The sequence below is a fragment of the Sturnus vulgaris genome, chromosome 1 (genome assembly GCF_052056855.1).
Source record: "Sturnus vulgaris isolate bStuVul1 chromosome 1, bStuVul1.hap1, whole genome shotgun sequence".
Lineage (NCBI taxonomy): Eukaryota > Metazoa > Chordata > Aves > Passeriformes > Sturnidae > Sturnus > Sturnus vulgaris.
Genome location: NC_142243.1, coordinates 2,436,879 through 2,506,794, shown reverse-complemented (window position 1 = coordinate 2,506,794; position 69,916 = coordinate 2,436,879). Strand labels below are relative to the sequence as shown.

At 48.5% G+C, this 69,916-nt stretch overlaps 3 protein-coding genes and 1 long non-coding RNA gene across 8 annotated transcripts in view; 1 reads left to right on the top strand and 3 right to left on the bottom strand.

Annotated features, from left to right (window-relative positions):
- The window catches only part of LOC106851631 (meiosis-specific coiled-coil domain-containing protein MEIOC-like), a 15,464-nt gene extending 6,495 nt beyond the window's left edge, over positions 1–8,969 (bottom strand). Inside the window, exons 1-6 of the mRNA XM_014873752.2 lie at positions 8,806–8,969; positions 6,972–7,073; positions 4,638–6,408; positions 2,051–2,191; positions 1,779–1,959; positions 1–289 (exon numbers count right to left, since the gene is read on the bottom strand). The exon at positions 1–289 is cut by the window's left edge and continues 6,495 nt beyond it. Coding sequence (XP_014729238.2) covers positions 36–289; positions 1,779–1,959; positions 2,051–2,191; positions 4,638–6,408; positions 6,972–7,073; positions 8,806–8,951 — 2,595 coding nt within the window. The 5' untranslated portion in view covers positions 8,952–8,969 and the 3' untranslated portion in view covers positions 1–35. The remainder of the gene's footprint in view (positions 290–1,778; positions 1,960–2,050; positions 2,192–4,637; positions 6,409–6,971; positions 7,074–8,805) is intronic.
- A 12,994-nt stretch (positions 8,970–21,963) lies between these two features.
- IBA57 (iron-sulfur cluster assembly factor IBA57) lies at positions 21,964–26,370 on the bottom strand. 2 transcript variants are annotated; one of them, XM_014873753.2, is made up of 3 exons: positions 26,027–26,370; positions 24,830–25,173; positions 21,964–23,498 (listed from the first exon to the last, which is right to left on the bottom strand). In XM_014873753.2, exons 1-3 carry the CDS (start codon positions 26,275–26,277, stop codon positions 23,107–23,109), a joined length of 987 nt encoding a protein of 328 aa, XP_014729239.1. In that variant the 5' UTR covers positions 26,278–26,370; the 3' UTR covers positions 21,964–23,106. The 2 variants fall into 2 exon arrangements, with proteins under 2 accessions (XP_014729239.1, XP_088034884.1); XM_088178758.1 differs by having other exon boundaries at positions 24,841–25,173; positions 26,027–26,369.
- Positions 26,371–26,450: 80 nt separating this feature from the next.
- Positions 26,451–28,123, top strand: LOC148225048 (uncharacterized). Its single transcript, XR_015808440.1, has 2 exons — positions 26,451–26,776; positions 26,847–28,123. It is a non-coding gene; the product is annotated as an uncharacterized LOC148225048 (long non-coding RNA).
- Positions 28,124–30,987: 2,864 nt separating this feature from the next.
- GJC2 (gap junction protein gamma 2) lies at positions 30,988–69,029 on the bottom strand. 4 transcript variants are annotated; one of them, XM_088178575.1, is made up of 4 exons: positions 68,884–69,029; positions 66,646–66,723; positions 64,011–64,114; positions 30,988–37,007 (listed from the first exon to the last, which is right to left on the bottom strand). In XM_088178575.1, the coding sequence occupies exon 4, from the start codon at positions 36,985–36,987 to the stop codon at positions 35,746–35,748; it is 1,242 nt and encodes a 413-aa protein (XP_088034701.1). In that variant the 5' UTR covers positions 36,988–37,007; positions 64,011–64,114; positions 66,646–66,723; positions 68,884–69,029; the 3' UTR covers positions 30,988–35,745. The 4 variants fall into 4 exon arrangements, with proteins under 4 accessions (XP_088034701.1, XP_088034606.1, XP_014729248.1 ...); XM_088178480.1 differs by lacking the exon at positions 68,884–69,029 and adding an exon at positions 57,066–57,342; XM_014873762.2 differs by lacking the exons at positions 64,011–64,114; positions 66,646–66,723; positions 68,884–69,029 and adding an exon at positions 62,013–62,325.
- Positions 69,030–69,916: the final 887 nt, after the last annotated feature.

The following is a 69,916-nucleotide window of genomic DNA, read 5'->3' as shown; positions in this document are numbered from 1 at the left end:
GAGCCCTTCCCTCCCCATCCTCAGCTTTCCTTTTATTATTCCAAAATCTTCGTGGCTTCCTCAGCTTCTTCACTTCCTCTGCTTTCCTGCTCCACGCTGCTTTTCTCCTGGCTGCTTGTGCTTGAAGAACAAAGCTCCTGCAGGGGCCCTTGGAGGGGAAGTTGCTGATTTTGGGGTGCAGCTGGAGGGGATTTTGGCAGAGCCGCCTGCAGCGCGCACCAGAGCGCAGTGCGAGCCCTGCGTGTGGCACCAGCCAGGGCTCCCAGGGCAGCTGCCAGGGCCAGCACACCTGCAACAGGAAAAAAACGTCAGTGGACAAGCTTGGAAACGTTATTAGTTTTATTTATTTTTATTTTTTTTTTTAGAATTGCATAAATTTGTTTAACTCGCAGCCTTGAGCGAACTGCGCACCGGTAACGACAGCTACAACATTTCCCGTGAATTGTCTGTGCCAAAAAGGGTCCAAAAAAAGCTGCCCAAAAGGGTCCAAAAAAAGCTGGTGGACACTGGGCAAACTGCTCTGCTGAGGTTGCAGGCAGTTTTTTGATTTTGCAGGAAGAAGGGAACGCTGATTTTTGGGTGGGTGAGTAAAAGCACGAAGATCTGGTCAAACACAGATATGAAATCTTGGGGATTTGTTTGCAACTGTGAATCCTGCAAGGCCAGGGATTGCAAACCTGCACCTTTGCAGCCAAAGCTGCTGATATTGCAGCCTTTCAGACAGGGATTGCTGATGAAATCTGGGATTAAGTGGACCAAGCTGCTCCTACACTTCTCTGGGAAGTCAGGAAGGGAGGGGGGGGGTCTCACCAAAACGTGGGACTCAACAGGAGGGACCAGGGCCTGATGATGCCATAGTTCATTGTAACAGATGACAGAGTTGTTATTTTTAGTATTGGCAGTATTTAGATGCTGTATTGGCATTAAATTTAATCATAACCATCCACTTATCCACTGTGACCTACTTCTCCTGCCTGGCCAACAACTTTCCTCCTACTATTCCTGACTCACACTTGGAGTTAAAGTCACGTGAAAGTTTTAGGAGTCATTTTAAAAGTCAGTTTGCATATAGGACAATTGCTCTAAGGGCATGACATTTTATATTCATTTTAAATTTTAAGTTTTGACCTCTGAATTGCAAAAGCAAAACATTTTGATTCTCTTTCCCTCAGCCAAGGAACTTCACTGTCCACTTCAGCAGCAAGGAGTGAATTTGTTCTGAGACACAGGTATTTGCTGAAGAAAATTAGTATTATCTTTAACCCCAAACCATAAATTGCCACATTTACTGCTGCTACAGGTTATTCTGGCTTTAATTCAACAGAATTTAGGAAATGGCATTCCTGGCGAGTTTGTGATTTAGGTAAGGTAGACAGATAACTGATTTGCACAACACTGGCAAGTTTTTATTATTTTCTAAGCTGAAGAGAAAGTTTAGCCATACCAATAAATAATTCTACTTGTTTAAAAACAAGCACATTTTTGCTTTCAGGACAACCACTTATGGTTATATAATGTCACTGAGGAGTTTTTACAGTCATCTTCTGGTCAAGAGGAAAAAAATGTCAAAGTTTTTAAACCAGTAACACGAAAACAAAAATAACCAATAGAACTCAAAGTAACTTAAAGTGTTTAAAAGTAACAAAAGTATTTGCAAGTTCTCTTTTGCTGAAGTGACGAGAATTGCCGCGCATTGCAAATTTACATTTTTAAGAGGAACTTACTCACAATGAAATCCCTGGAAAAGCTTTGAGGGCTCCAGGGATGGGCAGCATTACCTTTCTCGTTGTTATAGCGTGGCCCCCCGTGACTCTGGGGGTTTGCAGCATTCCCAATCTCCTCCTTCCGACGTGCCTGGGTCACCTGAATGGCTTCCAGGTGAAGCTCCAAGGTCCTGGAGATGTTCCTGTGCACGGGAGCGCCACAAAGCCTCTCCATTCCTCCTATCAGTGCCAGCACCTGGCAGGAAAACACCAAAACCACCGAGCAGTGCTTAATAAACAGACAAATGGTGAAGGAGGTGCAGGAGTTGCAGGTGCAGCAGACCCACCCTGGCTCGCTGCCGGCACTGCTCCACGATCAGGCGATCCACGCGGGATGGGCTGGCTGGGAGCCTGGCCACGGGGCTGCAACTGGACATGGACATGGAGATGTGCTGCCCTGGGAAGTGCCTTGCAAGGTCAGCCTCAGCCTGAGAGGGAAATCATCTGTCAGTGTGGTGGTTTGGAATCAGTGCAATGTCATCAGGCAGTTGTTGGTGCTGTTTGGGATTTTTGAGGTGCGTTAGGAGTGAGCGCCCCTGAGTGCACTGACAGAAAAACATCCCCAAATATCACAATCCCAGAACGGGTTGGAAGGGATCTTAAAGCTCATTTTATTCCACCCCCTGCCATGGGTAGGGACACCTCCCACTATCCCAGACTGCTCCAAGCCCCATCCAACCTGGCCTGGGACACTTCCAGGGGCAGCCACAGCTGCTCTGGGCACCCTGTGCCAGAGCCTCCCCACCCTCCCAGCAAAACTTTCATCCCAAATCTAATCTAACCCTGCCCTCTCTTGGTTTAAAGTCATTCCCCTTCACCTATCACTACAAGCCCTTGTCAAAAGTCCCTCTCCAGCTTCCTTGCAGGAATATTTCTCTAATTCAGCTCTCCCTCAGACTTCAACACCTCTCTCTGATTCTCTCAAGTGTCACATATTATGATTATTAAAAAAAGAACCAGGTGAGAGCAGCAGCCTAAATTGCATCTCAAGTGCAGCAGGATGAAACCACATTTAACATAGAAAAAAAAAAAAGAAAAAGAAAAAGATATCAGTTTAACAGATAACAGTTAAAGATAAAATCTTTAACACAACAGCCAAACTTCCACTGAGAAAGAGTGGCTTAGTCAGTGCCTGACAGACAGTGACTAAATATCACCAAACCTATTTTTGGATAGGAAATTCTTACACATGGAGTAAAAGAGACACAGCCAGCAGGAGATTCCTTATCTCATTCCTTCTCCAGGGTACCATGGAGGTAGGAAAGAGGGGTCAGGTGCTGCACTGCAGTTCAAGGCAAGGCTAAGTCCACATTCACACTGTGGATATTTGTACTGGAACTTTGTGATGGAATCCTTCTCTTTTTTGCTTTACTTCCACATTATTTAGTCCCTGCCCTGGCCTAAAATGGATTACAAGAGCTGACTCCACCTTTACTCATCATCTGAGGAGGCTGAAAAGCATCCAGAAAAGAAAAAAAAAAAAAAAAAAAAAGGAGAAAGGGCCACGGATTCATATAATGACCAGGTAATTAAGAATTACAGCTAACAAGCAATTAACTAAACTACATACACATTTAATATTGCAGACAATTCCTAACTTGTGTAAATGCTTTAAATGTGGGGTTTGTGAAAGGAGACAGGACAGCTGTGACCCCAAAGCAGCTACAATGAGCAGGTTCCAGAGAGCTGAAAGAGCTGAGTGATCAGACAAAGCAGAGAGAATTAAATTAAATCCCAGGGGGAGTTTCTCTCCTCTTGCAGTCATCCCCTCCTGAGGAATGTGGTTTGGCTGCAGGAATGGGAGCCAGGCTATGGCTTGGAGGACTGAGAACAATTTATATCCTTTAACCACAAAACACCCAGAGAAACCCACAGCAGCTCACTGGGGTAAAACTGGGTCACTTGGCATGCACCAGATCAAAGGGTCAATTAAGCCCCTTTGATGAATAAATATGAGGTATGAGGATAAGCAACTCTCCTTTAATGGTGAAATAAAAAGCAGGAGATAAAAAAATATGACTTGGTCTCTGCAAATGACTTAATTGTCCCAAATCCTGCCTGAGAACAGGAAACAAACACTGGAGCAAGAATTCATCCCTTTCTCACTTCCAGAGAATTCCTGGAAAGTCAGGCAGAGAAGAGCCTTGTTTAAAGGCATGCATGAGAGAATAACACAGGCACTTCCATTCACAATTCCTAAAATCCATTAGGAAGGCCCCACAGCTGATGATGGAGGGAAAAAAAAAAAAAAAGATGTTTTCCAGGTCTAGTTTGCTCAGACATCTTCACCCAATGACCAGGAGGCTTCTCACATGTGGAGCACAGCCAAGCACTCAATGCAAAATTAGAACCAGGGGTTATGGACAATTTATTTTGTGAGACTTGGCATGGAATTCAGGGATTTGATTCCTCTTGGGAAAGCCCTTCCTGCTTCTTTAGAGCACAGAGCTTTCATTCCCAAGTGCAATACCCTCATTATCAGCGTGGTCCTTCCCTGCCAACAGTTCTGGGAATGAGCCTGAGACAGGAAAGTGACCGTAATGAGAAGAGCATAAACTGAAATTTCCTTTGGGAGCAAGAAAAAAATGTCGTAGGTTTTCTCTACAGACACGCAGAGGGTGCCCAGGATTAGTTACTTCGTTTTCTTTTTTCCTATAGCCAGAGATTTACTACAACAAGAAAAAAAAAAGAGAAAGCTGTGACTGCATCACTGATAGTAAAAACTCAAACCAAACCACCAAAAAAAAAAAAAATAATCCCCCAAAAACCACCAAAAAAAGAAGACAAAATACTCCCAACAAGCAAACACCATAAAAGTTTCTCTCTTAAAAGCAGTCCAGTGCTTATCAGGAATGATCACCAATTGTGTTTTACCTTCTTCCTCTCCTTCTCCAAAGCTCTCCACTGCTCGTGGCACTCCTCCAGGCGGCTGTGGAGCTCGTTGGCAGGGCCACTGCGGCTCCTGGGAGCCCTGCACTTGTTCAGTGGGGCTGGGAAGGCAAAGCAGGGGCCAGGGATCTCCCCAGGGAACAGATCACTGATGAAGGGATTTAGGGGCTTGAGGTCATCACAGTGCAAAAGATCAACAAGGTCCGAGAATGGAAACGGTGGTGGAGGGAAATTCAAATTGTTTGCTGATGAAAACAGCTGGTGATTAAAGGGAGGGAAGTTGGGATTTTGCTTGAAATCAGACACGAATGGGAAAGAAGGAAGCAGAGAAGGGTTGATGAAATCTGACAAGCTGCCAGCACTCTGCTCGTGCTTTTTGGGAAACACACCGAAGGGCTGGTGGTTCGGGGCTGCACGCCCCAGGTGAGGGATCCAATTCCTTCTACCTCTTCTGTCATCTTTATTGCCGCTTTCCTGGCTCTGCCTTTTTGGGAACCTGTGGTATTTCACAGCAGGGTTTTCACCTGCAGCTCTCTGCTGCACGCCCCAGCCAGGTGAAAAACCAGCGGGGAATTGGCGGCGCCGCCCGTCCTTGCTCATCCCCGCATCCTCCTGCGACCTCCCGACAGCTCCCAACTGCTTCTGCCTCTCCGACATGAAATGAGGAACCCCCAAATGACCGCAAACTCCATTTGATGTCTGTGATCTCCCATCTTTCCCGGGAGGGAGGAGCTGGGAGTAGAAGGAGGGCTGTGGGAAAGGCTGGTGGGTGGGAGAGCCCCCAGACATGGTGGAGACCCCTGATGAGGACTGGGGGCTCGTTGCCATTTGTTTGCCATATGGAATTTCAGATGCAGCTGCCAGGCTTTTCCCATCCAGCCACGCACAGCCCTGGTAGGAGGAATAACTCCCATTTTGCACAGCATTTTTCACAGCTAAATCATATTCAGATACTTGAGGAGAGCTTTCCTTAGGGCCCACATTCACTTTACACTCATTATTATTACTATTATTAAAAGCATCTCCCAAAGCAAAGCCACGATGGCCATTTTCCACATGGCATTCCTGGGGTTTTCTGCCCCTTCCTCCAACAAAATGATTTTCCTTAGGGGGTTGATTGAAAAAATGAAGTGATGGATGGACAGGTGACTCCAATTTGTGAGCAGCTGTGAAGTTTTCGTATCTTTTAGAGAACAGATGGCTGTCCTGGGCTACTTTATCCCAGCAGTTATCACCACGCTGATTGGAAAGATCAGGAGAATACTTAGTTTGTCCTTGAGCATAATTTTTCAGAGCTTTTCCTCTTGTTCTTTCACTTTTCCACAACTCCTTCTGGACACTGGGGCTTTCTTTCATCCTGTTCCGAGGACAAAAAGGGCTCAAACTGGATCCACACTTTTCATTTAACCTGCCATGGTCATAAGTGCACAAATGCTGGTTCCAGCTCCCGTTTGGGAAGGAAAACCCTTCCTGGGGAGCCGTGGTGCTGCTCTGCAGAGAGGAATTTTCAGAGTGAGCATTGCTGGGCTGAGCACGGGGAGAGAGCCAAGACTCGAGGAGCTGAAGGTTTCCCAAACCTCTGTGCAGCATCTCCACATCAGGAGGCTCCTGCAGGGGCTCCTGCTGGCAGCTGGTGCCCAGCAAATTGGGAAAATCCTTGTTGTGGACACAGTGCTGAGCTGGGAGCCCTGAGAGCTCCCCATTGCTGCCCAGATCAGGTGCCCACATAGGGGGGAACAATCTTGATAGAGAATTCCTGGAAGAGAGTTCAACAAACATCCCATCAGGATTGAAAACCTTTCTTACTTTAAAATTAATTCACACACCATGGTTATTCCCCAGTGTTGAATTATTGACCAAGCATGCACAGCTCTCCTGAAAAATAGGAGGAAAATTCCCACTGCAGCTGAGCAAATGCTCTGTGAAATCTCATCACCCACACTGTTTATTCTGCACGTTCAGAAATGCAGAGTTTATTTGGATTTATTAAATCTCTCAGATTCCTCCTCCCTACTGCTTAGAAGTAATTATCATCTTTTTTTTCCCCTCTTCAAATGCTGTAAAGCTGATGGAAAACTTTAAAAATAATTTGCATTTTTAACAGTTCAGTCTTTTGTTTGCTTTTTTTTACTAGCAAATGAAGTAAAGACACTTCCACATTTTAAGGGGATTTAAAAGGCCATCATTGCTCAACTCTGAAATAATTAAAAATGTGTATCATATCTGTGTGACAATGGGCATAAAAACCAGCACACAAATGAGTGACAATGGGCATAAAAACCAGCACACAAATGATAAAAACTCTCAGAACAAACTCACCAATCTGTAGCTGGGTCTGGCTTGTTTGGCTCCTCTAAAATGCTCGACACCAACCCAAACATATCAGGGCCATTGCTGGAGTAAGAAAGATTTATTGGTGTCCTGAAAAAAAAGGAAAAAAGTCAAAGTTTAAAGTATTTTTCTCCTATACAGAACAGGCAAAAAGATGATCAAACCTTTATTTTAGCAGCATTTTCTAGTTGCTCTGAATTTAATGCATCCTCAGCATCCCTCTACAGAAATCTCACCCTGCATTTGTGAATTCTGTAGCCTAAGTGAAGTAGAATTATTTTCCTTTTTGTTTCACCAGAGACTTTCCAAGCAGAAAAAATTTTCCTTCCTTTCCAAGAAACAAAACTGTTTCATGTGGACATTCCTTCAAACCTTCACTGTCTCGTTTAGAGCATAAATAGGATCAATATTCCCAAAGAGCATTCCCTCTTTTATCTACTGCCAATTAATTCAAAGCCTATTATGTCAATCTCAAAAAATAATTTATATGTAAGTCACAGATACTTAAGCTGAGCCACTTTTTAATCCCCTTTTTGACAGGTCAAAATTTTAGCAAAATATTTCTGGTAAACACCCAAGGTTTTCAACAATTTTTAAACAAACCCAACTTTTATTTCAGGTGCAAGATTAGATTTTCACAGAGTTGTTTGCAATGACTCCTGACTCTTCCCCACAAGTTAATTAAAACTGTGCTATTAAAGATCTCCTTCCCTCTATCCTCATTGTTTTGCTCCAATAAACTTCCCTCCCCACCTTGTTCTGACTCCTTTCAGTGTCCCTGAGGATTTCTGAGTTTTCCCTGGTGCCACATAATTGCTCACTGACTTTGCTGATGAACAGAGACCATAAAATGTGGGACAAACTTATAAAAATCACCTTTTTAATCCCTTGCAACTGTCAAAGTTACACCCTGCTGGTTTTTAAGGCCTCACCAGAGTTTCCCTCCTACCTCAGTCCCTGATTTACTCCATGACTGCTCATGATCTCTAAGGGATCTGGATTTAATTTAGGATGCACAAAAGAGCAAAGACTCTTGAAAATGTTTTGTGAATGCAGAACTGATATTTGATAATCAGATCTTTTCTGTCTCTTGGTCAATAGCAAAGTTTTTTCTTTTCCTATTTTTTTTAAAGGAGCCCTCAAGGAATTCTGAATATCTGAAGGCTCAGGATGGGTATAAACATGGATTAACTCTAATTCCTTAACTTTTTTGTTTTTAAAGCTACCTTGCAATAATCTAAAGGCTATTTTAAGAAAATACTGTGTATTTCAATTAGCAAATTGCCACTCCTTGCTTAAAATTGACTCTTACAGCTGACACCAAAGCTGTGTGATCCTTTATTCAAAAATAAACATCACTCTGACACTTCCCACTGAAAACCAGCAAAAAAAGAATGAAGGTTTTTTGCAATCCATGCACCTTCCTTAACTGTTACCTTTCAGCACCTTCAGAGCCAGTGGACTTCACTTTCTGCCCACCTCAGATTTGTCTTTCTTGTTAAGCAAATGATAAAAAAAGAAATGAAGTGAGGTTGTAGAAATGCTCATTAAAAGAGCATTTTCTCATCAAAAACTGCTGTCTCCATCACTCAATTCCCTCCAAAACAGGCAATATTCTGTCACCATCACCTGGCTTGAAGATGAAAAAACGAAAAACCCCCAAACCCTTTTTTTTTTTCACAACAAAGAGCAAAGAAAATCTGCTGAGTTTCCAGAGATGCCAGAAACTCTCCCCCCAAAAAATCCAGAATCTCCATTTGTTCTTCAACACAAGAATTCCAGTGACCCAGAATCCCTAAGGCCACAGCAGGAATGCTGATACCTTTTTTTTGGGCACTCCTGGAAGGCAGTTTGGGATCCAAAATCCTCAGCACATCCTGGCCAGTCACTGCACAGCTGGGAGGGCTCTGGAGGCAAGGGGGGACTGGGGACTGCTCCCAGTAATGGGGAGAAGAACTGAGTGTCCATGGTTTGCTTCCTGCTATTTACCTGCATTGAATAGAGAAAAAAAAATAATATTAGATGTTCATCTAGAGAACAGTAAAGGCAGCAAAGCTTTGCTTTTATTTCCTGAACTAAATGAAGTTTTCATTTATTTCATTTTCACAGCAATGTGCCATATAGCCACAACAAAAGGATTAAATCTAAATCACATTCCCTCCCTTGCCTTAAATTAACCCAAATCTGTCTTCCTAAAAAGAAATATGCAAGTAACAGAATTGACTTACTGCACAGTCATAGGAATTCTCCACAGGTTTCACATTTTAGGTGTTGGCACGTTCAGAGCTCAGAACCTCCTGCTCTCTGAGACTGGGAATGCACCTGTCCCAGGAAAACACATCCCCTCTGGAAAACAAGAGCCATCACCCCCCTGTTACACCTCCAGAAAAACAAAATATTCCAGTGAAGAGCCCGTGGGAAGAAGGGAGGGACATCTGGAAACTCCACGGAGCAAAACGTGGGTAAGAAAAGTAATCCAAGTATTGCTGCAGAAAGGAATATTACAAATAAGGTATTTATTCATTATTTATATTATTTATTTATTATTTATGCCAAGAAAGACTGGAGCAGATACTTGAGGCCTCTTCCAACCTGGAATTCTCTGAATTTAATTTATCTTCCTCACTATTAATCCCTGGCCTAGTGAAAGCTGTCACAGACTCAGATCTCCCTTCCTGGGTATTTTCTGAAAAGATGGGACAGAAATATTTTCTGGTCAGGTGTGTTCCTACCAAGAGCAAGACAGAACAACCCTGCAGTGAATGTTTTAAAATTAAATAAAAAAATAAGTTTACACTGATAGTTTATCACTGGCTATAAACTGATTTTGCACATCAAAACCACTCCCTATTAAGTAACAGGGACCCCGTGGGGGCCACACAAACACCCTGTAAAATTCCATATAAACACCCTGTCAGTATTGTGCCATGAAATGAGGCACAAGGAGAGCTCACACAGGTCCATTCTGACCCTCACTTTCTGCTCCAAAGGACTCCTGAACAAACACAGGCATCCCTTAGGATCCAGCCAGGCCAAAATTCCACAAGGATTTAGGTCCTGACTGGGCTACCAGGGAGCAGCAGACACAGAAATTCCTGCTCCTTGGCCAGAGGATAAAATACTTGTGCACAGATTAAAAATAGGATCTGTAACAAACGGATTGATGGTTTATTTTCAGAGCCATTAATCACTGCTGATGTGAGCTGTGCAGGACAATGTGGCTAAAGCCCAGGAGAAAAGGGACTTCATGTACCCTAGATAAGGCTCAGTGCTTCCAAAACACTGGAGCTTGTCCTTCCACCCAGTCAAACACAAATTCTCCTCTGGGGTTTACATAGGAACTACTAACAAATTGCAGGGGGGAAAAAAAAAAATAAAGGATGGAATCACTCAGAATCTTAAAGTTCAAAATGAATTAAATGCTGCATTTAAAATAAAGGAGGGAAAAAAAACCCCAATTTATAACTCCTACAGTCTTCAGGAGGGCTTTTACTTTATTCCCATGCAAATCCTGGGAAAGCCACTGGTCTTAATAAATTACCTTCAGAAACAACAATAAAAAATGCATCTAAAGGCCTGACAGGTCATTTTGACTAATTTTTTCATTCAAACAGTGAAGGAGCAGGCAAAAAATTTGGAAATAGTGAATGGTTTTGGTAAAAGCCTCAGGCAGTTCTTTGCACTTAGATTCTCTTCCAAAGTTTCTTTTGAGGAGAAACACACAACTTCACCAGTAAAATGATAGTATTTCATGTATTAATATATATTAAATGAAATAGCATCAAAGCTATTAGACATTGATATTGTTGTGACATAGAAGGAGAGATTTAGATCAGATATTAAGGGAAGAATTTCCCTGTCAGGGTGGGGAGGCCCTGGCACAGATTCCAGGAGAAGCTGTGGCTGTCACATCCCTGGAAGTGTCCAAGCAACCTGGGATAGTGGAAGGGGTGGAAAAGATCATTTTTAAGGTCCCTTCCAAACCAAAAATATTCTAGGATTTTGTGATCTGTAAGATTTGAAAGATGTGTCCAGGACATTTTCCACACGGAGGCTTCTGCCTGCCCAAGATGAGCAGCTGGAAACGGAGAGCTGCACCTTGGGAAAATCCTCTCCCTGCCAGGATCCCCCAGCACCGGGCACACAGCACGACACTCCCACGTTATTCCTCATTACTGGAAGTGTTTTGTTCCCTGTGTTTTCCAGCAAAGCACTGGAAGCAGTTCAAGACTTGGTGCTGTTATTCTGAAATGTCAGGAGCTGCTGGCACAGCACCCCAGGCAGCCTGGAAGGAGTTTTAGGAATTTTCACGGAGAATCCCTAAATTATTCCAGGATTATGAACATTTAGGGGATTAAAACAGAATGATTTGGGTTTGGGGAAAGGATCTGCAACTTCCACCATCCCAGGCTGCTCCAAGCTTCATCCAACCTGGCCTTGGACACTTCCAGGGATCCAGGGGCAGCCACAGCTTCTCTGGGAATCTGTGCCAGGGCCTCCCCACCCTTTAGGAAGGATTTCTTCCTCTTTAGAGGTGAGAAGAGCTGCTGGCTCATATCAGATTAAGAGTACTCTGAAAAGACATTTTATAAACTGAAAAATAACAATCGCAGCTAAATATTGCTTCACTGTACAATCAGAACAAACTGCTTTCACTGAAAAAGTCCCCACCTGACAGAGTTCTTGATTTTCCAAAAAAAGCATTAAAATTCACCAAAAAGCCTTTTTACAGCCAGTTATCCTAAAGCTGCAGGGTTTCCCTGCTCCAGAGCACTGCAGGAACATCCCTGATAGCAACAGTAAACAACAGCACTGCAGCATTATCACATCCACACTGAGGGGATCCCACTCTGGTTTCTCAGCAGGATAAACATTTCCTGTTTATTTCTTGGGTTTTGTTTCTTGGCAGGATAAAGTAAACACCAAAAAAAAGCATTGTTTTGGGGTTTTTAAAGATGTTTAATAACTCCTGCCTATGGATATCTTAATCTGGAGCACACTGGGACTGACTGATTCATTCAAGGTGCACTGCCAGGGATTCTCTGAAACCACTGGGTAAAAAAATAAAAGTTATAAAAAAAGAAAAACAAACAAATCTCTAAATTGCTTTTTTGGGTTTCTCAGGAAATGAACCAGCAGATGTAAACAGGCAACAAGGAGATGTAAAAAAAAAAAAAAAAATAATTCAGGGGAGAAAATATTAATGAAATACAGGTCAGTTATCCAGGCCTCTTAATATCAGGGATAAAACCATAAAAATAGCAGATTACTGAAGACTTCCCTCTAAATCCTGAGCTCGCATCATCAAAAAGATTTGTCACAGCAGCAAAAGGAAATGTTCCTTTTCAGCAGCAAAAGAACCAAGAAACTTTTTTCCCCCTGAGGAAAAAGGCCCAAGTTTGCCAAAACCCTTCTAGCTGGGTCAAAAGCACTTGAACAAGCACCTCGTAAATTTAGTCTATTAATTATTATTTATTGTTTTATTTATTTATTCCCACGCAAAGCCCACCTTAAAAGGTGATTTTTTTTAAAGATATGGATTGTGTTGCCCAGTTACAATTAAGAATATCCACAGGCTCACAGGCCATTTGTTTATTTTGTTTTAACACAAGTTTCCATAATAACTGGTGTTAAATTTCATACTAACAAGTTTTTGGTTTTTTTGTTTTTGTTTTTTTTTTTTTTTTTTTTTTTTTTGTTTGTTTTGTTTGTTTTTTGGTTTTGGTGGTTTTTTTGTTTGTTTTTTTTTTGTCCATGGTAACCTCCAGCAGTTGTTCTTCAGGATTTTGTGGTGAGTCTCACAAAGACAAGAAGAGCATGGGAGGATCTGCTGGATGTCCATGACCAGAGGATCAGCCCTGACACAACCAGGGAAAGCTGCTCCATCTGGGATGCAACATTCCCTCCAGGTGCTGAGGGGGTTTTTTTTATAAAAAAACAATAAAACAAATGCCTCACCCAAGTTTTTATTTCTGCTTCCCTGCAGAAATTCAGTCTTGGACTCACCTGTGGGTGGCAATGCCCAGGGTGGCACTTGGACCATGTCCTTGTTGGCAGCACCCAGCTCCTCTCCCCTGGAGTGTGCAGCATTGCACAGGCAGCAATCACACTCCTAAGGACCAACTTCTCCTGTTGCAAAGCAATTTAAAAACCCCAAAAATGCAGTTACCAGGTCTGTCAAAGCTGTATTTATACATAAAATTCATTTCTAGCTCCCCCCACTCACTTTATCCCAAGGCAAGATGGGGAAGCCCATCCTGCCAGGGAACAGAGCTGGGAAGGGGCTGCAGAATTCCTGGGGGGACTGGGAAAGGGGCTCAGCTGGAGAAAAGGAGGCTCAGGGGGAACTTCTGGCTCTGCACAACTCCCTGACAGGAGGGGACAGCCGGGGGGATTTGGGATCTGGGAACAGGGACAGGAGGAGAGGGAACAGCTCAGGCTGGGGCAGGGGAGGCTCAGGGTGGGAATTATGGAAAATTTCTCGCCTGAAAGGGGGGTCAGGCTTTGGAGCAGGATGGCAGGGGAGTGGTGGAATCCACCACCATCATCACTGGTGGCATCACCAGCGTTCAAAAGGCTGAATGTGGCACTTGGGGACAGGGTGATGTCAATGAGCCAAACCTTTCCCAACCCGAACAAGTCCATGTTCCCAAGAGCTCTCCAGGCAGAATGCTCTGATTCCAAAAATCCTTCCCTGTCCACTCTGACCCATTGCAGCCCAGCCTCCCTGACACAGGCAGTGTCCAGCTGTGGCTGTCCCCTGCCACACGTGGGACACTTGGCAGGACACAGCAGGACAATGTCCCAGGTGAGAGAATTAATGCCCTGCACAAACCCAAGGCTTCACCTTCACTGCCACAAAGCTCTGACTGAGTGAAGTTCAGATTTTCATGAAAAAAAAAATCCGAACTTTTTATGATCAAGCTAAATTGATCGTAATTAAGATAAATTAAGATATTTTATGATTAAGATAAATTAAGATAAATTCTGCAGCAGTTATGGTAAATTCTCAAAACTTGACAAAGCAGCTGCTCCTGTGCTAAAGGAGGAGATGATGTCAGGTCATACCCACATCCCACCGTGGCTCATCTCCCCCAACCTGCAGCACCAAGGATTTGGCTGATGTCCAGCCTGGATTTTGCTACCAGAAATGGGATCCTACCACACCAACCTTTTATCAGCTGTTTTTCTGTCAAAGCACCCCTAACCATACACATTCTTGCTGTGGCTAATCATTACCTCTGTGCCACAACCCATCTATCTGCAACTTTACAAGTGGATTTCACAAAGCACTCACAGATATCCTGAAGCCCAAACAAAAACCCATTGACCTCTCTAAACAGGAACTACCTGAAATCACAGGAAACTCCCAAACCATTGCAGGTTCTGCATTTGGGCTTCACAACCTATGCAAGAGTCCAAGGGAAGGTTAAAATTTACAAAGGTGCTCAAAACAGTGCTGCCCCTGTGCTCCAGCCTACTCCAGAATAAATGGATTTTCTGTGCTCACTTTCTGTAGCTGCCACAAACAGATGCTTCTTGCACTACTGGTAAATAAAAAAAAGAGGATTTCAAACATCACCTCGGTATTCCAGGGAGATAATGGGGAAGGCTTCAAAACTTCCTCCTACATTACAAGTTCCAGAATCAGGTGTCAAATTTGAAGACCCACATTTCTCTCTAACACATCTTATTTTGGACTTATTTTATATTAAGGCCTATCTGATTTACAGAGCTACATGGCAGAAAGTTTTTAGGGATAAGAGATTCCAACCCACTCAATTCCATCCTTGAAACAAGGCAGTGATATTTTTGTCAGGTACCTCTTCCCCACCCAAACACACAGAACATTTCTGCAACATTTATATTAAAGCTTCTAATTCATAACCTCTCCACTGACTGAAATTATTGATTAAAAAAAAAAAAAAAGAATTTACCAGCAGACAGTTTAGAAACAAAGCCCTGCTCTGCCATTCATGTTAACTATCTAAAAAAATTACTAATACTGTTTTTAATGATAGATTTTATAGCTCTACACACTCTTAACTGTTGTCCAAAGCCACAAGTACTCTGAACACTCCAGTCCCACTATTCCTAAGTATTTTGGGTGCAAAAATGACTGAAACCTTTACTCTGAAGCTGCTTTTTTTTTTTTTTTTTTTTTGTGCAGGCTCCATGAAAACGTAAGGGAATGTAATTCAGCTTCACTTCCAATTCCTGTCACGTGTCACACTCCATTATCTCCTGGTAGTCCCGGGAAACACAAGGGAATATTAAACAAACAGGTAACGAGTTTTTACTGGACTTCCACTCACTCTGAAATCAAATAATCCAAAGGCACCTCAAGGGCCTGATTTGTAGATGATGCCCTGTGCTGTAAAACAGGATTATTGGTACTAATAGAAAACTTTTTGTTCAGGAATATAAAATCCTAGCTGGAGTCACAAAATGTTTCTCCCAATTCATCCTGACCTATACAGGACAGTTTAAATTCCACTAAATCAAACTCTTCCCAAATCCAAAAATGCTGAAATTATCCATTGCTGAGTGGGGAAAACCTACACTTACTGAAGTTATAAAAACATGTGAACAAATAAAGAGAGCTTTTTTAATCAGTTGCACAAGGATCAGGACACACTAGATATTATATATATATATATGAAAGTTTGTGTCTTAATTTCATTAGACTACTCAAATTAGATAGAAAGCCACTTTTCCAACTTGACTTCCTCCTCACTTTGTGAAATTATAGTACTAATTAGATAATTAGGTGTCCTCAGGATGACAGATTTGAGCAAAACACTGTCACAATGCCCCTTCAAATACCTGAACTGTTTCTAAAGAGAAACAGACGAGTTTTTAATGTTTTAATTAGCTGGTTGTGAAGTTACTATACCTCTCAGGAGAGAGATGACAGCACGCATTCCCAAGTTTCCCCACTCACTTTGGGAAAGACTTTTAAAGTCTCCTGCTAAGAGACCCTGGTGCTCAGCACCACGAGACACTAATTTGGATAAAGATGGGTTTTATCAGGCACTTAAATCAAAGAATCACTCAGAAGCACTGAGAAATCACTGAACACTATTGGGAAAGTAACTCGCCACACTTTAAACTACAACAACCTCAGCAATGTTACAGCACAGAAACCACTGTCCTGGGTGGGTGTCCAGCTGTTCAAACCACCAGCATCCCCTCCAGACAACCTGAGTTATCCTTTGGGCATCCCAAATTATCCCTCCGGGCACCCTGAGCATCCCTCTGCACATTCACGAGTTATCCTTTAGGAGTTTATCCCTCTGGACATCCTGAGCATCCCTCTGGGCACCTCCAAGTTCTCCTTTGGGGCATCCCTCTGGACACTCTGAATTATCCTTTGGGCAGCCCCGAGCTATCCTTGGGGCATCCCGAGTTATCCCTCCGGACACCCCCGAGCTACCCTTGGGGCATCCCGAGTTATTCCTCCGGACAACCCCGAGCTACCCTTGGGGCATCCCGAGTTACCCCTCCGGACAACCCCGACTTATCCCTCCGGACAACCCCGACTTATCCTTTGGGCGTCCCGAGTTATCCCTCCGGACAACCCCGATTTATCCTTGGGGCATCCCGAGTTATCCCTCCGGACAACCCCGATTTATCCTTGGGGCATCCCGAGTTATCCCTCCGGACAACCCCGATTTATCCTCCGGGCACCCCGAGCATCCCTCCTGGAGGCGCACAAACCTCATCCCGCAGCCAGCCCCAACTCTCACCCAGACCCACCTGCGCTGCTGTGTGTTCCCACCGGCCATTCCCGGCTGTTTTTCCAGCCCCTGGCCGAGTCCAGCGGGGAAGGAGAGGTTGGAGCGGCCGGACCCGAGCGCGTCCCCGGCGGTGTCGCCGCTGCCCGTCCGTGCCCTGGCGGGGGATCCCCGCTCAGCCCGCGGTTGCCACACGCGCTCTGTTGCCAGGCTATGGAAAAGCGTCCCCTCCACCCCCCTGGAGCCGCGGGGCAAGGGAAAAAAAACCGCGGGAGAGCAGCGGGGAATCCTCGGGAAAGCGGCGCGTTAAGGGAACGGCCCCGCCGGGCGGAGTCCCGGACCTCGCCGGTGTCCTGTCCCCGCGGTGTCACCTCCCCGAGGTGTCACCTGCCGGCTGTGCTGGCCGCACTGCCTTCCCGAGCTCGGGAATGCTGTCCTGGCAGCAGGGATCGGGTACAGAAGGGACAGAGCCCAGCTCACATTTGGCCGCTGTCGCTGCCCAGCCAGTCCCGGCCATGGGGCTCTGATGTCACCGCAGGGCCAGGATGCGCGGGGACGCTGGGAATTGCAGTCCCGGGCTTTGGGATCCCTTCTGCTCCTCTGCTGGTCCAGGGCTTGGGATCCCTTCTTCTCCTACTGGTCCAGGGCTTCAGATCCTTTCTGCTCCCTGGGTTTGGGATCCCTTCTCCTCCCGCCGTTCCCAGGCTTTGGGATCCCTTACGCTTCTCTACTAGTCCAGGGTTTGGGATCCCTTCTTCCCCCATTGTTCCCTGCGTTTGGGATCCCTTCTCGTCCCGCCCTTCCCAAGGTTTAGGATCCCTTCCCCTCCCGCTCTTCCCAGGGTTTGGGATCCCTTCCCAGGGTTTGGGATCCCCCCCTTCCCAAAGTTTTTCTGGGCAATCCCTGCAAGGCGCGGCTGGGCTGGGCTGAGCCTTTAATCGGGAAACGCTGCCCAGGTGGGGCAGCAGCGCCCGGGAGTTCGGGAAATGCGGCTGCTCCTCCCCAATTAGCAAAGAGATTTTCCAGTAATTCTGCTCAGGTGATCACTATTCTATATTTATATATTAATGTATGTATATATCTTTAAAAGTATATATGTTATAGTACATATATGTATTTATATGTGTGTGTGAAAGTACATATATAAATATACATATATATACTATAAAAGTATATATATCAAGGTGTGTGTATATATATTTAAACTATATAAATGTATATAAAAATATGTGTATATGTATATATACATCTATATGCATGAACGAAATTACAAATATAAAAGTATAACTATAAATATATATGTATAAAAGTATGTGTGTATATATATTTAAACTATATAAATGCATATATATAAAAGTGTGTGTATATATGTATATGCATATTTAAAGTACACTTATGTGTAAAAATACATATATATATAAAATTATAAATACATCTATATAAAATTATATAATTGTAAAAGTATGCATATCAAAGTATATGTGTATATATATGTATTGAAACTATATTTATGTATGAAAGTGTATATATAAATAAAAATATCAGTATAAAAGTAAATATAAAGTATAGAAATTAAAGTATATCTATATAAGTGGATATATTAATTTATATCTACCTTTTTAATATATTTATATATATAAGTATATATATTACTATTTTTATTAGAATATATTTGTGCATATATACACTAATTATATATGTACATATATAAAATTATATATATAATAAAAGCATATGGGTATATATTAGTATATACATACTATAATATAAATATACAATAAATTTTATTTCACACCTCTTGTATCTCCGGGGGTTTGGCCTCTCAAACAATTCACTGGAATTGGGTTTTTTTGTGCTGCTGGTGGTGTCACTTCTGTTCCTGTGTCCCCACTGAAAGCAGCACTTGGCTCATCCCACCTGTGAAATCATAAAGGAGAAATCAAGCCCTGTAAAAGAATTAAAAATTAAGTTTATTTTAAGTAAAAAGCTTTCTTCCATGCTGAGCTGATTTGCCTTTTCCCCTTTTTCAACTATCTCGGTGACAGTTGCATTTTATCACCTTTTAAACATTTTTTTTTCCTCAATAAAGTCATGGTTTTCCCACAATTCTCTGCCTGAGATTATAAATCCTGATCGTCCCACCACATCACTCTATTTTTAGCCCTAAAAAAAAAAAAATAAAAGGACAAATGTAATTTCAGCAAATAAATGTCTCCAGAGACAATGGAAATGGTAGAGGGATCCATCTTCATCTTTCTGAAGAAAATGACACAAAACCCAGTTAAAATGCAATTTAGTTGGGTTACTGGGAAGTGGAGTCCATCATCACTCAGGAATTATCTTCTTATTATCTTGAGACTGGAAAAAAGAGAAAGTGCTGAATTCCCACTACATCTAAAAAGAAAAACTATTAAAAAAATAAAAAAACTTTACAAAAGCTACCTTCAACATAGATTTATTTAAGTTAAACTTCAAAATATGAATAAAACTGAATGTGAGTGACACACAATCTTCCCCAAATATTTGGTTTATTCCTTGCAGCTTTTCTGACACAGCAATAAGTAGGAAATGAGGTCAGCTCTCCCTAAAAACACAACTTTTGTTTCTTGTGTTGCTGTTCCCCATCTGGTTTCTGTCCCAAAATTTCCAATGACATTCCCAGAACACCTTCCAGTTCCTCCCAGCTGCCTGAAGTCAGCACAACTGGAGAATAAAATATATATATACACATATTTATTTATTTATTTATATATTTCATCTGTATATATAATTAGATATATATAAAATTTATATATGTATATATCATAAATATATACATATTGTTATTATATATAATATATTAAACTGAAAAATAAGCTTTTATATTCATTTCCACTCCCACCCAAACCCCAAAGATCAAAAATCTCAAGCAGGGATGAAGGAAAACAGAGAAAGCCCAAATATTTCCTGAGTTGTTTTGTGGCAGCAGAGCTCTGAAGTACAAACTCTGATTTTAATGGTAAGAGGAGACACAAGAATTCCACATTAATTTGGCCTGGATGGACAGAGGGAAAGAGGAAATCCAGACATAAATCCACAAAAAACACTTTAGGCAGAAATTATTTCTGCTGGCTCAAGAAAGATGAGTTACAGAAAAAAAAAAAAAACAACAAAAAAAACCACAAAAAAAAAAAAAAAAAAACCAAAAAAAAAAAAAAAACAAAAACCAAAAAACAAAAAAACCAAAACAAACCCAAAAAAAAAAAAAAAAGCCAAAACAAAACAAAACAAAACAAAACAAAAAAAAAACAAAAATCCACCAAGACTTTTTCCTTGAAGGATTCACAGTCTAAAAAAGCAAAATACCAAATACCACACAGGGAAAGGGTTGAAAAAAAAAAGGATTTAAACCCAAAATGTAGCATTTATCTTTATTTCTATCCAGCAGAAACTGTGCTCCCAAAAATATTAAATAATTAGAAGTAGTAGGAGCTACATCCTCCTCTCAAAATAACCTTCAAAATGGCACAATGCCCACGCAGAGAGAGGTTTCAGCAGGAATTTTTGGGAAAAGGGGATGAAAGCTGCCAAATTTTCCAGCCCTAAAAACCCTGGAGAAATTGAATCTCCTGGAAAAGCAGCACCATGAGGAATAAATTCTATTTGTGGCTCTGGATTTGGTTCAGCACTGTCTCAGCAGCAGCAAAACCCACTCAAAATATTGATATTACAAATATACAAATACTACAAATATTGGTGAGGGCTTTTTAAAGTAATGCAGAGTGAAGATCTCACCCAAAACCTGGCCACAGCAATGTGAATTCCTATGAGTAATTATGTTTTGAATAGGGAATTGCAGTGATTTTAATAACTTGTAGCAGAAAAAGAAAAAAAAAATATATATATATGTGTGATATTATATATATTTCTATTTGTACTTATATTTATATAAAATAGACTGAAGTATAAGCAGTCATTTTTCTGGACTCCTCACCACAGCAAGACTTTTTTTTTTTTTTTTGGCATTTTATTATGACAGAGAAGGTAAAAAATGTAACAATGAAGACAAGCACTGCGCTCCTAGAAAACTTAAAAAAAAAAAATTAAATTAAAGGCAGAAAAAAAGAGGAAAATTTCTTTTTCCTGAAAGCAACCATTTCAATTCCTCTCTGAAATCTTTGCCAGTGACTCCTGTCTTACCCCATTGGGATTTCAGATTATTTCAGGTGTTTACTTCACTCTTTTCTCTCAGAAAGCATCACTGAGGCAGAGGAAGCTGCAGCATAAAAAACACATTAAAAAGGGGGATCAGGAAGGGCCCCAGATTTTCCAGCTGTTTGGATTGAGGCTGGAATGGGAGCAGGGCACCCCTTGTGCACCTTGCTGGGGCTCAGGAAAAATTTCCTCACTGGAAAGGTCAAGCCCTGACCAGGCTGCCAAGGGAAGTGGTGGAGTCACCATCCCTGGAAATGTCCAAAAAATGAGTGGATGTGGCACTTGGGGACATGGATTAGTGGTGGAAGTGCTGTTAATGATGATCCAAGAGGTTTTTTCCCAGCCTTAATAATTCCATGGCTCTCAGAGAGGCCAAATCCCTGCACAATCAACTTTTGTACCCTCTAACCCCAAAGTCACCAGGCTAAAATCATTAATGTTGGAGCAGGCTGTGAGGGAGATTTTAAAAAATTAAGGATAACCTGGATTGGAGCTGCTCCACTCCATTTCTACCTGATTTTTTTTTTTTTCCCCCAGAAACCATCAAACACCTCTTCATTCCAGCACCACCTTCTCCTGTCTAACCCTGTGTCACCTGCAGCTGCTGGCAGCAACAAAAGCCTTTCAAACACTGTGAAAACAAAAGAAATGTGTGTCTGAGGCAGAAAAGCATCAGGGCTTCTCCAAACAGAGGAGTTTATTTAGTGTTTGTTCAGGCTCTGCTCAGCCCAGCACAATAAAACCATTCTGAGCAGGCTTTGCACAATGGGTGGCAGAGAGGAAAAGCTGCTTCAGGCTGAGCTGGGCAGCACAGCCTCGCCTTTGTGGCATCTGGAGGTTCCAGTTTCATTTATTTTCCCAGCAGAAAGAATCTGTTACCAATCCCACACCTGACCAACACTCCAAGGCATAGTTTTGTCAGCAAACAACCCGGAAATGCATTTCTTCTGTTGTAGGTCTTCACACCAATCCAAAAAAAAGCATTTTCTCTTTTAGATGAGTCACATTTAAATCAGAGACAACAATTCATGAGGTATGCCACAGACTCATTTGACAGCAACCATAAAGTTTTAATCAATATAAGCATTTTTTAACAGACAAATTCCTTTCACAGTAACACTGAAACAGAGGCAGAATGTGATTTTGGACGGGTTCTGTTACAAATAGTCATGCAAAAACTTTTCTTTTTTTTTTTTTTTTGACAAAACGGGATCTCACCTGGGCAGTTCTCTCATTGTGTAATGGATTTATTGCAATACAAAAATAAAAAGGGTTCCTATAAATCACTGCAGACTGACAGGGTCAGGAGGCACAGAGCTGGCTGGCTTTGGAAGAAGAGAGGAATATGTTGCAGCAAGAAGAAAAATTGAGGAAGCAGAGGAGCGTTGGCAGCCAGAAAAAAATGAAGCAAAGAAATGCCAAAGCATTGAGGTGCTCTGAAATATGTGGCATTGAAAATATCCCTTTCCTCTCCCAAAAAATGGTTTGAGGAATGGGAGTGAGAGGAACCTGCTGTGCTCCCTCCACTGGCACCTCAGCAGGAGACAGGACCAGGAGGTTTGAGACCTTTCTTCCCCATCTGGGATGAGTTAAAATCAAAGTCTGACATGTGAAGCACAAGGTGTTCCTCTTCCTGAACACAATTCCAGAGGTGGAAGAAATGGCAGAAATGCAAGTTTAAGAAGCTCAATGCATGGAGCAATTTGCAGCAAAAAACTTCAGCCTGAGAATACATCTTAATAAGAGCAGCATGATCTTCACTCAAAAAAAAAAAAAAAAAAAAAAAAAGAATAAAATGATAATATAACAGAATGGTTATTGTGAACTGAAAAAATGAGTGCATGGAACAGGGAAACTCCAGATGCACACACGAAGCACAGTCTGAGGGAGTAAGTGTCAGCCTGGAGATCCATCCAGAGCCCAACCCAGCAACACAGGACACCCCCTAAACACACAGGGACCGACCCAACAACTCATGGCACCCCTAAAAAAGTGAGGAAAAAGGTGCAATTCCCTGGATTTGTCTCTCCAGGGCACTCAGTGGAAGATCCAACCCAGTGATCTGCCACAGCTTTGGGTTCCTACTTTTTAGTCCCGACTTGAGGAATCCTGCAAAACCCCAAACAAACAGCAGCGTTCCCAAATCCCCCACACAACCCAGCCTCTCCCTAAGGCAAACACTGCTCCCTCATCTATTTAGCAGCAGCTTTGGGCCACCACTGCGGCGTGCTGGCTCTGAGCCTCACTGTGTCCCCTGCCAGCTGGATGCAGAGGGGCTCTTTGGTGTGAGCCAGCCTCAGCAGGGCTATCCCGAGCTCTCCTTGGCCAGCACGGAATTTCCCAGCGCGTTTTCCCGACTCGGTGAGGATGTCGGAGCCCGCAGGGATGCCGGAGCTGGGCGGGGGCTCCGGGAAGCTGACGGGCAGCAGCCGCTTGCGGATCACGCCCATGTGGTGGGTCCTGGCCGTCAGCTCCTGCCCGATGTAGCAGCCCTTGGTGAAGCTGATGCCGTTCATGAAGGCCAGGTTGGATTCCAGAGGGAGGGCGACTCCAGGGGGGAGATCTTTCACCCCTTCGGGAATGCCTAGGGCAAGAACAAAGCCGGCAGGTAAATGCTCCTCCTGGTCAGACTTGTGCTCTGACTCATCCTAAAGTGTAAGAGCTGAAACAAGGGATGTGGGGCTCCAGGCTGGCTCTTTAAAATGCTGTTTATTGTATCCAAATGATACAGCAATTTATTTATTATTTAAAATGCTGTTTATTGCATCCAGATCATACAGCAATTCACGGGTTGTGGGTGACAAGAGCCCAGCCCACAGCAGTCAGCATCAGCTGTAGATTTGTGTGAAGCCAACTCTAGTTCTGGTTACAGTGCATTATAGACTTTTCATTGTAGAGCATCTTAAAACATGACAACCAATCAACACCTTTACTATTACCTATAGCCTATCCTAACTACTGGCATTACCATATCCACGTTACTCTTCTCCAATCACAAATAGTTAGTATGTTACAGTTTAAGCTAGAAGTTGTTTTTCAGTTTTCTTGCAGTGGAAAATTTTGAGATCTTTCTTTCTACTTGTAACCTTGGCATTTTTGTTTGCCTATGAAAATCTTTTTGCTTGGTAAAAACATCTTTGTTTTTTGCTTGGTAAAAACATCTTTTGTTTGAGGTGGATTTATCTTTGCTTTGAGCCATAAAACCCCTTTCCAACTCATTTTACCCTTTGACTTCTTCATTATCCAGTAAGACTGGCTTAGCAATTCTTCTATATCAAAACTTGCTATCATTTCTATTCCTTCTTCAGATTCTACATTCAAAGATCTTTCTGTTATACATACATATCTGTGAGACCTTCCTGTCAAATTTTCATCTCCCAACACAAATGGATCCCAGTTTTAGCACAGCACCATCACCTTTCCCTCTGCCAACTCATTTAATCCTTTAGCAACATGAGCACACTAAAATCAAAGGGGCTCCCAGGACTCAGAACCCTGTCCAGTCTCCTTGGCCTTGGAGTTAGCTCAACAAATCCAGCCACAAATGTTTTAGGAAACAGAGTCTGGGTGTTTCCTTTTCCTTCCTCAGCAACAAGCCAAGCACCTGGGCTTGAGTAATCAAAATTACTCAAATCACAGAAGCTTCTCTCTAAGAAAATTAATAATCCTGGCTTTCTTTTAGCATTCCTGACCTCTTCCCATAATCTGAGTAAGAGAAAATTATACCCAAATATGGCCACCAGACAGAATTAGAACCACCAGGTCACTTTAATACTCAAAGTAGCAATTAATACATGTATCATTAACAAATTAAATGCATTTAAAAATAAGAATGAAGGGTTTATAACTTATTCCTGCCTTATATCAGCATGTGGACTCCCAAAACCCATAGTGCAAAACAGGGCTTGGCTTTACCTTGTTTATACCTGTGCCTGTGGTAGTCCTGAACGTCTCCAATTTGGCTCCCAGGGATAATCTCTGACAGATTTGCTCCTTTCTTTGCAATCAGTCTCCAGCCCATGACTTCTGCCCTGGGGTCAGGAGTTAAGAGCAGAGCCGGGTCTGCAGATTTTGGGAGGGAGCTGGCATCCCCAGGCTGCTCCCCGGGGATGACAGCCCACAGGGAGAGGTCAGGGCAGGGGGTGATGGTGACTTTCCTGCGGATCTTGTAGAGTTTCAGGTGTTTCTGGATGGAATCCAGCACGCTGCTGTCGCACTCCAGCAGGATGTGAGGCTCCTCTGCTGTGCTCCCGTGCAGCCTAAAGAAAGTCACACCCCCAAGGTCAGCAAAATAAACACCCACGGCAGCAGGAGCCAAAGATGGGATTTTTATTTGGATCTTGGTGCAAATCCAGAAATCTGGGGAGTTTCTGTGGCACACAGGGAGCAACACCCAGGTCCTCACAGTGAAATACCTGAATTGTTTCAGCCACCTGCTGTACTCTTTCTTAGCAAACACAGCCCTCACTTCTGCCAGGGGCAGAAACAGGAATGTGGCCATGTGGAAGTCTTGATCCTTACCTACAGTGAAGGGAATTTCTGCTGGGGGAAAAGCTCTATTCAGCTGTGCCTTCCATTGTCACAGAATCCCAGAATTGATCTGGGTTGGATGGGACCTTAAGGCTCATTTTATTCTACCCCTGCCATGGGCAGGGACACCTTCCACTATTCCAGGCTGCTCCAAACCCCATCCAGCCTGGCCTTGGACACGTCCAGGGATCCAGGGGGCAGCCACAGCTTCTCTGGGCACCCTGTGCCAGGGTCTCAGCATCCTCACAGGGAAGAATCTCTTCCCAAAATCCCACTTGTCCCCCTGGCAGGGACCGTGACCTTTCCCAGGAGCCTTCCCTTCTCCAGGTGAGCACCCCCAGCTCTCCCAGCCTGGCTCCAGAGCAGAGAGGCAGAGGCAATATCCACGCGTGGGAATATTACGGCCACCACAATTCTCTGCTGCGCTGATCCACAGAGCTTTTTTGGAAGCGCTTTTTTGGCACATTAATGTAGAAATTTAAGCCGGAAATGTCACACGGCAGTGACAGGAGCCACCCCCCCGCCATCCCCTAATGGTCTCTCCCAGCTCCCCCCCGCCGCGGCCGCGCCGCTTGGTCTCACCTGTACAGGATGACGTCATACAGGCAGCGGCCCTGCACGTTCAGCGCGTGCGCGTAGAGAGCGGGAGGGGAGTCGCCCGCCGCCACCAGCTGCGTGACGTCATTGGTGAGCAGCCCCTGCAGGAACACGGCGGCCTCGGCGCCCCGCACGCCCAGCAGCGCCCTGTCCAGCGGGAAACAGGCGGCGGCCGCGCCCCGCCGGCCCCGGCACCACCGGCGCAGCACGGGCGCCGTTATTGCCCTCACCAACATGGCGGCGCCGTCAGAGACTCCCCCCGCCGCCGCCGCCGCCCTCCGCCGCCGCCGCCGCCATCTTGTGTGTGTCCGCCGGGAGGGCGACACCTGCTGGCGGGGCCGGAGCGCCGCGGCACCGCCCCCTTTCCGGCAGGCCACGCCCCCGAGCCGTGACCACGCCTCTTCCCTCTAGGCCACGCCCCCGGTGCCGAGCGGGGCCGGGCGCTCCCCGCGGTCCCGAAGGGGGAATTTGGGAAGCGCTCCCCCTCCTTCCCTGGGTTCCCCGGCCATGGAGCGAGCGAGGGGACAGCCCAAAGCGCTCCCACGTCCCGCGGGTTGGTTGTGGGCGCTGCCCAGCTCGATTCTCCCCATTTAATTCGAGAATCAGTCAGGTCATCGAGTCCAGCCATGGTACTACGGTCCAGTCATTCCTTAAGCACCTCCATTCCTGTCCCTGCCGAGCCCAAAATCCTGGATGTGCAAACAGAGAGGGGACAGAGCCATTCTCCTCCTCCAGGTGCATTTTGGCTATCAGCGTGGAAAAGTGACTCCAAAGGTTCCTGTTTTCCACTGTTTTGTTTCCACAGGACTCACCAGCTGCCCTCCATCCTCTTTTAATACCCTTGGAGAAGCTGTCAGCGGCATCGGATTGGAGTAAATTATAATGTTTGGCAGTGGGAATTTCTGCTAAGCATTGCATGGGAATAAAACCGTGAAATCATGGAATGGCTTTAAAGGTCATTTATTCCAACACCCTGCAAAGAGCAGGGACACGTTCAATCCATCAAATTGCTCAGAGCCTCAGCCCAAACTGATCTGGGATATATCCAGGGATGGGTAATCCCTGTGTTAAACCCCCCTGGTTAAAATCATGGAGCTGAAGCTGTTTCCGTCCCTCTGGAATGTTCACTGACGCTCTGGGAAGCGGACTCTGCAGTGCCCGGATAGCCCCGGGGCTCGTTCCGCTGCAATTCATCCCACAATGCAAAGAATAGCCGTGAGTTACTCCTGTCCTTTGCGATTCCCCTTCTCCAGTGGCTGCCACTCGGTTTGAGGCCATCCTGCCCCTTCCCGCTGCCAACACCGGCACTTTGAGCATCTCTGCGGGCAGGGCCCCGAATGACCCCGCTCAAACCTCCAGGACAAGGCAGCACCAGCACGAACCCACGATCCTAAACCCCTGAGCGAAGGGAGACTCGTTTTGCAGGAGCTGGAAATGAGCTGTGAGTTGATCCAGCTGGCCCTGGGCAGGGCTGAGCTCTCCCCTTCTGTCCCAGCAGTGATAGCCTTATCACACATCCCCGTGTGCCAGCAGCGCTGCGAGATTTGGGGTGTTCACCCTGGAATTCGGGGCTGGCCCTGCAGCTGGAGAAATAAAGATGTGGGCAGAGGTGACTCGAGGTGACCTTGGCACGTGGATGTGCTCTGTCCACCCGTGTCAAAATCGGGGCTGGGGAAACCTGCCTGGCTCTGAGGCAGCTGAAGGAGCAGAGAGATGATGCCCAGGGCGGTTCTTCTCTCTGTCTGGAAGTGAGAATGTGCCCAGAGCAGGACCTGGGTTTGTTTTTGGAAGGAGAAGGGGGAAAGTCACAAATCTGCAAGCATAGCTGGGCTGGAACTCCAGAGTCCAACAGGAACCACGGACCCGCATCTGGATCCAACTTTGTGGGGTTTTGCCTGTTCCACATCCCTCCTTCACCCACCAAGCTGTGAGGATCATCAGTGGCCATCCCACAGGCAGCCCTTTGCCATCTCCCTGCATTCCAAACCACCACAGGTGGTGTATCGAACCCCACAGAGATATTTGAAAGGGCAGCAAGGGAAATAAAAGTGAAAATGGAAAACAATCAGGCAGCCAAATAAAGTTCGAGCCTTTATTTGTTTTACCACTTCCTACCAATTTTATTCCTTTCCCTGTGGGTTTGCTGTTCTTTTCTCATGCAGTTATGTAGCCAGTAAAGTCGCATTGAAACATTTCAGTGTCAGAAACTACAACTCTGCCAGTTTAGTGCATTAAGTCAGCTCAGGAGATGGTTTGAGACAATCCATAGCATGACTGAGACCTGCAACCCCGAGAGCCCTGGGAAGGTTTGTGCCAGCCCCCAGTGAGTGTGTGCCTGTCTTCACTAAAAATGGGGGACCTGAAGCCTGGGGGGAGGGACAACACAATTCCCAGAGCTTCCATGACGTTAATTTCTAGTGGAAGGTGTGGAATTCTAGTGGATGGTCTCCCTGCCTGTGGCAGAGGGTTGGAACAAGGTGATTTTTAAGGTGTCTCCCAACCCAAACCATTCTGATATCGCCCCTGATGGATCATTCCCCACCAGCTTTGTAATTTCTAAGGGTATTTTTGGGAGGGGAGCTGGTGGCACAAGGTGACAAGACATAAATTCTCTCCTCTGTGGAACACCTCTCATCCAGGGACATGTGTTAGGGTGGCTCAGGATCCCTTCCCACAGCTCAGAAGGTGGTGACAAAGGACAGAGATTCCCTCGCTGTCCCTCAGCAGCCCCTGGGTGGTTGCACAAGCTGCCAGCAGCCTCCTGCTCCATCAGCTTTCCACTCTCTGCTCTCCCACTGCCCAAAACCCTGCACAGCTCGAGGCTCTCACTTGTGAGTGCCCATCCTTGGCATTTATTTGTCAATAACTCATCCTCACCAGGGATAACCTCTGCAGCTAGTCCTGGCATAATAAACTCATTTTCTCCAGCTTTTTCTCCGGGTTTTAAGCACAAATACTCATCCACAAACTCACATGAGTTGCAATTATCCCTCCCAAACCCTGTGCATTAAATATGCCCCGAGCTGTGCCCTGGGAGGTCAGCCACAGGCAGCTGAGACATGGGGCTGTGGTAAACCATAGCAGCACTTCTGGGACAACATCCCACAGTCCTGGAGAGGAAAACATGGATTGTGGCAGGCCTGGGCAATGCAAAATCAGTGATGATAGAGGGAAATTGCTAGTACAACAGCCAGGATGCAGGAGTAGAGCAAAGTGGAAGCTGAGCTTGGAGGGAGGAAGTTTGTGCATCAAAAAGGCTGCTCTGAAAGGAGGGTGGGCATCAGTATTTTATCCCAGGGAACAAGTGACAGAGGAAACGGCCTGAAATTGCACTGGATGAGGTTTAGGTTGGATATCAGGGAAAATTTCTTCAGTGAAAGAGCGGCCAGACATTGGAACAAGCTGCCCAGGGAAGTGGTGGGATCACAATCCCTGGAAATGTTTAAAAACCGTGTGGTTGTGGCACTTGGGGACAGGGATTAGTGGTTGTGGTGCTGGGTTAATGGTTGGATTTTATGAACTTAGAGGGCTTGTCCCACCTTGAGGGCTCTGGGATTGCTGCTGGTGGGGCTGAGGGGGAGGGACAGCTGTTACTGCATTTCCCTGGGAGGAGGGATTAGGAGCCAGTGGGATGCTGTGACTGGAATTCTGCCTGCAGTGAGGAGCAGCCAGTGAAAACATGGATGTTGTGATCCCAGAGAGAGCTGGAGAGTCGCTGCTGAGAGGAATGATGGATTTGTGTTTACAAACAAGCTGTGGGTCTGCTGGTAGAAAAAATCAGCACTGAGAGATAAAAGAAACAATGGGAAGGATTCCACTGATTGATGAATGGAAAAAAAGATATTTGCCTTTACAAACAAACTGTAGGTTTGCTGGTAAACGAAATTGGATATTGAAAGATGAAAGAAGCAATGGGGAAAAAACATGAAGTCTATGAGAATTAAAAATTAAAAGGGAGGGTTGTGCATTAGAGGGGAATCTGAGGTATCAGGCGTTCTGGGAAGTCTGTGCCTCTCAAGTACCTCAGCCAATGGGGAAAGAGAGAGGGAAATGTGAGTGGGAAAACAGGATAAAAAGGGAGGCTTCATCCTCCAAAAAAGTGGAGATATCCCAGGGGAATGCCCCATGGCCTCTCCCTTTATTCAAATAAAGTAAAAGGACTCCTCTGTCTCCTTTTTGGAAATAAAACTCTGGCGTTTGTGGATTACTTTTCCTGACACTGGCAATTTTACCCTGGCTTTCCAAAGAAATGGGAGGAGTTGCAATTATTCTGCCTATTCCCAAAATTCTGCTGGATGGGGGCTGCTTTTGCCATTCTTCCTTCTATGAGTGGGGATCAACCCCCGGGGCAGGGACACCTCCCACCACACCAGGCTGTCCAAGCCCCATCCAACCCGGCCTTGGCTCTTCCCTGTCTCTTGGTGGGACCACATCCTGTCCTTGCCAAAGAAGTTGTCAACTCAGCTCAACTTCCAGAGAAACAGAAAAAAACCCGCATGTTTGAGTCCAGATTTTTTTTTTCCCCTGAGGACATTTGGAGAGGGGTTGTGAGTGAACAGTGTCTGTGATTTAATAGGAGGAGCAGAGACTGAGGTGGTTGGGAAGCCAGGCTCTCTCACAAAGTGCTTTCCCATCGTTTGCTCAGCCTGAATCATCAGTTTCCCGCAGATTCCCCGAAGTTTTGTTGCTTTTGAAAGCCCAGGCTTCCCTCAGCAGTTTGAGCTCTGTGCCTGAGGGATGTGCGGGCAGTGATTCATCAGGGAGACAGCGCATCCCAAACAACGCCAAGGTCAAACGCTTCTTAAGGCAAAACTATTTTGTGATGATTTGTAGCCATATCAGGGAAAATGGAGCTCGTCCGTGGCTAAAAGAGGCAAATCACAGATGGAGAAGGATTTCTTCTCGTCACTCAGAGCCCTTCTCAAGCAAGCACCACACGCTGTATGTATTGTAACAAAATGTAAGTTTTATTCCATATTATTAGTAGTGGATGTGGAATAGCCACAGTTGAGTTGGACTGGTGTCCCTTTCCCTTTTGACCAGTGTTTAATATTCTAACTATAGCCCAGGTGTAACATTTACACTGAAAAATACTTACAGATTCAACCTCATATTCCAAAACTTTCTAGTACAAATACAGTTAGTACATAAAAAAAAAAAAAAAAAAAGAAAAAAAAAAAGAAAAACCCACAAAGAAACAATCCCAGACACTTTGTAACAGCACAGACTGGTTATGGCCGTGAGTTAAGTTCAAGTATTTCCCAGTGGAATGCAATGCAAGCAGGAAGGTAATCTGGCTTTTTGTGGGACATTCCTGGCCCTGAATGGTAAGAAGAGAAATATAAGTGTGGGCACTTTATCTGACCAAGTTTAGCAAGAGAGTCAATGTTTATAATTAGTTCAGCCACAAAGCTAAACCTGTCTTGTGTGTGGACGAAACTGCTACCTGGAGAAAACAAAAAAAGAAAAGCAAAGCATTAATTATACCACTGGCATTTCTTCCGTGGCTGATGCTCTGCCCTCCAAATGAATTTCCTCGAGCTGCTGGTTGAGTTAGGAACAGTTGTGGTGGGAATTTTGTGAATATTTTGCTGCTCTATCCTTTTCCTGCCCCAGCTGAGAGGATAAAGGAAGGAATTGTTGCTCCTGCCCTGAAAGGAGTTATTCCTGCAGAGTCATCATTGCATTTGGTCACCTTTGTGGAGTGACTCAGTGGAGAAACTCAACATCCTCAAGGGTTTATAGGTCACAGAGTGGAGGAGGAAGGGGGGAAGTGAGCAAATCAGTATATAGAGCAATAATAATAATGATAATAATAATCTTTTCTGTTCCTAGGGCTGTCTGACCCGTGCTGGCTCCTGTGTGTGGCCCAGGTGGGATCTGGGAGAACTGGGATCCCTCCTCCCCAGGCTCAGAGGATCAGCAGTGTCCTCCAGGCTGGCTGGGAGCTCACAGGCAACTTTGCATCCCTCCCAGACACCCCTGACACCAGAGTACTCCTGCTGGAAATACACCCCTGTGCTTGGGTCAAAAGGCTTGGAGAACATGGGAAAGCAGGATCAGCTCCCATTGGGAAGGGATGTCATGCAGGGAAGTGCTCCAAGTCTGAGGGATGAGCAGAGCTGGGAATGGTTACCCCCTGTCCCTGCCTGACCAGGAGATTATTGATCCCCCCAGAGTCTGCCCTGGGTCTGGTACTCATCAATATTGCAGTTATTGAACTCTGCCTGCGTGTGCATGTGAGATGGGAGGGTGACACCAGCTGGGAAGAGGATCCAAACCCCCTGCAGGACCCACGGGTCACTCAGAGCCCCCTTGGCTCACTGTGTGACAATAAAAAGGGGCCTTGAAGGAGGGCAAGAAGATTCTGACTGTACAACCAGACATCTGGAGAGGGGAGCAGTGCCCAGACCTGCAGGAGATGGGGTTTTGGGGAGGACCAGAGTGCATGAAGAGGAGAGGGGAGGGAAGGTGGCACAAGGATCAGCACTGCCACACTGCTGGGGCGACACGAGGTGGCTCGTGCTGGTCCAAAGACAAAGAAAACCACACTGGAAAAGCAGCCCTTGGAGAAATGTTGATGAGACTGGAGGTGCTCAGCTTAAAGCAGATTTGAGGGTGAAAACAGTCTCCAAACATCCAAAATATGCAGAGGTTAAAGGCATGAGACTTCTCCATGTCTCCACGGGGTTGCAGAGAGGGGGTTCATGTCCCCCTTTAGGGAGTCATTTGATGGTGGCAATTTGGCAAGAAGATCCATGGTCTTTTCCCACCCTCCTGCTCTGAGCCTGGCATCTCCTCCCATGGGCACTGCTGGGGTTTTGCTGGGGCAGCAGGTGCAGCCCTGCTGTATAGACTGGGTTTAATGACTTGATCAGGTCTCTGTGATCAGATCTGGGTGGTTTTGGCTTAAAATCTGCCCCTTGCTTTCCCCACGAGGCATTTGCCAAGATATTTCCTGGAGCAATTGCAAGGGAGTCACATTCCTATCCCTGGTGTGGTGACTCACGGGGGGGATCTGCAGGTCAGCAGGAGCTGAGGGGCAGATCTGAGTCACCAGAAAGTGCTCAGACCAAGAATGGTGCTGAGGGAAGTGTCACTGATAGGGGCAGGAGAAATCCAAAATCCCAATTCCTGCATGGGGCGGTGCCTTCCAGCATCCTGTGGGAAACACGAGTTTATCTGGGGCTATGGTGGTGTTGCTCATGGAAAAGGAATCAGAAGAACCCAGGCACCATCCAGCCATGGTTACCCTCAGTTTCCATCCTTCCCTTGGGATCACGACTTTAAATACTCACAGTTTCCTATGGGACACAGGGCTGGGAACAAGAGAAGTCCCACTGGTGCACAGGACAAGCTCATGCCCTGGACAGCTGCAGCGACCAGGGAACAAATTTCCCCCCAGGATCACCTCTCTCCTCCCCAGCAGCCTGCCCTGCAGGTATTTTTTCCAGGTGACAGCAGCTCTTGTGAGCACCCAGCCTCTCCTGCTCTGCCCAGCACATCCCCACACATGGGACAAGGACAAACAGAGCAGTTGGATATGGTTGTCTCCCCACCACCGTGGTGTGACCTTTCTGAGCCTTTCCTGCGAAATTCCCAGCAGGAGGGGATGGATGGATGGATGGATGGATGGATGGATGGATGGATGGATGGATGGATGGATGTCACTACTGACTGCTGCTGTGCTGATCCTCCTCCTGGATCCAGTCCCCCATTTATGAGGGGAAAATCTCAAGCATTCCAGGCATTTTACCAATGCCTCCAGCAGGACCAGGAACAAGCCTGGAAGCATTCCCCAGACAGCTACACAAAGCCACAAAGCTGAATATTTGCTGCTAGATATCTGGTAGGATGTTTCTCTGCTTTCCTTTTAATTCTACTTTTTTTTTTTTTTTTTTTTTTTTTTTTTTTTTTTTGCTTCCAGGACTGTTCTCTAACGCATCACACAGCTCAGCCAAAGTTTCCAGGAGATGAAGGGCATATCCAAATTCTCTGCCTGTTCCCAAGAATGTACAAAGGGCTGGACACTCAGGGAACAGGCATCCTCAGGGCTTTTAGGGACTGATCTCAAGGACGTGAGAGTGATGTCCAGGGAGAAGCCATGAAAATCCCATGGGTAAGAAATCCTGGCACAGCCTGAGGGGAACAGCTTGGCACAGAGACAGTGCAGTGTTCAGGGGGGAATTTACTTCTCTTGCAACAGGTTTGATCTTGAAGGTTCTCCCTACCTGGGTTCCCTGTGGTGGTGATGAAATCACCCTCTGACAAAGAACAGTAGGAGCCTTGGAGCTCAGCAGCTTGATTTAAACATGCACCCAAAGTACCGTAAGTGCATGAAAACCACCCTAAAGTCAAGCCCCGCAGAAAAAAAAATCCCTCATAAACTCAGGAAAAACTTCCTGTTCTTGTCCTAGTCCCATCCCCATTGAAGCCAGATCTTTTGCAAAGCCCCTCCAGCAAGTGTGGGAACCCTCCCAGTTCCCAGGTGGGGCAGGAGGATAAAAACCCCAGGGTGAGATCAATCCCAATCCTGGAGCAGCTGGGTTTTCTCAGGGGAGGTGGATGGCTGTAGAAGGAGCAGAGGGTTGATATTACATTTACACCTATCTCTCTATGTCTACGTTCACACCCACGTGTTCATACGTGTCTGTATCTACACATGGACACACACACACACACACACACACCAGAGACACGCTATGCATAGTTCTGCCACCTGCCACTATTTATAAGGGTTTGATTAATCAGAAAAACAAATTTGCCAACAGTGCTTTTCCTCGATTAATCAGAAAAAACAAATTTCCTGACGCCAATTGTCTAAAATTGAGCAAGTAAAGGAGTCTAAACCCTTTACCCTTTTTGTTTTCCTGGTTGCATAAAGGCACTTTCAGATGATGTGAAGCAGCAGTTTGTTAAAAACTCTGTAACTGCAACAAATCCCATCACATCTGTAGCAAGTGCTACACAGGCACCAGTAGGACTCAATGTCACTGCTCGCTCCTGCTCCGGAGGGTTTGGAGCAGATTTGCTTTTTGCTTCGATGCAGAGGAAGAAAAGATGAAACCTTCAGCCCTGTTTGTAGCTGGTTTTAGGTCTCCCTGTGTGAGGCAGTCGCTGTGTTCCTGCCCCAGACCTGACATGGGTGCCATCTCTGGCTCACAGCATCCCACGAGGTTTTCCTTGGCATCTGCCAGTCCAGGCAGATCAGCTGTGAGCCTGCCACGAAGGTCCGTGCAATATGTCAGTGGTTTTCTTACCAAAGGATGGAAAATTAATTTGATTAAGGGTATTTAGTAATTAAACACTGCCTGGCCTGCAGCACTGGAGCCTTGCCATGCAGAAGGGTGGCTGATCCCTGTCAGCCTCACTTCTCTCCTGAGCCACCAGCAGCTCCTTTTCCACCCCAGCACATTGTCCAGTCTCTGCTGGGGGCTCCGTGGTGACCCAGGGGCTGGGAGATGGGGGGTTTGCTGTTATACTCACTGGAGATTCTCAGCTGGAGAACACGTTGGAAACAAGGAAGAAATGTCTTTTGTTAACGCACGGAAGACAGCACTAAATCAGTCCAAAACTCCTTTTACTCTCTTGACTCCCACACAAAAACCGTGCCCTGCGAAACAAACGCGAGACAACACCGAAAACCAGAAAAAAACCCAAAATAAAAACCCCGCTCACGCCGCCCTCTCTCCTTCCTGACAGAGTTATATCCACACCGACGTCTTCCCGTCTTTACTGCTGGAGCTGCCTTTCTCCAGCGAGGCCTTGGGTTTAGCACCTTGTTTCTCCTGGGCGGTGTTGGCCCTGTTCTGCTCCACCACGGTGCCCCCCGAGGCGGGGCTGCTGGTCCTAGAGGGCTGTGTGTTGGCCTGGGTGCTGCTGTAGCTCTGGAAGGCAATGTCCAGCTGCTCCTGGGCCACCCGCAGGTGCTTGTGCAGCGTGGACAGATCCGCCGGCAGGTTCTCGTCGGGGCTGGTGCACTGCTGCTCCTGAGCCACGTTGGCCAAGTTCTGCTCGTGGGCCATCAGGCTGTTGGGGATCTTGGTGGATTTCTCGGATTTGACGACCAGGTTGTACTCGGGAGGGCAGGAGATGTTTTTGGGGTAGGCGTAGTTGTAGGGGGGCTGCCGGAAGCTGTTGATTTTCCGGTTGCGGATGGCGTCGCGGATGGTCCCGAATCCCAGGTGGAACATCTCGCACATGTTCAGCAGCAGGCACAGGCAGCTCACCACGTACATCACCAGCAGGAAGATTGTTTTCTCCGTGGGCCGGGACACGAAGCAATCCACGGTGTGGGGACAAGGGACCCTGTTGCAGACGTAATACGCTTCCACCTCGAAACCGTAGAGCAAATACTGCCCTATCAAGAAGCAAACCTCGAAGGAGGCCCGGGTGAGGAGCTGGAAGACGTAGATTTTCATCAGTCCCTCCTGCTGGATGCGCCTCCTCCCGTCGTGCTTCTGCTGCTCCTTGGGCTTGGCCTTGGCTTTCTCGTGCTCGGCCGCGTCGTCGGAGATCATGGGCTCCTCCTCGTCGGCCTCCATGGCGTCCTCCATGTTCCTCACGGCCTGCCAGTTCAGAGCAAACTGCTTCTTCTTCTTGAACCCCTTGAACTTCTTCTCCTCCTCGGCCGAGCGGGCGATCCTGTGGATGGCGTAGCCCAGGTACATGACGGAGGGCGTGGAGATCATGATGATCTGGAAGACCCAGAACCTGACGTGCGACAGCGGCGCGAAGGCGTCGTAGCAGACGTTGTCGCAGCCCGGCTGCTTGGTGTTGCAGGTGAACTTGCTCTGCTCATCGGAGTAGATGGACTCGCCCCCCACCGCCGTCAGGACGATGCGGAAGACGATGAGCACGGTGAGCCAGACCTTCCCCACGAAGGTGGAGTGATTGTGAATCTCTTCTAGCAGGCGGGTGAGGAAGCTCCAGCTCATGTTGGTCATAAGGGCTGCTCAGTTATGACCTGCGGGGAGAGGGGGAAATAAAAAAACCGGGATGTGAGGTCACGTCTTGTGCCAGCGGGAGGATCAGAGCAGTGACTGTTCCTTGTGCTGGGCATTGGTGAGGTCACACCTTAAATCCTGGCGTCAGTTTGTGCTCCTCGTGACAAAAAGGACATTGAGGGGCTGGAGGGTGTCCAGGGAAGGGAACAGAGCTGGAGAATTCCTGAGGGAGCTGCAAAGGCACTCAGCCTGGAGAAAAGGAGGCTCAGGGGGGACTTTGTGGCTCTGCACAACTCCCTGACAGGAGGGGACAGCCCCAGGTCGGGCTCTGCTCCCAGGGAACAGGGACAGGAGGAGAGGGAAAGGCCTTGATTAGCACCAGAGAAGGTTTAAATTGGATATCAGGGAAAATTTATCCCCTGAAAGGGTGGTCAGGGCTGGAGCAGTGGAGGATGCTCCCACATCACAGAGACTTGTCCTGCTGAAACATCTTTCATTAGCAAACCCAGAAAAATGCAAAGAATCAGCGAAAGAATGGGAATATTTATGTTTACAGGCTGATGGCCCTTTTAAGTTCCTCTTGAAACAAAGCAAAACAAAACAAAACTTTAATCAAATACAGACTGTTTCAAAAATAAACCTTGAGAAGCTTTCAAGAGAAAACATGCATTTATTAGGAGACCTGGACAGCTGGGGAGGAAGAGCTTGTAAAAAGCATTTTGTGTTTAGCTTAACTTGCAGTGGAGCCTCAGCTCGAGTTCCTTGGGTGACCTCAGACAGCACTGAAGACAGGAGGCAATTTCACTGCTTGGCTGGCACAGATACTGAGAGATGAGAGCAGTAGGGAAAGCACCTGCACCCAAAGAGCAGGGGAGGAAGAGTGAAAAAAAAGAGGAGAGGAGAGGAGAGGAGAGGAGAGGAGAGGAGAGGAGAGGAGAGGAGAGGAGAGGAGAGGAGAGGAGAGGAGAGGAGAGGAGAGGAGAGGAGAGGAGAGGAGAGGAGAGGAGAGGAGAGGAGAGGAGAGGAGAGGAGAGGAGAGGAGAGGAGAGGAGAGGAGAGGAGAGGAGAGGAGCTGTTTTCCTATGTAGGAGGAGTAGGGACATCAACCCTAACTCTCCATGCTGGGGGTGAAGATCCAGGGGGGAAAATGATCATAAAATCCCAGAATCCTATAATTTTGAGGGGTTGGAAGGGACCTTGAAGATCATCTTATTTCATGAGTGGGGACACTTTCCACTAGACCATGTTGCTCCAAGCCCCATCCAGCTTGGCTTGGTGATGCTGTTGAGACACGAGCCTGGCTCTAACCTGGCTTTTGCAGCACTGCAGACACAAAATTGTGCTGTAGGATTTCCGTGGTAGGAGCAGCCAGGAGCCCAGCCCCATATGGGAGCAGGAAGGGAAACGTGCTCTCCTCTGTTCTCCACGTCCAGGCGCTCTGGAATGCGATTTTGCTCCCGCTGCTTCCCAGGACAGGAGCCAAGCAGAGCTGGTTTGCTCAGCGCTGGTTTGCTCAGCGCTGCCCCTGTCGAGGGCTCTCGAGAGCAGGCAGATGGAATTTTCTAACCCTGCTATTTGCAGATCAAACAAATCCCCTGCGAACACAAGCCCCCAAGTCTTCACACGCCGGGTTGAGCCCTGTGGGAACTGCAGATGGTGCTGTGCTTGTCCTGGGGCTGGGGAAACTGAGGCACGGAGGGGAGAAACAGCTGGGTCATAAACCAGAAGGAGAAGAGGGGAAATTCTCTCTGCCCTCAACCCTCAAAGCTGCTGGGACCAGAATCCCTCTCTCCTGCCTCAAAAGTGATGTTTTGGTCAGTACAACTGTGCAGATGGGACAATTCAACCACTGCAGGACGTGGAAAGTGATGCCCACAGAGGTGTTCTTTATTTATTGAGGAAATTTGGTTTATTCAGGGGTGAGATGGGGAAGTTCCCTCATTGAGTGCCTTTTTTTGATTTTTACAGTGAGTACACCCTAAAGGGTCTTTAACTCTTCCTCTGTTGTGTTCACGTTCAGATATGGGCAAACTGGGGTGTTAAATGATTTGCAGAATTAATCCAGGCACTCAGCCAAGCTCCAGCTGACAAGGGGCTGGGAAGGGAAGACCCTGCTGGGTGTGGGGCATGGTGCATCTGTCTGTGGAGCATCCGGCTGTGGATGAGGCAGGGTTGGATGCAGCCCCACCTTGGCTGGCCCCATACAGGTGTCCAGCCCCTCACCAGCTCCCATCTGCACCCCAACTTAGCTGCAAGCCCCAAATTGTTCTTAAAAATGCACTTTGAATGTCCTGTAGAGCAGTTCATCCAAAATGCAGTGCTCCCCTGAAGGGTTTCTGAAGCCTACACCGAGGATAATTCACCATTTTGCAAATGTTACCCATGGACACAATTCCCAAAGCTCCAATGCATCTCCCAGGAGCTGCTTGCTGGGGCAGGGAGGGTCTGACCAAGGCTGTGATAGCTTTTGGAGTAAATATTCAAGTTTTGAAGTGGTATTTGTGAGGTTACTAGCAAAACACCCCCTGTTGTCCTCCAGGAGACAAATTTTAGAAAGGAGATCCCAGTCAAGTGCTCCCAAATCTCCTGGGCCAAGGAAAAGGAAAGAAACTGTAAAATAACAGAAGTGACAGGTTGTTGCTTTGAGAAAACCATCCCTGGCTATCAGGCACCACCCTGAGCTGTGGGTCCTGCCACTGCCCCTGCTGCTCAGCCCTCTGTGCACATCTGGATCGGCAGGAACATCTGCAGGAAGCAGCCCCGAGCTGTTCCTGAACCCCTGGGACCCCACAGTGTGGGGTCACACCTTGGAATTCCACCCGTGTGTGTCCACCTGTCCTCCTGGCATTGTGTTTGAGAGCAGGAGCCGAAGGAAATGAACTAAAATCCCCTCCCTCCAAATCACTCTGGTTAAACTTCCAGTGGGTTTTAGGACTCACTGGTTACAAAGACTAAACTGTGGGATTTCAATGCTTTTAATTGCTTGGGTGGGGGTTTAGTGCACCGTGATGTTTTGGAATCAATTCTAAATAAAACAAGCTTCCAAGGAAAGACTTGTTCACAGTGCTGATGAATCGACTGGCACTAGGAGAAGGCTGTGTCTCCTCACAATCCCAACCATCAAAGCACAGAACATGGATTTTTGCATCTTTCTGCCTGCTACAGACCCAGTTCCTCTGTGCAGTGTGAAAGTTATGCAGTCTGGGTAAACAAAAAAAAAACAACAAAAATCCCATCTGGGTGGATCTGCAGCAGGTAGATGGATTAGATGAGGTGGCTCATGCAGCTCAATTATCTCCTGAGAAAGGATTCCCCATCCCTGTGACTTTGACATCCATTCATTCAGTGAGGTGACACACAGTGTATGAAACACACACAGGCTACAAGCTTCACTTTAAAACAGCTACAAAGGAGGGATTGGACTGTTCAAACCCCACCAACTCTTAAAGCACCCTAAAATTTGTGTAGCCAGTACAGGAATCAGCTGTTGGCTCCACGTTCTCACCACAAAACGTGCTGAACCCTCCACACGATTGCAGGCACAGCTGTAGGAAGTGGGAAAACTTTAAAAACTGAGTCTAAAATATGCCAAAGAAAGAAAAAATATATTTTTATATAAATATATATGAAAAATCAGTGCTAGCTGGATGTGCTTCCATTCTGCACACTTCTCGCTCCGCTGCCTGAACTGCAGGGGGAACAACGGGAAAGGGGGGGAAAAGAAATCTACTTACAGAGACATGATGCTTCTCGCGGTGGCTTTCCCTCCTCCACCGACATTCCTGTGCTCCAATCCCTCCTCCCTGCCCTGGATAAAGCCCCGCAGGCTCGGTCCAGCTGCTCCAGCGGTTGGGATGTATTTAAGGCGCTGTCAGACCCCGCCTTTGCCGCAGCCCCAGCGCCTGTGCCCACCCTCCTGCCCCTCGCCAAGCCTCGGGACGAGCTGGGAAGGTGCTCCACGGACACTCCAGGCGAGAGAAAGGCACGGGTTTGAAATCCAAACAAGCCGCCGGGTCTGGTTTTAGGAACGCTGCCTGGAATTTTGCTGCCGAGCCCTTGTGTCGGTTGGGAGTGAATTAATAGCATCAGCTTGTGGCACTGGGAACACATTTGTGAGAGCATGACTAACAGGGAACATGTGGAAAACTCATTCTGGCAAAAGGTCCTCGGCTGTTGGGGGTGAAAAAATAATAATAATAATAAAATACAAAAAAAAAAAAAAAAAAAAAAAAAGGAGAGAGAAAGCGTGCTATTGGGAAAAAAACTGCCCTGAAGCTCCTGCTTTGCTGCACTCCCAGGAAAAGCTGTCCCTAAAGGAGGTTGTTCTCCTCTCTCCAAGCTGGTGGAAGGATGGGAAAGGGGTTTTGAGAACCAACAGAGATTTTCTGGCCTCCTTGCAGCTGCAGGAAGGAGCAGCTGGGATGGAGATGCACAGGAAGCCTGAGGCAAGTGGTTTGCAAGAAGAAAAACTCCTGAAAACCCTGATGGTCCAAGGATCACCTGCTCCATCCATGAGGAGCTTTGGCATTGCCATTCCAGCAGCATCAGAGCTCAGGGTGTCTGCTGAGGTGGAAATGGAGAGTCAGGGCAGAAAGTCCACCCATGGAAAGGATCAGAACTCTGGGGGCAGAAAGATTGGGAAGATCTGCACTGGGATGAAGGGGAGTGTTGGAAACCGTGTGGTTTATCAGGAACTTTTATCCCTGATGCTGACAAAGTAGGATATTCAGACCTCTGCTTTCCCAAAAAGGGACCTGGAAGGGCAATTCCTGCTCATTGGAACTTGTTGCCTGGATGCTCTTGCAAGGAGCAGCATCTGTGCTGTCATTTTATTGCAGTAACACTCCTCGAGGTTTTCTCTTATAAACTAATTACTCACTTAGCATTACTGATAAGTTAATTCCCAGTTTGGAATTAGTCACCTTAGCTAGGCAGGAAAAGCCCTCTCAGCTGAGTGAGGTGTAGGGATGAACACACTTTTGTGGGAACGTGCCACGCCAAGAAAACCAGGGTTTGGGAGGCATTTTAGGGGAATAAACCTCTAAAAAAATTACATTACCACAACTCTGGCTTCATGTTTTAACTTCAGCACGTGGCACACTGATAGATTTCTACCCTAAAGGACACAAGGAGGTTCCAGGGCTGGAGATCTCCAAACCCACCCCAGCCTCCCTGGACATCTCCCACTGTGAGAGGGAGATCATGCAGCAGGGCTGAGGCCACGTTATCCCTGCTTATTCCTGGGGCACGGATTGGTCTCCAGCACGCTGGGGCAGTGACCTCCTTCCCTCCAAGCTCTGGTGACAGAAGTGGGTCACCTCGTGGTCACTCCACATGAATGTTCTTTGGGAGCATCCCTCCAGCACGTCCCACCTGCTCCTTCTGAAAGCCACACCCTGTGACACCCCCCAGAGCTCAGGGATGGCCACCAAGAGCTCGGGGACGGCCACCAAGAGCTCATTCCCACCAAGGACCTGTGGTGAAAGCCCCACCTGCTGCTGCTGGTGTGGGACAGAGCTGCAGGGAAGTGTTATTGGTTATTTAAAAATAACCAGCTGAGAACAGCTCCCAGGCTCTGCAGGACTGCAGAGATAAAAGGCAGCTCAGCGTGGTCCCAGTCCCGTGGGTCAGGCAGATTTTCCAGGCTCTTTGCTTTCTAACCATGAGGGTTATTTATACACACAGCACTCATGCCTGGGTAAAGTTTTTTGGGGCATCTGTGCTTCAGGCATGCCAGGCAACATCTGCTGCTGCTCCAGCCATCACACAGGCAGGGACTGAGGGCTTCCCATCACCAAACCATCACCAGGGAAGGGGGCAGAAGGCAGGAGGCAGAGCCATAAATGAGTGTGCAGGGAAAAACCCATCCCTGCAGCATCCTGTGTCCTCAGTTCAAAGCCTGGCTGTGAGAAATGGGAATAAAAGAGAGGAGACAGAGGGGAAAGTCTGTGATGGAGCTTTGTATAATCCTGGCTGCTGCTGGGAGTCACCTCTCCAAGCCACCTCTCCCCCAGGCACCATTTTCATGTTTCAGTGCTGGGATCTATACATATTTATTTAAATGTCCCATTGAAATGAATAAGTGCTGTCACCAATGGTAATGAGACCTGGTGTAACATCTCCCTGCTGCATCAGGGATGAGGAGTGACCATAATCACCCACTCTGAGCACAAACCTACAAAGCTCTGTGCTGACAGGTCATTTTCTTCTCTAATTTTCCTCTTTTGAATGTTCATTTGTTCAGTTTTTAAACTAAATATGCAATGAAGGTATGCATCTTTGTGCAAATGAGAAGCCTGTTTTTAAAACAAAGCCCACTGTGTTGAGACAAATGTGACAAAATTGGAATAAATTAAAAATGCCAACATTTTACCTTATTGATTATTGTTGGATTTGGGCTTTTGAGATGATGGAATTTCCCATCTGAGAAGCAAAAATGATTGAACACCACAAGCCAGAGCAAAATGTGGAGCAGCAGTTTTAGTTCTTTTTCCTCTTGGGTTAACTTCACTAAACTTTTTTCCCTGACTTTTGGACGTGGGATGCAGGACTCATCCTCACTTTTGGTAGCTGGGGGTGCCATCCACTTTGAAAGGGATTTGTGATGGAAATTTTGGTAAAGGCACTGCTAAAAAGGAATACTGGGATTTGGAACATATTCTTTCCCCTTTTGCACAGACTAAAAACCCACAGAACTATGTCATTATTCTTATTTGCCAGTAATTTGGTGGCAGTTATGGGGAAAAAAGGGATCTGGAAGCCTCCAGCTTGGTCAGAGAGTGACAGAGTGACAAGGGAGGCACGCTGAGGTTTTATCCCCTTCAAGCTGGGCTGCAGGGATTGACACCCCCTTCCTCAATGTGTCCTCCTCTCCTCCACCCCCTCTTCTGCTTTCAGAGCTGCTGTCCCATGAGCACACAGGTGTGGGGGGATCCATGGGTTTGGAAGAGGATTTGGGCTCATTTTCAAACAGTTTGGTTCAAGGCAGCGCTGCAAATTTGGCATTTCTGGTGGCACGTGCCTGGCTGGCAGGACAAGGTGAGTGGAGCACTGTGGGGAATCCCAGAATGGTTTGGGTTGGAAGAGACCTTAAAGATCCTCCAGTTCCACCCCCTTGCCACGGGTGGGGACACCTTGCACTGGAGCAGGTTCCTCAGACCAGAGGTCCCAGTATGTGTCCCACTGGGACATCTCCATTTGCATTTCCTGCTGGGAAGGAGGCCACCAGCTCCCATGGGAGCTCCTTCTTCAACACCTGGAGTCTCCAGAACCTTCAGCAACCCCAGCTGTGTCCCCAAGGACCCAAGCTGTGTCACTGCCTCGAGCTGGGCCACATCTCTTGTGTGTTTTTGGGTCAGGCCAGCACCTCCCAGCAAGGATGGAAGCACCATACTGGGATAGAAGTTGGGTTAATGGGTGTGGGGACACACCTGGGGACAGGAACAGCCCAATTCCTCCTGAAACAGAAACACAACCAACAACTGCACGGGTGGTGGGATCAAGGACAGCGTGGCTGTCCCAGGGAGCTGTTCAGGATCTGGGAGGCAGAGGCAGGAGGGAGCAGGTGGGAATAGCCCCAGTGCTGCTGGACTCAGCTGGGCCAGCCCAGGGCCTCCAGGCTCTGCTTTCAGCCCCACCACACTCCCTGATTTAACACCAGAACCATCCCAGTTGTGCAAACTTCTTCCCTCCTTCACACAGAGCTTTGGGTGCTCTCCAAGATTTGGGGCTAATCAGGACTCACATCCTAAGAACTCAGCCAGAACTTTAACTCTCTTGAACAAACCAATTTACAAGCAGCAGAAAAAGCTGTGCCAGGGTCTGTTGTTAAAATCTGCTTCACCACAAACATCTGTGTGGACTTTTCAGGGCAGTGGTGACAACAAGCCCAACGCAAATGTGTCATTTGAAGGACAGAAAGGCAAAATCTCTACTTATTCATCATCAGGTTGATTTTCTCACGCATCCAGCTCTGCTTGTTGGATGAACTCAAGAAGGTTTTGATCTGGAAAAGAATTATGTGGTTGGTCTCTGGCTCTTTGCAAGGATGAAACAGGGAAAATCTGGTCTTACACATTTTTCCAAAGCCCGTGGGGATTTTGGCTGAATAATGCAAGACTGTTTGAAAGCGAGGTGAAGGATGTTTTCCTTCATGCACTCTGAAAATGTAAACTCTGGCTCTGAGCTGCCATGACATTTGGACCACAGTTATGCCTCAGTTAGCACAAAGATAGGTCAGAAAATGGAATTTCTGTGAAGTTTGCATTGGTTTGTGCCTGGAGCCAGAAGTCAATGCTGTTAGCAGAATACATAATATTTTTGCTGAAAAACAGGGAAAAGTTTCCTCCAGATATCGCTGGCTGATGACTGTGGAAAGGTAAAAGCACTTCACTTTGAAAATGACCTAAAAACTTATCTGATATGGTTAAATAACAATAAGATTTAAATTCTAAAGAACAAAAGCCCAGAGGAAATATTTAAACCTGAGCTGGAGAGCAGAAGCGATTTATTCCAGCCCTTCCCAGCTGAAAATTTCACTGCCATGGACACATTCTTGAGAAAAAATTCAGTGCTGAGAAAAAAAACACAATTTTTTTTCTGAAGGGAGCCTTTTTTGAGGGGAGATGACACAGGGGATGTACTGAGAGGTGGCAAGAAGGGACCCAGGTGGAGCCTTGGAACGTGGCTCAGCAAAACTCTTTATAGCATGTTTCATTTTTCCCCAGCATCTATTCCTGCTCCAAAGAAAACATCTGCCTCGATAGCCAGAGGTCAAATCGAGCCATTATTCCCTCCTCTATTTGCTTCCCTTTCCTGAAGGAGCAGTGGGAATGAAAGGGCATCTCCGACCCCACCCGTCGGGGTTATCCCTGCAGTTGGAGCTGCCCCTGTTTCTCCTGAAATCCCATCGTGGCTCCCTGAGCTCTCATAACAGGAAACAATAAAATTTCCACTCGGTGTTGCCAGCCCTGTGAAGCCAAGCCAGGCTTGACTTGCTCTAGACCTCCCTGAACTTGTACAAAAGGGTGAAAAAAAAAAATTTACAACAATTCAGTTAAAACCAGAGGAAATCCATCCCCGGGCCATGCAAAAGTTCAATGTTCATCTCCTCCATCCACAGTTCACCCCACAGCAGTGCCTTAATGCAGGTGGGGGCAGAGGAAAAGGGTCAGGGTGTATGGGAAAGGTTGGGGAATGCTGGAAAAAAAAAAAAAAAGGGAAGTGGACACATTTTTGGCTGCTCCAGAAAGGTGTGGGTTTGGTGGTTTTTTTCCCCTCACACCTGTGGATGGGCAGAGATGGAGTGTTGGGAGGGAGCTTGGAAGAGCCCCAGGGAAAGGGGTCAGGAGAGGCTGGAAGCCCATCCACAAATTCTGAGCTGCATTCAAGAGCTGCTGGGTGAGGTCCCTGCCTGGTGCCAAGTGGATGAAAGGAACATTTTCCCTATTTTTCAGCTACATGAAAACCACATTCCCAGTGTGTCAGTGCAGGAAAAGGGAAGGGATGGGAGCAGCAACACCTTAAGGACAGCTTGAGCATAAAGACAGCAGCCCCCAAAGTGGAGCAGTTCTGTCCTTGGGACCCACACAAGCAAAGCACAGGAAAGACCTGGAGATGTTGGAGAGATCCAGGGGAGACCAAGGAGATGCTCCAGGGCTGGAGCCAGGCTGGGAGAGCTGGGAATGTTCCCCTGGAGAGGAGAAGGCTCCAGGGAGAGCTCAGAGCCCCTGGCAGGGCCTGAAGGGGCTCCAGGAGAGCTGGAGAGGGACTGGGGACAAGGGATGGAGGGACAGGACACAGGGAATGGCTCCCACTGCCAGAGGGCAGGGATGGATGGGATATTGGGATGGAATTCCTGGCTGGGATGGAATTCCCAGAGAAGCTGTGGCTGCCCCAGGATCCCTGGCAGTGCCCAAGGCCAGGCTGGACAGGGCTTGGAGCAGCCTGGGACTGTGGGATGTGTCTCTGCCCATGGCAGGGGTGGAACAGATTGAGCTTTAAGGTCCCTTCCAACCCAAATCATTCCATGGTTCTTTGAAAGCAGGACATGCTCAACACTTCCTCCAGCTTTCCTCACCAATCTCCTCTTCAAACACCTGCAATACTCACAGGTTTTGTGTGTGGAAAATGCTTTGCAGTGTCACAGTCAGGCTGCTGACCCTGAAAGTTTGACTCTTAAATTTTTCCCAGAAGTTCCAGTGGAAAAAGTGATGGTGTCATTTCTGTCATCACACACCTCATCCACGTCAGACACAGGGACAGCCACTGCAGCAGATGGCACGACCTGTTCACACCCAGCCAAGACAGCCATGAGAAATGGTCCAAAGTTATTTAATGTTTTCATCTTCTTTCAGATAACAAGAGACAGGACAAGAATAAACAGCCTCAAGTTGCACCAGGGGAGGTTTAGATTGGATATTAGGGAAAAATTCTTCACAGAGAGAGTTGTAATCCCAGAATGGTTTGGGATGAAAGGGATCTTAAAGCCCATCTTGTTCCAACTCCCTGCCATGGCAGGGACACCTCCCACTGTCCCAGGCTGCTCCCAGCCCCAGTGTCCAGCCTGGCCTTGGACACTTCCAGGGATCCAGGGGCAGCCACAGCTTCTCTGGGCACCCTGTGCCAGGGCTCACCACCCTCACGGGGAAGAATTTATTCCTAATATCTCATCTAAAGCTACTCTCTATCAATTTAAAGCCATTCCCCCTCGTCCTGTCCCTCCATCCCTTGTCCAAAATCCCCCTCCAGCTGTCTTGGAGCCCCTTTAGTCACAAGAAAGGGATCCAAGGTCACCTTGAAGCCTTCTCTTCTCCAGGCTGAACAATCCCCGTTCTCTCAGCCCTTCCCCACAGGAGAGGTTCTCCATCCCACCCTGGTGACCCTCCTCTGGTCTCTCAAACCCATCACCCACCACAAGGGCTCTGCTTGCAGGAGCTGAGGGGAAGCTCAGGTAGCAGGACTTGTGAGATAAGACAAAATTTTACCCAAACCATAATATCTGAAACACCAAACCTTTCTGCAGATTCCAACACTCACTGCTGGGATATCTATTTTATCTAGTTCCCAATCTTTTGGCTTTGGAGAAGCCTCTGACTTGACAGGTCAGACAGAGCCATAACAGTGAGGCTGCTCCATGATCCAAGTGTGCAAATGGGGACAAGGGCTGGGAACAGCTGTCAAACCCTTCTCTCCACCATGTAACCCATCCCTGTGCCCTCCCCAGATAAACCTGCTGCACACTTGCCACCCCAAATCACCAAAATGTCCTCCTGAGCTCAGCCCCCTGGACACCAGATTTTCTTTATGGTAATGAAATCTTTATGGTAAAGAAATCCAACATGAACTTTATATATTGAAAATACATATTGAAGACAACAAGAAGTTCCCCAGAGAGGTTGTGCCCTCCCCATCCATCCCTGCAGCTCTTCCAGACCAAGCTGGATGGGGCTTGGAGCAGCCTGGGATAGGGGAAGGTGTCCCTGGCAGGGGCTTGGAATGAGATGATCTTTAAGGTCTCTTCCAACCCAAACCATTCTGGAATTCTATGAAGACAAGAAGGAAAATGCAATAGTCCAAGGCACTTAGATGTGACTTGTTGCCCATTTCCCCATTACTAATTAGACCTAAATAGAGTTAAAAGGGAAGACAGAGTTTCAAGAATGAAAAATAAGGCAGCAAATGGGTTGGATGGGCTCTTGCCAGCTGTTCTTAGATAACAGACAAAACAGAAAATAAGGCAAAAAAGGAAACATTATTTCCACAAGTGCTTTCCTACCCTTCTGGCCGGGTTCCCAGCACGACCAGGGCAGGTTTCTGAGATATTTCATTCCACCAATATCACCAGCAAATATTTAATAACCTCTTAGGTAATTAAGCACAGATTCAATTGCTCAGCCAGGTTTTTGTGCAGAAAGGAGGAGGATGAGAGAGAAATGCCCAGAGGAGAGCCCAGGGCTGGGTGAGCAGCACGGTACCTTCCCAGAGCTCCAGGATGGAGCAGCAGCGAGGGCTGCAGGTCCTGATCCAGTGAGGGTCTGATCTGAAGGCCAGCAGGGGCTGGAACAGGGACAGGAACCTTCCTGGACCTGTTTACATAGGTGGCCCCCACCCGCTGACGCTGCAGAGGTCACAGGCTCCTGCCTCACATCTGGACAGTGCCAAGTCCCCCGTGCCAAGAAGGGACACCACGTGTCTGTCCATCCCCAGCGCTGTCTGTCCATCCCCAGGGCTCGGGGGGCTGGAGGGGGATTGGATCAGGGTCCCTTTCTCCCCTCAGGAGTGGGACATGGGGAAGGTGTCCCCAGGCTGGCATCCAGGTGGGAACAGAGCCAGTGCCAGCTGGCCCTGGGCCACGCTGCTGCTCAAAGCAAAGGCTGACCCTGAGATCTGCAGTGCTGGGGAGCTTTGGGCATCCAGCAGGGCTCCAGCAGCACCTTCTGCCCCTCCTCCACCACACTGGGCATAAGCACACACCTGCCTGTCAGCCAAACCCTACACCACAGCACCAAACCCTACAGCAATACCACAAAAACCTACACTGGCACCACCAACCCTACACCACAGCACCAAACCCTACACTAGTACCCCAAAACCTACATAAGCACCACAAAAATCTACACCACACCATCAAACCTACACGTTTTTGTGGTGCTGGTGTAGGGTTGGTGGTGCCACTAAACCTATACCAGCACCACCAACCCTACACCAGCACCCCAAAAATGTACCCTACACCACCAAACCCACACCACACCACACAAACTATAGCAACATCCCCAAACCCTACACCAGCACCCCCAAACTCTACAACAGCACCAACAAACACAGAACACTCAAACCTCGAAAAACTACCCTACACCCCCAAACCTACACCAACACCACCAAACCCTACACCACACCACCAATCCATACCCCACCTTCACCAAACCCTAGAGCATTCCCCAAACTCATGGTGTGCCAGGCTGGGGCCATGATCCCAAGGGTTTTCCTGATCCCATCATGCTCCAGGACAAGGAAGATGTTCCCAAACTTGCTCCTTGTCCTGTCCTACCAAAGGATGGACCAAGCTGGTTCCAGCTGCCCAGTTGCCTTCACCCCACACTGTGCCAGGATGAAAGGAGCCAGGAGATCTGGGCTGCAGCCAGGGGATCATTATGGGATGGCACCTTCCTCCCTCTCCTCCCCAGACAGGATCCATTGCACGGCCCCAATGCAGGAGCACATAATCCTTTCCAGCTCACCCCTTAATGAACACCATGGGGCTGTGCAGGTCATGGAATCACAGAATCCTAGGATTGTTGTGGTTGGAAGGGACCTCTGGAGATCACCCAGTCCAACCCCATTGACAAGGCAGGGTCACCTGGAGCAGGTGACACAGGAACTCATCCAGTTTGGGTTTGGGATGTCTCCAGAGAGGGAAAATCCCTTCCCTCCCTGGGCAGCTGTTCCAGAGCTCTGCCACCCCCCATGGGAGGAGGTTTTTCCTCACGTTGAGGTGGAACTCGCTGTGTTTTTGTTGATGGCCATTGTTGATGGTCACCCCAACATTCCTGGGGATGTCACCAGTCCTGTGGGGACAGCACCACTGGCTGCCCACAGCCAGCTGTGCTCCAGATGAGCACACACTCTGAGCCCAACAGGTTGCTCTGGGCAATGAGCAGCAGCAAAAAAGCTGGAGAGAAGAAAGGATAATATGGAAAAGAAAGGATAATATGGAACCCAGCTGTGAAAACAAAGATTAAACCCCTCTGAGCCTACGACCTCCTTTGGCCGATGTGCAGGGAAAAAACGCGCCAACATCAATTCCTCCCCCCACGTCCATCCAGCTGGGAATTTTTCATGAATGAGCACGTTGAGGCGGAAGGGGAAGGCAGGAAGATGGAGGAGGAGGAGGAGGAGGAGGAGGAGGAGGAGGAGGAGGAGGAGGTGGTGGACAGCCCTTCCATGGCTGTTACACAGGGGAAGCTGCAGCTCGTGGCTGCGGGCTGAGCCAGCAACGCTGCTGAGCTCAGGGCTGATCCACAACCTGAGACAAGGGGCACCGAGATGAGACTCCTGTCTTTGTTTTCAGGTTGGTCATGAGTGCAGAGATCTTCCCAAGGCAGCACCAGGCCCGTGGGTGCAGGTTTTGCTGGAGAAAGGAACAGCTCAGGTGAGCCCTGCACTGCTCACACCAAACCCTCCATCACCCCCGGCAAGAGGGGAGCTCCTGCTGCCAGGGCAGGTAGCCCTGGTGAATCTGTCTGGTTCCCAGGGATGCCTGAAGCTGCACTGTGAGGCTGAGGATGGGACACAGAAGATGTTTCAGTCATGGTTTAATTCACAATAATACTAAAATCCCTCCATGACGTGCAGCAAGCCCCTTCCCAGGCTCCCAGTCTGGTGCTCACATTTCTTCCACACTTTCTGCCAGCCCAGGGCTGGTTCAGCCTCCTCTGCTAAGTTTAGAGAGGCAAACAGCACAGAAAACGCTGTGCTTAGGAAAAAAACCCTGATTCTCCTTCACTTAGTGATAAATAGACCTTTAAAATGCCAAGCCAGAGTCTCTGACCTCCAAGAAGTTTTTAGGACATGTCTCAGTTTGTTGCTGCTCAGCTGAGGTGTGGTGATCACTGGTTGGGCACCCAGACCACCACATTTCAATATTCCAGGACATATTTCAATATTTCAATATTCCAGGAAACCCCCTTATAATTTTCTGGCGTTAAAATCTGCAGTCACTGACCCTGGCTTTTACCAGAAGCTGAGGAAAGGTGATGAAGTTGTGGGAGGCTCTTCTTGAAAATTCACTCTGTCCATCTCTGGTCCTTTCCCTCCCTTCCTCTCCAAGTCATCCACCCTTCAGCCTCCAGACAGAAATAATTAAGAAACCACACCACCATCTGTGTTTCTGAGAAACTTGAAGAAACAACTTAACATGAACCAAACCCCCAAATTGTGTCCTGCTGGGAGGCCTGGAGCCAGAGCAGCAATCCCACACATGACTGGTGGCACCTGACTCACTGAGCTGTGATAAATACGGAGCCTCTGAGCTCCCTTGTGTCATTTAAAAGCAGATCTGCACCCACTGTCATCTTTTTTCCTGGCTGCTTTTTGGTCCCTACTGACCTCAAAGCCTTGGAGCCTCCACTTGAATCCTCTGGAGCTCATGTCAGTGCTGCTTGGCCAGCTCTGTGCTGCCTCGAGGGTGACTCCAGGCAGAAATGAGCAGGAGAACTCTATTTCATGCCCTTTATTCCCTATTTCACCCCTGTGTCACACAGGGGATTAACTCTGGTGGTGGAGTGCTTGCTCAGCATGTGGAGGTAATGGGATTGGTGCCTGCATTCTCCTTCTGGGAGCCAGATGATCTTTAACATCCCTTCCAACCCCTGCCATAGGACTCTGTGATTTTATCTTTTCCCAAAGGGAACAAGGGAAATATTGTTTGTGTCTTTTCTTGAGCTGTCAGAGTCCTGCAAACCAAGACTGTCAACACCAGACACAGCCCTGGGATGGAGGGGGGCCAAAATGGGGGACAGTATCCAAAACTAAGCCCGGGATGTCCCATAGAAGGTTTCTCCCATGGCATTGTCACCCTGTCCCACATGGGACCTGCTCCCAGCCAGCTGCATCATTACCTCCTGCATGGATGTCCCTCTTCTGCAGTGACAAAATTCCATATCATCATGGAATGACCCCAGACCCCTCTTTGTGTCCATCCCCAGTTTTCACTTGTGCTGCTGGCCCCAAAAGTGAGCAGGCTTTCTCCCTGGCACACCCTATCCCAGCAGCCTCAGCAGAGCAGATCCAGCCCTTGTCCTGCTGCTGCCCATTCAGAGCTCCTCACTCCACCCTTCCCAAAAATCCCGCTGACCAAGTGGGATTTCTCCTTTGGCCGAAGCCCTTCTTTGCTGCTCTCCATTTAATTGCCAAGAATTTCCAAAACCTGGCGGAAAATTAGAGAACCAGCAAAACCTGCCCTGCCTTGGAGCTTGTTTCCTGCCAGCCATCCTCTGTCAGGCACTGGGAGCAAAATATTTCGGCCCTTTCCAGGCACTAAATCAGCCTGCTGGACTCACAACGGGGGCAACTGAACTACACCTAGTTCCAGCTATTGAAATGACGGCAGCAGCCTCCATCCCACAGGAACTGACCCCTCTGCTGCTGCTGGAAGTGCCCCTGACATCCATTTCCAGACGTGTTTGTGGAGCCTGGAGCCAGTGCACAGCCAAGGGTGGAGGGCTGCAAGCTCAAAGGGGCTGGAGGTGGCATGTGGGGTGTTCAAACCAAAGGAGAAGCCAAAAGCTTCGTGGAGGGGTGGCCTTGCTGGATTAGTCCTACCAGACTAATCATTAAGGGTCATTAAGGTTGGAAATGAGATCTAAGATCATCAAGTCCAACCATTAAGCCAGCACTGCTGGGTTCACCTCAAACCATGTCCCCAGGTGCCACATCAATGTGTATTTGAACACTTTCCTGGGATGGTGGCTCCACCACTGCCCTGGGCAGCCCCTTCCAATGCCTGACCACCCTTTCAGGGGAGAAATTTTCCCTGATATCCAATCTACACCACCCCTGGTACAGCTTGAGGCCGTTCCCTCTCCTGTCCCTGTTCCCTGGGAGCAGAGCCTGACTCCCCCCACTGTCCCCTCCTGTCAGGGACTTGTGCAGAGCCACAAGGTCCCCCCTGAGCCTCCTTTTCTCCAGGTTGAACCCCTTTCCCAGCTCCCTCAGCCTCTCCTGGGGCTCCAGCCCCTCAGTGTCCTTCTTGTCATGAGGAGCCCAAACATGGACACAGAATTCAAGATGTCCCAGTAGTGCCAGCACAGGGGGACAATCCCTGCTCTGGATCCAGCCAGGTGTCAGCTGGTGGTTAGAATCAATGAATCAGAATCTGCACATCTCTATTCCAGCCAGAGAACCAGAGAACATCCAGATTGGAAGGGATCTGCAAGGACCATCGAGTCCAACACTCTCCAGTCACCACTGGAGTTCTACATTCAAAAACACCTGATGTGGTCACTGGGCTTCACAGGACTGAGAAATGGGGTCACCATGGAGGTCACCATGGGCTCCTCCTCCAGCACACAAGTCCACACACACACACCCAGCCCACCACCTGCCCCATCCTGGCCAGCCCCAAGAAGTCACTACTGCCCCAGCAGCTCTCCCTGCCCAGATTTCTGTCCAGCTCCCACTTTTGGAATTTTGGGTGCTTTGAATTGCACTTTGGGACATGACCAATTTCACCCTGCCTGTCCATACAATGTCCCTGTTAAATTATGGACAAGAAGGGAATTTGGGAGCATTCAGCCTCTCTGCCGTGCAATGGAAGGGGCTGGGTGAAATCTGCTTCCCTGGGCAGGTCTGTTTTTGAAAAGCAATTACTGGCAGAGAAGACCAAATCCTGCATTCCTCAGTGAAGGAATCTGGATGATGTCACCTCCTGCCTGGTGGCAGGAGCATTCCTGCCCTCTAGGCAGCCCCTGCCTTTCCTCCAAATATTTGTTTTGGCTGGTTTTTGGGAAGCTTCCCATTACAAGGAATAACAGCAGGATGGACTCTCCTACTGTAAGGTTTGTCCCTGAGCAGCACGTTCACAGGGCCATGGGTTAATAGAGGCTCACACGTGTCAGCCAAGATTTTACTGCCAGTAGCAGAAGTGGGGGATTTGTTGGTTTTGTGTCTTCTTTGTTTTTTTTTTTCTTCTTTTATAATCTGTGTGGTTCAGTTCAGACTGAGAGATATCAGAAATCTCATAAAATAGGAGGTTTTCTGCTTCACTAAAACACTTTGAACCAAATTCTTTAAATTTTCTTGTATGTGTGACTGGACTAGAGGCACGTAGATGTGCTTGTAATGCTGTGCCTTTCTTTCCCTGCCTTCTTATTTGGATCCATCCAGCAGGATTCATGAGGTGCCTAATGCCAGCCAGGACCTTTCCTAAACAACTGGCCTGGAATAAAGTGCCCTTTTGCCTGGCAGGGGAGTCCCAAGAGATGTTTCTGGGAGAAGGGTTGCAGGGGTGTGGAGCAATTGTGGGGTGGTGTGGAGGCAGGACCGTGTGCCATGGTCTCCTCAAAAGGACAAAAGCTCTGTGGCATCCTCCAAGACTGGTTTTGAGGCACTTGGGTGGGATTTCATGGTCTAAACTTGGGTGGGCCACCCTCCCTGGAGCTGAGCACAGAGGAGCTGTGGCTGCTTCATCCCTGGAAGTGTCCAAGGCCAGGCTGGACAGGGCTGGGATGGTGGAAGGTGTCCCTGCCCATGGCAGGGGGTTGGAACAAGGGACCCAAACCATTCTGGGACTCTGTGACCTGCCTGACATCCAAGGACTGCTCTGGGACTCATCTCAGTTTCCAGCTCTCCACTCCTCTAGACTTCTCCACCTGCTCTCAGGAACCAGGAGAAGCAAAGCACACCCTGCTCAAGATGTGGCATCCCCCTGCAACTCTTTCCTGCTATTTTACATTTTAAACTGCCCAAAGAGATCCCCATCCCACAGCAAGGTGCTGTTCACACCCCATGGATCACCCACTTCTCCTTAGCTGCTGTGATGCTGGAAAAGGGAAGGTGAACATGACTGGAGGGATCAGGAGCTGATTTTAAAGTTGGTTTCTTATGGATAAATTCCTTCCCTATGCTCCAAGATGACCCATTGCTGGCACCTGAAAAAGTTTCCTACTCTCAGACTAATTCTGCAGGACTAATGGGAGAGGGATTAAGTGGAAAATGAAGAGCAGGAGGTTGTTTCTTGTGAGGGGCTCATGAGGTTCAATCACTCCAAATCCCACAGGTGATGATGGGATCTCACCAAGACACTGATTTCACTAAAACCTGAGCTGGAACACTGAGATCCTACAAAGACATGGGGAGAGGAGTGATGGGATGGAAACCATCATTTCCAACACCAGCACAAGGTGCTGCCCCACATCAGAGTGTAGTGTGGTTATAAAAAAAAAAACCAACACATTTAAGGAACTGCTTCTTTTCCCAAGCTGAAGTCTCTTGCATCTGCTGTTCATCTTGTTCTGTCAGGCTGTGGGCAGGGACAGGAGCCTGAGGCACCACGATCTGTCCCTCTCAGTGCCAGCTGTGACCTTCACGGGCAAAATGGCTCAACCTGGATGGATCCCACCCTGCTGATGGATGAAATCATCTCCTTTTCCCCCATGGGGACTGCAGGCAAGCAGGAGTCAGGCATTTTGCAGCCCCAGCCCTAAATCAACCCCTCTCCAATTAGCACAGGACTTTTTGTCATGGGCGCTCTGTTGTTTTTCAGCTCTGGTGATAAAAGGCTTCAGCGAACATTTCAAACCGTACATAAACTCCAGCCTGCCAACATAAACACCATAAAAACACTCCCTATAAATCAGAGCTCAGCCTTGCTAGAACTATTCAGATTCTCTGGAATGGCTAAAAAAATGTGCCGTGGGCTGCCAGGAGGCTCTGCAGCCACGAGAGGTGGGAGGCAGGGAGACAAGCAGGGTGAGAGTTTGCGAAAAAGCAGCTGCCCAGAGCTGAGCTTCCTCCTCATCCTCCCTCCCCGGGATCTCCGGGAGAGCTCTGCTCATGGAGGAATAAATAAAGGAGCTCCACGCCCACTCGTGTCCTGGCCAGCACACAAAACCTCGCATGTGTTTGCCCTTAGACACGGAATTTCTTGCAGAAAGCTGAACCTCTGAGCTGGCCACATCCCTCTCCTGTTTTCCAGGGTGTCCATCTGTGCTGTAACAACCAGGAGTAAGTTATCCCACACAGCAGCTTCAGGAGCCCCTACAGCTCATGCTGACCTTGAGGACGGGCACAGGAGATCAAAGCCGGCATTTGCCACCAGTTTTCCCTGATCTCCAGCACAACCAGCCTTGGCCAAACCCTATGGCAGCCCCCAGAGCCGAGCAGGGCCAGGCAGGCAGGGACCAGCCCCAGCTCTGCTCATTTTGCCATGAGTCCCACCCACAGAAAGACCAGCCCCAGGTCATCCCCCAGGCTGAAGGAGAGGGCACAGAATTCCTCCCTTCTCCCAAAAATCCCGACGGTCCATCTCCCTGCCCCAGGCATTCCCGGCTGAGCTTTGCTCCCCGGCTGGAGCTCCTCACCTCTGCATTCACACCGGGATGCCGGGCAGGTGTCCGTGCCCCGGGCAGGGATGTCTCATGCTCCACCAGGCCAGCACTCCCCAGCACACACCGCCTCCGTCCTCTGCAAACCTCTGCCTCCATCCAAGCAGGCGCTGAAGCTGCGGCTGATCTCACCCTGCGGCCCCGCAGCGTGGAAAATGCTTTGTCCGGGGATTCTGCAAGCCCGACCACCTCCCAGCAAGCCAAGCCGAGCATGCAACAAAGCCCCGTGAGAGGCAGCTTTCCTCTGGATGCCCTGCGAGAAGAGAAGAGGCTGCGGGAGCTGCGAGCGGCTGCTGGAGCATCCCCGGATCCCCGGCACAACGAATGGGTTGTGGCATCGGGGATGACCCTAAACACCTGCCCAGACCAGCCCTGGCACAGCCCCTGGGCTCTGGGCACTGAGGTCAGCACAAGGTCCTGGCCCTGAGGTCTCCCCTTTCCTGGGGGGTCCAACCACAGCTCCAGGGAGAAGCCACGAGGTTGTGTCTACAGCGGGGATTGCTTTGCAACGCCTGTGGCATCATCTTTTTTCTCTGTCTCTCTCCTCCCCTCCTCTTCCCCAGCACCGTTTTTCACCATCAGCGGGATGGGTTGTGACTGGGAGCGGCAGAGCCGGCGCTGGCTCCTTCCCCCGGAGCACCGAGATGCTCCCTGCGCTCCGATCGCATCGCAGGGCGAGCACAGCGCTGCTCCCGAGCCGCACAAATCGCCCGGGGCACCTGGCAGGGCTCACAGGGCCACCGGGTCACAGAGGCATCATCTGCTCTGAGAGAGCATCACTGGTGAGAGAACATCACTGCTCCGAGAACATCACTGCAATGAGAGCATCGCTGCTCTGAGAACATCACTGCTCTGAGACCATCACTGCTCTGATAGAGCATCACTGGTGAGAGAGCATCACTGCTCTGAGAGAGCATCACTGGTGAGAGCATCACTGCTCTGAGAGAGCATCACTGGTGAGAGAACATCACTGCTCTGAGAGAGCATCACTGGTGAGAGAACATCACTGCTCTGAGAGAGCATCACTGGTGAGAGCATCACTGCTCTGAGAACATCACTGCTCTGAGAGCATCGCTGCAATGAGAGCATCACTGCTCTGAGTGAACATCACTGCTGAGTGAACATCACTGCAATGAGAGCATCAGTTCTCCGGAGAACATCACTGCTGAGAGAACATCACTGCACTGAGAACATCGCTGCTCTGAGAACATCACTGCAATGAGAGCATCACTGCAATGAGAGAACATCACAGCTATGAGAGCATCAGTGCTCCGGAGAACATCACTGCTGAGAGAACATCACTGCAATGAGAGCATCAGTGCTCCGGAGAACATCACTGCTCTGGAGAGCGGCTCCTCCCCGGGGCTCCGAGCACAGACACGGGCAGGGGGAAGGAAACGAGGACGTTCATTCCTTAGGCAGCCTGGTTAACTATTTCTGTCTGGCAGCGCAGAGGAAAAGGGCTGGGCAGAGCCCTGAGTAAATCCATTGTCACCGGCAGGAAAAAAAGAAAAAAAAAAAAGATGATGAAAACGTGCCTAGAGGAAGGAATTTGGTTGGCTCGGGTTCATGTTTGAACCGGGTTCAGGTTTCCTAAGCGGAAGCTTCCGAAAGCGCGGCGGGTGTTCTCTGGGGCTGGAAGAGGGAGGGAAGAGTTTTTGGGGTGGTGGGATGGGTTAACTCTGCCTTGACCCAGAGGGTGACCCAGAAGGGATGGGGGCACCCAGAGATGCTCAGGGCTGGGCTGGAATGGGGACGAGCCCCATTTTCTGGGCAGTTTTGCCGTGATTTTGCCCATTTCCATCCCACTGCTGGTGCCGTCAGGGGCTCGCTGGCCCCCACGCTGTGTTTGAAAGGCGTTCACAGCGAGCAGACTCGCACAGCTCCAGTTTGAGAGGGTGGCAAAAAGGGTCAGAAATAACAACACAAAGCAGAGACGCAGCAGCGGGAGGTGCTGAGCTCCCTCCATCCTTGTTCTGCCAAAACGGAGCTGACCTCTGGGGAAAGGGGAAGGGTCTAAACCTCTCAGAAAACAGAGTTTTGTGATCTCACCAGCGTCCTGGCTCCTTCAGAGCTGCTGCTGCCACCCTGTCACCCCCCTGGTGCCGACGGGTCCCAGCTGGTGGTGGCAGCTCCCAGGGATGACGAGTGGGGAGTGTCATTAATGATCAGGGTGATGGGACCGAATTTGGGGGGTGGGAAGCAGTGCTGCTCTGTCGGGGATCCTCACAGACATCCCAAAAATATACCACGGAAGGACAAGATGAAACCAGAATAATTCCAGCCGGGTAGGAAATAAAATTCTCCCTGGCATGGGGAGCTGGTGGCACCTGCAGCTGCTGAGGGACCTTCAGCCTCTGCTGTCCTGTGAGTGCACAATTCCCCCTCAGCATTTCCCACATCTCACACCCACGGGCAGGCAGGAGATGTTGGCATCCCCCAGAGGATGGAGAAGGAGCAAAAAGTCAAATTGCAGAAGAGAGAGTGCAGCTCTTAGAGGAGCAATTCTGACCTGCTCAAGGGTCCTTAAAAAGTCACTTCATTCCTTGGGGACAGCTCAGGACACCTGAGGGTGGGACATGGGATCCTCACCTCCTGAGGATGCAGCCAGAGAAACAGTGGGACAACCCACAGCACCAAAATACGGGAGAGGCAGGGAAATAAACTAATTGCTCCAGCAAAGTTTATTCTCAAGTAGCTTAATTAATTAATAGGAGGAGGCTCCTCTTTTATCCATTTTCCCTGTCTTCTACTGCTACAGTCTCAGGTTGCAACAATGATGTGCAGAAATCCCACAAAAACTCCTTTATTTTCCCTTCCCTGGCAGCGAGGAGCAGAAACCACGTGGATTTTCACGGCTGATCACCACAATCTCCAGGGGACAGAGCGGGTCAAAGGGAGCTGGGCAGCCTTCAAAATGACCCTTGGGATGCTGGGATGGACATTGGGTGGAAGAACTCCAAGCAGGCCATAAATGACAGGAGAAGAGAGCTCTCCCTAGCACTAGGATAATTCAGGAGTATGGTGCACACCATCTCACAATGCTGGGGAAGGAGGGGTTTCCTTATGACACACACAGAAAAGAAAAAAAAAAAAAACCCTCCTGATATTTTGGTCTTGGACAAGACCCAAGGATTGTCTTGGAAATTGCTCTCCCAGCTTGCAGGAGGAGCAGATTCCCCATCTGCCTCATGGCCCTTTTTCCGTTCCCATTGTCTGGAGCTGGGTTATGTTGGGATTTCCTCCCTCTGACTTTCTAAGGAAGCTCTGGACACAAGGCAGGTGGCCCTCCTGTGGCATTCCAAGGAAATTTGGGTGAAAGGAGAAGGTGCCTGTGGCTTCCCAGGATTTAAGGGACTCAGTTTCCCTTTGGGGGTATGGGAGTGTTGGCACACCTCCCACCAGGAGAGGACACAGCTCTCTGCCATCAAGAAGAGCTTAAAAAAATTCATTAATCCAAGCTCTTGTGCTTGGGATAGATGGGAAAGGGTTTTTGGGATGGGAGGAGATGGAGAGAGGAATGTCCTCCCAGGTCACCTCATGAACAAGGGGGATCAGGAGTTCCTTCCAGCCCCTCTCTCCAGGAAATCTTTTGGACAAACACTGGTTGCAACTAAATCTGCAGAGGTTTGGAGGTAGAAGGGGCATAACTCAGGGTCATCCATCAGCCACGGGGAAGATCTTTAGGGTTTTAAACGATGGGAAAATTAAAAGCTGTGGAAATGCAAGAGCATCTCCACATGAGGTTCATGTCAGGAGTTTGAGGTGGGGATGAGGGATCCAAATTGGAGATCCCACCCCAGAGGAGCATCCTGGGTGTTTGGGAGCCAAAGGGGAGTTTTCACTCCAGGAGGGTTGGCCAAGAAGATGAGGCCACCAAGGAGCAGGTCCAGCTCCCACTGGTGATGATGCTGCTGACACCCTGTGCCTCAGTTTCCCCACCTGCACAGGAGGGAACACAGCCTTTGCAAGGTGGTTGGGATGTGAAGACGAAAACTGTGCTCACAGCCTTGGATCTTATTTTAAAAACAAGCCAAAAGCACCTTACAGTGAAGATAAACTTCCCATGAATTAGAGACACCAGCTGCAAATCCTCATCTCAGCTGGGATGAGCCCTGATGGGTGCTGCTCTCCAGCTGTGCCTGGCCCCAAAACCCAGCTCATGATGCAGGAGCAGGGGGATCTAAGCTGATGATCCCAAAGCCAGGAGGATGCAGATCCCCAAATTTGCAGGAACCTCAGGAATGTAACACAAGAAAATCAGAATCTGGTGGTCTGAGATAAGAGGAGGTTTGGGATAGGGACTGGCCAGGAGGTCCCAGAGCATAGAGGGGTTTCATAGAATCCCGAAATGGATTGGGTTGGAAAAGACCTTAAGGATCACCTCATTCCACCCCTTCCACGGGCAGGGACACCCTCCACTATCCCAGGTGGCTCCAAACCCTGTCCAGCCTGGCCTTGGGCACTGCCAGGGATCCAGGGGCAGCCCCAGCTTCTCTGGGCACCCTGTGCCAGGGCTCCCCGCCTTCACGGGGAAGAATTCTTTCCTTTTTCCGTGAGGAAAAAGCTAAACCACCGCCAGTTTAATCCCAAACTCCCTGGACGGGGTTTTGCACTGCCCTGAATGCTGGGAGATGATTCATGGCAGCGAAGTGTGCACAAACTGATGCCAAATAGGGATGTTGTGTGTCTTACCCCGGCAGGGCAGGCAACACACGAACATTCAACCTCAGCAAACGCATTTCCCACCCAAATAACTGGGAAAGGGCAGAAAATGAAGAGCAAGGAAGAGCAGGGTGGGATTGCAGCACAGGGAGGGGATCTGCGGAGTGCTGGGAACCAGCCAAGCTAAAAACCACCGGCAAAACATCAACACGGGGAGGAGGGAGAACGGAAAACAAAACAAGCACGAAAGTCACATACGGAGAAGCGTTGGGCTCGGTCCTTCCCAAAATTGTCCCATCCTGGCGAGCTGTGGATCCCTGGATCCCAGTTCCGTGCCGCTCCCAGCGCTGCTGTCCCCGCTCCCTCCCCGCCAAAACCTCTGACGTGGACACGGGAAAACTCCTCTGAATTTCAACCCCAGTGTTCGCTGGGACTCCAAGGATTCCTTTGGCTTCCCTTTATCTTATTTTTTTTTTTTTTTCGGTGTGATTTTCCTTCTCAGCGTGGATATAAAACGCCATAAATAAGAGAGTGAGCTGAATAACTCCAGAGCTAAGAGTGGTGCTTATGGAAAAAAAAAAAAAAATCAGATCATTCAAATAGTCGAAGGTTTTAGGGTAAAAATAGCAGAAAGAGCTCCTTGGAGGAGGAGAGGGAGGCAGGAAGTGGAGGTAAGAAATGTTTTCTTCTTGTTTGGGAATTCTTTTCCTTTCTGCTCCAAACCTGGTGGAAAGTTGGCTGCAAACTCTCGCTGTCCTTACAGCTACAATGAAACACTGCAGCACCACCAAAAAACGCCATTTCCCCCTCCAGTTTTTATGCCCAAAGCAGTGCCTGTTGCTGAAATTTAGTATTTTATTGTTTTATGTTGACCAGAGGCTCCTATCCCAGCCCCCTCTTCATCCCTGCTCTCTCTTCCCAACCCCGTTTTGCAGGGCAGGGGGAACAGCTGGAAGAGAAAACAGCTGGAAGGGGACAGAGGGACATTTTTCCTCCTCCCCCAGCCCCTCCTGCTCTCTGCCAGAGGGATTTTTTTTTTTCCCCTGCACATTTCTGCTGCAGAGGGGGGGATATTGCCCCGACTCAAACCCACAAACAGGGATTAAATCATTGCCCCATGCAGAGGCCACAACTTTTGGCACGTGGTCATCTGTCCCTTCCCATTGCCAACTCGCATGATTTTATGGCTGACCTCACAAAAATTGATGCTTTCCTTAAAGGCCCCGTGTTGTGAGGGGAGATTTGGCTTCCAGGAGTCCAAATCAGTGAGGTTTTACTCTCTGCAATTAAAGAAAACCCCAAAATAGAACAAATTTGGCATGAAGAAGGCCCTAAACCTTTAAAATCTGGTGGCTCTTCATCTCTTAAACCTATATGACCCTCAGCATGTCTTAAGCAGCTCCCACCATGTGAAACTCCTCCAAATAACTTGTTTTTTCCTGGTTTGAAGGAAATTTTAAGAGATGTCCTTGCTCCTCAGAACAGCTGGGATGGGCCAGCCAAGTTTTCATCCTCTAATTTAATTTCTCAAGTGTGTTTCTGCTCTCCAGCTGCTCTAGGGGAGGAACAAGCTGGGAACAGCCTGGCTGACTCTGCAGGGGTTGTGTGTTCCCAGAAGGAGTTTTCCAAAGGAAATCAGCTCCTAGGATGCTCCAGGGATGGAGGAGGAGGAGGAGGAGGAGGAGGAGGAGGAGGGAGAAGAGAGGCATCACCACAGCACTTGTTCCTGCAGCTGCTGCTGCCCTTGACACAGTCACGAGCCCAAAGTTCAGCCCAAATCCAAGGATTTCAAGGAATTTTGGGCAAGGAAAACACCCTCACCAAAAAATGGGTAGGGAAATCCTTAAATATGCTCCTAAAAAGATCTCAGCCCTGCTCTGTACCAGACTCAGAGCAAACTCTCATTCAGCCTTGTACAAAACAATTCCAAGCAAAATCCTGGATCCAAATGTTAAGGGATTGCCCAGACCCCAAGTGGAGTTGTATTTCTCCAACTCCATGTATCTTATGGAAATATTTAATGCAAAACATTTTGCAGGCTTAGGAAGGAATTATAATTTTCATGGCTCTCAATGCTGCCATAATAGATGCAGTATATAAAATATAATAAACACACAATATGTCACAAGGATCAATGAAACAATGACACGGCCTCCTGGGGTGAGGAGCAAATTTTGGTCCCAAATTCACAATGCCCCCCCAACCCAAAAAAAAAACCAAACCCCATCCTGGTTAGGGGTGAGGATGGAGCCTTACCTTTCACAGCCAGGAAAAAAAAAGGTGCCCGTGGAGCTGCGGATCCTCAGCACATAACCGGAGCCCAGGGTGGGGAGAAGCCCTGCAGCAGCACCAGCACAGCCCTGCAACAAAGCCAAGGAGGAAGAGGAGGAGGAGGAGGTGGTGGTGATTACCCCCGGGCATCTCTCTGCCAGGCACAATACGGCAGCGTGGCACTGTCCCCCTCAATGGCACCATTGTCCCCTCCCCAGCCACGGCTCCTGCGGGTGGTGGCACAGGGAGAAGCTGCTGCTCCTCGGGGAGATCCTAAAAGGTTTTGTCCCACCGTGGGAGAACAGCAGGAGGTTGTGTTTTGGGGGGAGGTTCCTCCAGGAGAGGAAGGAAATGGGATCTTGGGTGAAATAAATCGGGGGTGGGAGGATTGGGTTGAGAACAGGAGGTCACAGCTCACTGATAGAACAGAGGGATGCTCCCAGCAGGATTTTATTGGGATCCTTGCAGGAGTTTGGATGCTGCTTCCATGGGAAGAGCACACTGAGGAGCTGGAGAAATCTTAGAATCCCAGAATGGTTTGGCTTGGAAGTGACCCTAAAGTTAACCCAGTTGCAACCCCTGCCATGGGCAGGGACACCTTCCACTGTGCCAGGGTGTTCTAAGCCCCATCCAGCCTGGCCTTGGACACTTCCAGGGATCCAGGGGCAGCCACAGCTTCTCTGGGTAATGCAGTGTCAGGGCTGGAGGATGGAGTGCACAAGGAGAGGCTCAGCAAGGAGACTTCACCGATAAATACAACTCTTAAATGGGAAGGTGGTGAGAAAACAGAGCCAAAATATTCTCAGAATCACCTAAGGCCCAGAGAGGCAGCACATCCGTGGCAGCCGCAGTGGTGAGAATGCACAAGGGAAGATCCTGCCTGCCTTTGGAAACACCAGGAGCTGCTGCAAGAACACCAGTGCAATGTCTTCCCTATAGGGCAAAGGAGATCAGGCTGGAGTTCAGAAAAAAAACCCAATAAAGATCCCAGAGATGCCACCAGAAAGGCTATGGGGTGAAGCTGCAGTGGGATGACCCCAAAGAGCAGCAGCATCTGTGCTTGGGAAGGCAGACAGGGTGAATAAAACATTATGTATTAAAAAGGATATATGAAAAGGCAAATTAAACATAGATATGGTGCTGTGCTGGAGCCAGGCTGCTCCTGGGGATGCTGGCAGGGGCAGGGAGTGCAGGCAGCCCCCAGAGGAGGGAGCAGAGGGATGTTCCCAGGGATGGGTGGGCTTTGGGCTCGTTGGGCTGCAGCAGGAATGAGCAGTCAGAGCCCAGATGGATGGAAGGTGTGAGATCCCCTCCCTGCTCAGGGCACAGCCTGACAGACACTCACCCCACAGGCACCACCTCTGCCCTGGGCTGTGGCACCAATTTCCCCTCTCCACCTGAACTGGGGGGCTGTTTGTGCTGTTTTCTCCTTCCAGTCCACACCCCCATGTCCAGGAGGCATCACAGGATTTCAACCATGTCAAAGCAAGGGATGCAGCTCGTACATCCTGCACTTCCAACTAGGAAAAATAATAAATCTCCTCTATTTTCTCATCCTTATACCCAGCACATCCAGGTCAGCACACTGGAGCATTGCTCCTGGCTTTTTGATTTTTTTCCATCACCTCCATGCTGACTCCACATTAGGGAGCCAGGCCATCCTGAAAGTTCAGTGCCCACCACAGTGACACTTTGTTTTCCATCAAGACTTGATACAAACAGGAGCAGCAAACTCTGATCCTTCAGGGGATATCTGGAAATTAATGCTGGGCTGATGACATGGGCACCTTGCCTGTGCCTGTTGGACCCAGCTCTCAGGGGTCAACATGCCTTCAATAAAATAAACCCTTCTACATGGAAACTGAGGAATATATATCTATATTTGCCCAGCTCCAACTGGATACTGGAATTTTGCCTTTTCTGCCTCCCTTCTTTTTATCCCTTCTTTGCATCTCCAGAGATGGGGAAAGTAAAATCCAGAAAAACATCCTGTTCTCCCTCCTTTTTGTAGCTAGTCAGAGAGGAATCAGGCATCAGGAGGGAGGTGCATCCCCGATTCCACAAGCACCCGGTTGTTCCGGTGGCCGTACCAGTTGCCACGGCACAATGGGAATTGCAGATGGCTTCTGGTTATTTACAGGGCTGGAGTCATGTCCGGGACAAGCGGAGCCACAGCTGCTGCTGTTGGAAAAAGTCGAGGCTGTACTGAATTCCTGAGTTTGGGAGGCTGGGAGCAGGGAGGAGCAGGGTGAGGATGCCGGGCCGTGCGTGCCATCCCGGCCGGAGCCGCGGTTATGGATCGGCGTCCCGCGCTCTCCAGGGATGACACAGTTGCACACCCAGTCGATGTGGCTGACCCAAATACAGCAGCCAGCAAGGCAGGCACAGCCTGGCCCCTGAGCTCAGCATGGCAGAGCTCCCACGAGCACCCTGGAGCATCCAGGGATGCTCGGCAGAAAATTCCATCCTCCCACTCAGCTTCCTTTGCAGCAGCAGCAGCACGGGCAGAGAAAAGCCCTGAAGGAGAGATGGTTTGACCAAGAGATGCTGGCACGGATCCATTTGAGTCCCACATGGATCAGTTATCCCAGGGAGGGTGGTGTGGGATAATGGGACCTACCTGTGGTCAGTGTTGGTGGTGCTGGTCAGTCTCAGTGTGAGGTGGCAGCAGCTGGAGCGTGGTGGTCACCTCTCTGTCCTGCAGGACAGCACAAGGGACATCAGGATACCCCAGTATGGATCACACCACCCAGCCCAGCTGCAGCCTCCTGAAAAAAAGCCCAAGATCCATATGGCTGGGGAAATGCATCCCAAGCCCACCTCCCTCTGTTCCCACCAGTTCAGTGCTCTTTATCCACTTTGGAGCTGCCAAGGGTTTTTGCACCCTGCCAGACTGGGGATCACAGGCAGGTGGCTCCTCTATGGAGGGATGAAACCCCCAAATCCCTGCTCTCCTCTTTGCAGCCGTGCAGGCTGCTAGAGGATTTCCTAGAAGATTATAGATAGAGCAGGAAAGCTGTCTTTGCCAAAAAAAGGTGGGAATTACCAGCCTCCCCCATTGAACAGCCTCTCCAGAAGATCCCAGGAGTTTTTCCTCACAGGAAAACTTCTGGCAGCACTCAGGACACCCATGACACACCCTCCCCATGCCCCAACACGAGCACATCCCCTGACACTTCCATACCTGGGATGCTCAATCCCAGCACTGCTGTGGGAAATGAGTGCAGAGTGAGCCAGCACTGATGGACAAGCAGGAAAATCAGGATTATTCCTGCTCCTTCTTCCCCTCATTGCTCATTTTCTACGCCGGCTGCCCAATTATTTCCCAGGCCTGCTCTGCCCTGCGGTGCCTTTCTGCAGTGGCATGGAAGGAAGCCTGAAAATCAGAGCTGCCTCCAATGGCACTGAGATGCCAAGGAAAACCATGGCAAGGACGAGTCTCTGGACCATGGGCTCATCAGGATGGGGGCAAACGGGCTTTGGGCTAATGTTGGCTGCTTCAAGGTGTCCTGGAATGTGGCTCCAGCTTTTCTTGCATGATTTGGGCTTTGGGGACTGCCTGGATCCCTGCATATCATCCTTCCCAGGCAGGGTCTGGGTGCTGCTGGGTCATGACCTCTGAGTCCAAACCTCATGTTCGCTCCTTGAAGGAGAATTTCTATTACAGGAAAATTGAAAAATAGAGGGAAAATAATCAGCTCCTGCCCCAAAAGCAGCATGTCAGCCTGGATTCAGCAAAAAACAATGTGATGACGGCAAAGCAACAGCTTTGAAGCAGAAGTGCTACAGGGGGTTGTTATTTTCTTGGCGTCAGCTCCAAAATGTCCACAGCCTCAGAAAGGAGAGCTCCCAGGGCAGGTTTTATCCCAGCTTTTATCATCCCTTGCACTCCTCTTCCTTCCCCAGCATCCCCCTCCTGCAGGGATGTAGGTGCTGCCACGTTTCCCAAAGCATCTCAGCTGAAAAAAGCTGAAGTCTGTCCAAATTTATCTCAGTCTGACGGAACAGTGAATATATAGTTATATAAAATCCCTATTTCTGACGTTTCTGGAAGTAACCCAGAAGCAGGCTTGTTCCTTTACTTGGGTGTACCCCAAGATGGGAACAGCATCTTCCTGCCTGGAAGATCCAGGTGGGAAAATGGTCCTCCAGGAGGAGCATCTTTAATCACAGACAACCCCTGGGCTGGAAGGCTCCTGTATCCTCAGGTTCCCAGCCTGATCTCTCAATCCCAGCCCCACATGGAACACTGGGAGCAGATGTTTGCAGCGGTGGAGAACTCAGCATTTGACACCTGCCATGCTCAGTGTGGTCCTTGCCTGCCCCAGGGATGTGGGAATGGAATATCCCAATGAACCAGGACCAAACCCACGGATCCAGAAAGGCATTTGGGGCTGCAAACACAATTAACAAAACAGACATCCCATTTTTGACGGTGAAGGAATTAAACTCACTTCAACAAGTGCCAGCTTTGGGATTCCCTGCATGGCACAGCCCCTCCAAAATACCAAACCTGGAGAGGTGCACTGCTGACAGCACCCAAAATGACTCCCTGGAGATGCTCCACAGCCATGTCACCTGCCTGGGGACCAGCCTGGCTCCACCATCCACTCCCCTCCTGTGCTTCCCCTACCATCCCGATGGCGATCCCATCACCTCGGCATTCCAGGCATTCCCCATCTGCTCCATCACACCCAGCAGGGCACCCCACCAGAGCGGGACATTTCGGATTTCCCTCTCCCTCCCCTTCAGCAGGGAAGGAAGGGGGACACAAACGATCCGAAGGATTTGTTCTCCCCGTTTCCCAAGAGCTGCCACGCGGCTGGAGCATCTCCCCTCCATTCCCCGGTGCGCTCACCTGTCCCGCAGGGATGAGCCGGGGCCGGGCTGGCAGCAGGGATCCGCAGCGGGCAGCTGGGCACTTCCATCTGGTGACAGCCCCGCAGGTGCCACGCGGTGGCCGCAGAGCCCCGGACTGAGGCGGGCTCCGTGTCCTGCTCCGCTGCTCCAGCGCCTTCCCGCTGCCGTTCCTGCCATCTAGAGGGGACCTTTTCCCATTGCAAACGCGGCCCTCAAATTGTAACAAAATCCCACCATTCAGGAGGAAAAATCAAAGCCCAGCACTTGATGGCGCAGGAAGAGCCTGGACACAGCAGTTCACACCACAAATCCACACAGGATTTTCCTGCTTGTTTAGCCAATTCCAGAACCAAGCAGTGGGAAACCCACAACAACACGAATTGATATTTTCTAGGAAATGTAGGAAAGACGTATCAAACCAGTCCAAGAAAGAGAAATGATCAAAATAATAATCCAGTCATGGCTGTAAATGCAAGGTACTAAAAGAGTGGCCCAAGAGGGGTTCTGCTGGTTATCTCCATAAGGTGAGGATGGAGGTTTGGAGATGACCTGGACCAAGAGGGATTGCAGAGCAGCTGGATAAACTGGAGGGATGTGAGGAGGATGAAACCCAAAAAATGAAGTGTTTAGGTACCAACCTGCTTTGGTTAGACGTGGTTTGGGTGAGAAAATATCCCAGCCTGGCACTGCAGGGCCCAGCTGCTCATGGGCTGTGTGGTTTGGGGGAAAAGTAGACTGGGCATTCCATAGAATGGAAACACAGAAGGGTTTGGGTTGGAAGGGACCTTAAAGCTCATCCTGTTCCATCCCCTGCCATGGGCAGGGACACATCCCACAGTCTCAGGCTGCTCCAAGCCCTGTCCATCCTGGCTTTGGACACTGCCAGGAAACCAGGGGCAGCCACAGCTTCTCTGGGAATTCCATCCCAGCCCCTCCCCACTCTCCCAGCCTGGAATTCCTTCCCAATATCCCATCCATCCCTGCCCTCTGGCAGTGGAAGCCATTCCCTGTGTCCTGTCCCTCCATCCCTT

Coding starts and splice junctions, on each gene's coding strand:
- IBA57 (XM_014873753.2), bottom strand. CDS start 26,277: ATGTTGGTGAGGGCAATAACGGCGCCCGTGCTGCGCCGGTGGTGCCGG. Junction 25,174..26,026: donor TATGACGTCATCCTGTACAG/GTGAGACCAAGC, acceptor GACTTTCTTTAG/GCTGCACGGGAGCACAGCAG. Junction 23,499..24,829: donor CAGGCACAGGTATAAACAAG/GTAAAGCCAAGC, acceptor TTCTTGCCCTAG/GCATTCCCGAAGGGGTGAAA.
- GJC2 (XM_088178575.1), bottom strand. CDS start 36,987: ATGACCAACATGAGCTGGAGCTTCCTCACCCGCCTGCTAGAAGAGATT.